Here is a 72089-nt window from a genome sequence, read left to right as displayed (position 1 = left end):
GCCTTAAATCTTTGTCCAAAGAGTGGCACAGGCAATTTAAGGAGGCATATGAAGAGTTGTCTTGAGCGTCCTACAGAAATTCATATCTTAGTTTATTTGAGATAATTTGGTTATTTTAAAATTATTAGACGTATTTATGCTTAACGTTTTAGTTTGTTAGATTAATTTTAAGTACTATTATGCATGAAAATTTAGTTGTACTCTTTTTTCGTTAATTTACTTGTTAAATGCAAACTTCAATTTTGTAATTTTGAAATACACTTGCAATTTATAAGTGCAATGTTTTCCTCATATTCATTGTATTCTTTATATTTTTACTTTATATTAATATAATTTATAATAGTTATACAAAATACAAAAAAAATTAAAAATTACACTAACCTGGCCCAGCCCGGCCTGGCCCCTTGTATCGGTAACCCTTATGATTCTTTTTTTACCCGGATGAACCCGAACCCGTTAAACCCGGTAACTCCTAACCCGTAATCGTCCCGGTTCTCAACCCGTATGGTTCCAAATTTTGCCTAGCCAGCCTGGCCGGCCCACCTGTTAGACACCCATAGATTAAACTACGCGAGCATATAAATAAAGAAGGATATGAAAGTTGAAAGTCCCAGTATAACATACACCAGTGTAAGGAAAATATCATTAAACTATATGAATAATTGATACAAGTTAAAGATCACAAGGATTACAACTGCGTCGGCCTATGACTAAATCCTTTAGCAAGCATAAAGGGAAGGGAGGGGGGTCCTAAGTTTTTTAGCCTAAAGGATCACCAGTGCAACATAAATTATACTTTGCAACTTCCTTTAGGGAGGAGTTGCTCATATTATTCAGTGAACACATACTATCATCTCCTGCTACCCGATTACTACGTTGAACTTGTCTACCTAAAGCGTTCTAATTCAATTCTAAGTCGTGCCATATGCGTGCGCTACTCGTCCCATGCCTAGGGTCCAAGAGGATTATTTGGTAGTTCTAGACTCAACTTAGTTGCTCAAAATAATAAGACTAGGCGAGAATCAAAACAGATAGGACTGTACATAATTGCAATAAAAGGCTCAAGTAACCTCCACATATAAGCATGAAATGAACGCAAATAGATTTCAGGTTAGGCAGTATACAGCATTAAGACGTGTTGGAATCGTTAAGTCCTATAGGCGTGATTTTTATGTGATTCTGTTATAGGTAGTGCTATAATTTCTGGGCTAACGTATAAGCAAATTAGAGTGTTGCAAGTTCTATAGACATGATATCTAATCATTTGTGTAAATATGCAGCACAGTCGGTGACAAACATCTTATGGGCAGGTTTTATAAAGATTAACAATTGGCTTGATTTTATAACATTTTACTCCTATAGACATGTCATTTAGGCGGGGCAGTGTAATGAAAACAACGAAAATAATTGATTAAAAGATTAGAATCCTATAGTCATGATTTCTAGATGGAAAATACACTTAAAAGTAATAGAAGCAATTGACCAATTGATTATTTGAACTCCTATAGGCATGGTATCTAGGCCAACAAAGCATACGTTACACATCCTATTGGTATGTTGTTTAAATGTACAGTAGTGACATAGAAATGGTAGATACTAACGTGTTTGAACAGTGTGCAAGTGAGGTGTGCATAATTCCCTATAGTCATGTTTTCTATTAGTGAACAATACATTAAACTAAATAACATATGAGGCATACTGAACAAAATATCAATAGACCCTATAGGCATGTCTTCTACCCTTTTACGCAAGCATTAAAATATATCCATTTTTTCAATTTTACTAGCACCCCAATTGTTTGTTTACAAATTCTTACAGGCCCAAGAATGAAATAATAAAGACTTGAAAATGACAAAACATAGGCAGAAACGGATACAATCTCACTAAAGCAATTACAGGCCCAACACAAAAGTAAACCAATGATATCCCAGGCCTTCAATAGTAGGCCCAAACCACAGGCTCACAAGACAATCAGAGTGCACCTGAATCCAGTGCCCTAGGTCAAACAATACACATGGCCCATTTCTAGGCCCAATGAATAACTTACTTACCCAATGGATGCTAAATTTAGCTATGCAAGTGACACAATACTCATAAACCAACTTAAACACTTAGTTCTTATAGTTGTAACCATCAACAGTTCTAGCCAAGACATATAAATAGGATCGTACTAAATATAAAGGCACACAAGACACATATGAGGCAAGCTTATATTTGTAATTTCAGAAACAGAGTTTGATAGTGACAAGGTTGAGCATCATAGGACGGCAAACCATTTCAAAGAGTTTCAAAGTAAAGCATAATCCAGAAACAACCTAAAGACTTTTAGCAAATAGTCTAACAGAATCATGAACAAGAAGTAGGTAGAGAAGTCTATATACGAAAGTTTTAACATGAGAACTTAATGAGAATGTGGTTGCAAATAGCATAACAACATACTAGTGGGCACCATTTGGCAAACCTATCACTTAAATTATCATGATGGACATTAACTATAGCACAAGATTATAAAGAACTCATAGTAGGTAAAAGAACATATTAATAGGACAAGCAAACATTGGGATTCATGTCAGTCGACCTCACTTAAGAGAAAACTACACATTGGTATTTATCCTAGAAGCAATGCTAAGAGTGCAGGGGAACAATCATCTGGGTTACAAATTGCACTCAAACATGCTTGGTTATATACTAAGACAATGCTATAACATAGGAGTGCCAAGAATCACTTTGCAGGAAATAGTAGATTAGTAGGAAGAGATTCATTAAAGCGGAGTTTGAGCAAGCAATTTCTACAAAGATCCCAGAAATCCAAGGCATGAATGTGAACTCATAACAAGCAAAGGACATGACATTATGTCTAACATGAGCATGACCAATCTGGCAAAACTTAAGAAGGCCAGAAACTACTTGAATCAAATAATGATGGTAGGCTATAATTGTGCATTTTATTTACTGCACTTTAATTGAGTTTGAGCTTTAATCGCTAGTGTTTTGCACTAAATATGTGTTTTATGCCTTGTAGGAGTGATTCCGATCTATGTAGGCGTTATGGAATGAATTCAAGTGATTTGGAGCTTTGAAGTATGAATAAAAGCCCAAGGAATCAAGCCGAGATCGTGTTCGGGGATCAACGGATGATAGTTAAGAATGAAACGAAGAATTGAGCGGGCATACAGCGCATTGTCTAGTAAAATGCACATAAAGTTTAGCTCAAAACTCCGTTTGAGCTCCACAATATATCGTTGGAAAGCTATTTGAAAGGGCTACAACTTTTATGTTTTGAATTTTTGCAAATTCTGACTACCGCACCGCATGGGACGCCGCAGGGTGCAGCGCAACAGTGTAAAAACTGGCCTGACAAGAAAATGCAAGGCTGTTGATAATCTCCACTAGCGCACCACAGGGTGCGGCGCATGGTGCGGCGCGGCTGTACAAAATTTACAGCGCCAGAGTCCTATTTCACGCAGGAGAAGGTGGTTTCGTCTGGGCCCGACCTTACTTGGTATAAATACATATAAAAACGCTATTTTAGGACTTTTGGCACATCTTAGACGGAGAGACGCCACTTTGGGGGAAAAATACACACAAGAAACATCCGGGAACAAGAACATCTCAGATTTCTTCATCTTTTCTAGTATTTTCAATTATTCAGAACTTATGAAATTGTTTGCTAGTATTATGAGTGGCTAAAAACCTATTGTTCTAGGGTCATGGGTGAAACATGAATGTTGTTGTTTGAGGTTTAATTTAACGAAGTTGATTTTATCATATTGGGTTGTTTATTTAATTTTATTTTTAATTATTTTGCTGAGTAGCTAACAGTGAGATACTATCTATGAATTTAGATTTGAACTCGAAAGTGGGAACTCTAGATTGCATATAGAATTAAATAGAGCAAGTTCTTGAACTTGAGCATCGGGGAACGGATTCGCAATTAGGATAGACCTATACCTAATTGCCTTGCTTGATTGAAATACAGGAATTATAAACGCATTCTTGTTAATCTTAATTCCATAGACATATAGGCATTAAGTTAACTTGAATAGGCGAGTAAGGACTCGACAGATTCTTATGAGTAATATCAACCCTGTCAATCAACAATCTAGATAAATTAATTAGTTATCTTAAACCAAGAACGCAACATGATTGTTAGTTAACCTGTGACCCTGGAATATCCTCTCCTACTGATTGTTACTCGAAATTGTTATTTGTTCGGTTGATCTCTAGTTAATTCATTGCTTGATAGTTTTAGGTAGTAAATTAGTTACTTCTATATTTTGTTAAAAAAACTCTTGAATCTATAAGTTAACTGAGTTTGAATCAGTCAATAGTTAATCACAAGTCTTCGTGGGAACGATACTCTACTCACTACTTTATTACTTGACGATCACGTGCACTTGCGTGAGTATTTTTGGTCGTAACAAATACACAGTGTGAAGGTCTACTACACGCGCTGAAACTTATCAAGTTCGATACTAGAGAACATGAAAACTGCAGAATATCATTGAGACAATAGAATTACAGAAAGCACACAACAATACAATGCTGAGAGTTCACAAATAACAAAGAAGCTTAAGACATGCTTGTCTAATAGTTCAAACAGTGTTGGCATACAAAATACACATACATGAACAAGTAAAAGAGTAACAATTAAGGCTACAAGGGTCAAGAATGCTAACCAGTTGCAAAGATAAACGGGCAAAAGAGTGAGTAACTCAGAATCTCGGTAGTGACAGCAAAATAAAGACAACAGTGAGGACCCCCAAATCCTAGTGCGTCAGAGTTCACAGGAGCTTCTGTGAGCCCCAAGCAGTGCTTACACTAGGAAGGTTAATAGAGAAGATTCTAGTGGCCTTGACTTTCAACCGGCCACAATCAAGAGAGAGCAAAAATAATATAGAAGGTGACAGTAAGATAGTAACAGTAGTTCTTAGTGATTAGAGTGCGTTTAGAGGGAATTAACAATATGAGGGAAAGAATGGGTATCAACAATCATCACAATTTACATTCTGGAATTGTGCTATAATAATTTGCGCAAGCAAACTTGCAAAAGTCAAATTGCAAGTTGATCACAAATGCACATGTGACCATATCATAGATGCATCTATTAAAATCATGTAAGATGTAATTGGTTGTCACGACCCAAAATCCAACTAGTCGTAATGGCACCTATCTCAACCCGCTAGGTAAACCAATTGACAATAAACCAATTCCAATGAAATTTAATGAGACAAATAACTAAGAGAATCTTATACATTTCCCAAGGACTGGTAGTACAAATCATGAGCTTCTAATATTTGGAGTTTACAAAACCAGTATGAAATAAATACGTCATCTGTTCAAAATGTACATAACAGATTTTTATAATTCTAAGGCTACCATGAACAAAAGGCAGCTACAACTGGAACACAGCTACATCGCCAAACTCAGCTCCCATCGATCACAGCAACATCAGCATCCAATATATGCACGCAAAGTGTAGAAGTGTAAACCGACCCTATGTACTCAATAAGTAACAAACCTAACCTTAGTTTGAACGTAATGACGAGCTGGGAAATATGTCAGAGTCCAACACCAATAACCAACAACAGTTCATAACAACGTAATCACAGTAATAAAACAAGTAACTCATAGATAAAACGCTCAGCTCGTTCGCAGTTCAAGAAAATAGGTTTGCTTTTCAAGTAAATCAGTGAAAATCCAAATCTTTTTACTTTAATCGCCAAAAATATGAGTAAGTTTGAAAACTGTAATTTTTCCAAAAAACTTTCAACATATAAATGTTTTATTTTCAAATGGCATGAGAAAAATACATCTCTATGTCTGTATGTCATGTGTGCATGTCAATGCAATGTATCTCAGAGATGAACTTATATACTCACTCTCAGAGTACTCAATCTCACTGCCTCACACTTTTCACTTATCATGCTCAATCACTCGACATGCTCAGTCACTCAGTACAGTATATGGCCAATCCATCCCAGGGAAGATCCATCCCGAATATATACATAGCAACTGCCAGTCAGTCACTCAGTACTGTATAAGGCCAATCCAGCTCGGGGAAGATCCATCCCCAAATATAAATGCTTCGGGCAAGATCCATGCCCAGGGAAGATCCATCCCTCAATATAAATCAATCGTGCTCGCTGGGGGGTGTGCAGACTCTGGAGAGTCTAATCATGGCATAAATCAATGATACCTGATGTGGCATGCAACCCGATCCCATAAATATGTATAGTCATAAGGCTCGTTGCGGCGTACAACCCGATCCACATATATACAAACATAAGGCTCGTTGCGGCATGCAACCCGATCCACATATATACAGACATAAAGCTCGTTGCGGTGTGCAACCCGATCCACATATATACAGACATAAGGCTCGTTGCAGCTTGCAACCCGATCCACATATATAATATTACTCACAACCAGGCCCTTGACCTCACTCAGGCATCAATCCCTCCAATCTCTCGGGCTCACAATACCATGAAACTAGCCCAAAATGATGATATGATGTATAAATAAATAGCAACAGAGATTGAGATATGATATGCAATGAATAAATGTGACTGAGTACGAAACTTCAATTTAAAGATATAATTCAACAACAGGATGACCTCAATGGGTCCCAATAATACCAACATGTGCCTAAGCATGATTTCTAGCATGAATTACAACTCAGGTGTTCTAACACATAGAGTATGGTGAAAATATCCAGAGAAGATAGCTACACAGTTCCATAGAATCGGCTAAATCAAAATTCACACGGTGCACGCCCACACGCCCGTCACCTTAACATCAATCACATAACACGTAATTCAGGGATTCATACCCTCAGCACCAAGTTTAGAAGTGTTACTTACCTCGAACAAGCCAAATCCAATACCGAGCAAGCCAAACGATGCTCCAAAAATGCCATCCCGCGTGTATCGACCTCCGAACGGCTCGAAACTAGCCAAAAGAAATTCAAATACATAAAATAAAGCCCAAGGAAACAATTCCAAATGATAAAGGTCGAATCTTTAATAAAAACCCCAAAATCAACCCAAAAGTACAACCCGGGCCCGCGCCTCGTAACCCGACAAAACTCACAAAATTTGACAACCCACTCAATTACGAGTCCAACCATACTAGTTTCACTTAAATCCGACTTTGAATCGATGTTCAAAACTCAAAATTTTACTTTATGAAATTTTAGATAAAACCCCCCAAATTTTACTTTGCAATCATCAATCAAATACCAAAAACAAATATGGATTCACGAAATATAATCAAAATCGAGTACAGAACACTTATCCCAATCCATATGGTGAAAATCGCCTCAAAAATTTCTCAAATTCGAGCTCCCCAACTCAAAATATGACCAAATGAATAAATCCTCGATATTAAGTATTTTTGCCCAGCTATTATGCCTCATTTCGTCTGTCAAACGATCCTGAAACTCACTTTGATGCCTCTGATGGGTTCCTTGTGCAATTTCAGTCAAGTAGGCTTTTGAATCCATTTGACCTTATAATAAGGGAGATATGTTGGTTTCAATATTTGGAAATAGCGCAGATTTATAAGTACAAAGTCAGTAGCAATTTCGTAATTAATCTAAAAAAAATCTTGCAACTCAATTCTTAGTAAAATGACCATAAACTTCTCATACGATATCTAAATTCGACGATTCTTTTTGTTATGGCTCTGTAATTACGATACGGATCTAATGCTTCAATAAAAATAAAAATTGGAGCTCATTTGTTTAACGTGGTACCATTTATGCTTGAAGAAACGACGACGAAACATAAGAAAAACGAGCGCAACACAACCCAAACCTATCTGAAACTCACCCGAGACCCTTGGGACCCCGTCCGAACATACCAACAAGTCCCATATCATAACACGAACCTATTCGATGCCTCAAATCATGCATAACAACATCGAAATGACGAATCGCACCTCAAATCAAACTTAATGAACTTTCGAACTTTCGACTTCCAAAAACTCGCGTCAAAACATATCAAATCAACTCGGAATGAATTCAAATTTTGCACACAATACCAAATGACATAACGAAGCTATTTTAATCCCCGGAACCACAATTCCAACCCGATATCATCAAAGTCAACTCCCGGCCAAACTTATGAACATTCCAAACCTTCAAATTTTCAACTTTCACCAATAAACATCGAAACCTTCTAGAAATATCCAAATGCAAATTCGGGCATACTCCCGAGTCCAAAACCATCCGGACCTAACGGAATCATTAATTCTCAAATCTGAGGTCAAACACTAAAAAGTCAAACTTGGTCACCTCTGCCAACTTTAAAGCTTCAATCATGAAATTCATCTTCCAAATAAATTTCGAATTACCTGATAAACCAAAAATGCCGATACACAAAAGTCGAAATATACCATACGTAGCTACTCATACCCTCAAACAACCGAGCGAATTGCAAATGCTCAAAACGATCGGTCGGGTCGTTACATTGATCCACATGGCTAGGTGACTGGGCCCATACATATATCATCTTTTATTCGTTCCAAAAATTATGGAATTCAATCCCAACCTTATCTGGTATAATGATCTATTTATCATGAGAACAACCAACACAAGAGAATTCTTGAAGAATATTTTATTTCTTCAATATATGCCAACGTGAATTCTCAATCAATGTTTCGCATCATAATTGAACGGGGATGACCAACCGGTCATGCCAACTGATATTTGTTTCAGTAAACCTCTAGTTTAGTTGTGGCATGTGATTCCATCATCATGCTTTACTTTTGTAGTACAAATAGAAGAAAAGTCGGGTAACCTTTCAGATTTACCCCGTATGATTATAGCAATATGAAGATATTCAATCTTCCTTTTATTTGTAGTCTCAATATGCCAACCACTTTGGATAATATCTTTGAAACTCAAAAAAAAAATCTTTTGAGACTTACTACAATATCAATGTCATAACTCATAAGCAATTTCAATCATCCGGGTAGTGGCAAATTAGTTCATCCAGAGCTCTTAATTGCTTTTGTACTACAAGATCGTTTGTCACACTATTCATATGGTAATGTCTCATTCACAGAGAAAATTATATCATAATAATTGTCATGGTCCAAATCATCACAAGCAAAATAATTTCTTTCTTTAATTTTTCCTTTAATAACTTTTATAAGGCATGGCAAAAATATTTTCGGCTACCACATACGCAACCAATAATATATTTTATGTAACCACATAGTAATATTCATTATCGTTCTTTCTCTCAAACCTCCCTTAGAGGTGAGTTGTAGTATTTTATTCAACCATGCATAAGCACATTCTTATGTAAAACTTGTATCGCATATATATTTTCACATTCACTTTCAGGAATGAGTCTGCACTTACAATGCTTATCACAAGTCACATTTTCAAGGAATGGACCATAATCATATGAATGTGACTCACATTAACAGGCCACATTGATACATTTTTCCTTCATCTTTGAAGTTTAATTTTGAGAACCCATATTGTTCTCCTTTTTATAATTACCATATTAATGACTATTATTATTTGGTCTTTGGCCCACGTTCATTGGTCAACCACTTGTCTTCATTTAGACTTATTATGCACCACTATCACATTCACTTCAAGAATGGAGCAAATCAAGTGGGACAAGCTTCATGATTTTTCATTTAGTCATTATTATATCATCAATATGATGCATTGGGACTCAAACTCAATGCCTCACTCATATAAAGGCATGTTAGGCCATAATGAGTTGGGACTCGAACCCAACTCTTATCATCATAGAGCAGCAGGACTTGATCCCGATGTCTTACCATCATAGAGCATTGCGACTTGAACTCATTGAAGTTGATATCATTAATATCAAAAGAGAAAGACAATTTCAAATAAGAAGGAAATGCTTACCTCTTGAGTTAAACTCTTCATAATGTCAATTGGATCTGATTCTCAACAATAGACTTTCGTTTACTTAAATCAGTTAAGTAATTATTGTCAAATAGATATATGAAAATACAAAATATTATTGAAACTTCACATATTGTCTTTGCTGCAATAAGCCCACTTCAAGATGAAAGTGATATGATCATAACATTAAGGAAAAATGATGTATCAAATAAAATAATAGTATTGCTAGTTACCATGCACTTTTGTGGAAACTAAGTATTATGCTCTCTAAAAAATCAAAGAGATACGTCAAAACCTTTAAGACAATCAGAAAATCAAATTAAATAGTGGGCAAATCTCTGTCTACTATCTACTACTATATGCTTTCCATATAGAAATGATTCAACATGTTAATTTGATAATAACTATCATTGAAAATTTTGGTGTATTACATGCTTCTTATACTAATATTCTATCTTATTAAAATAAAATAGTTACATTTATTATTATTATTATATTTGACCGTAAACTAATGTATAATCATTATACTAGGCATACTAAAATCGCATTATAAAGTAAAACCCATAAGCATAAACAATAAAGTATCATTTCCGTTGATTATTTAGTCTACTGCATGCCACCTATTATTTTATTCATGAAAGTTTAATAGTACTGTATTCATGAACAAAAATGATGTTTAAGTTTATATTATGATGAAACATCACAACAAAACAAAAATAAAGGAACCAACATTCATTCGGCAGAATATACTCACATGTATATCTGATATCAAAATCTAAAAGAAGTATTAGGCTTGATAATTTGATCATCCAGGTATACCTCATTAGAAGTGGAATTCAACCTTTGAGGTTAGAGACTTCGTGCTGATAACGTATTAAGAAACTTAGCTCAAAGTAACAATATAGAACAAGAAAAACAAGATAAGAGATATAGAGAGAAAGAGAGGAGAGATTCTTATTTCTTCCATGTATTCAAGTGTTTTCCAAGTGTATACAATATCACTTCTCATCCTCTATTTATAGAATTACATAGAAGTATACAAAAGAATGGTATTAAACATTTGAGATCATGGAAGAGATCATGGAGAAGTTATGGAGGTGTGGGAGTTACACAATAATGGTGAGAAGTAGTGGGAGTTAGCTACATAATGGAGAAGAGTAGTGAGAGTTATATTTGATTAGTGGACATCCATATAGATATGTAATTCATAACACTTAGGTCATTTTTAGTATCTTCAAGTGTTATAGTTAATTGAGATCTAAAAGGGTGAGGTAGCGTTATCATTAGACATGACTATGGGTGGCAAACTAGCAGGTCGGGTCGGATATGGGCGAGTCAAAATGGGTAATGCAAAAGCGGATAAATTATTCGACTTGACCCATATTTAGTACGGATATAAAACGTGATACCGGCAGATAATAAGTCGAGGTTTATCAAATGTAATAGTTAAACACATTAGGTAGCCATTAGTTATCTATTAGTTATCCATTTTCTAAGTGGATAAAATATGGTTCTTATTCATATTTGACCGTTTTTAAAAAGTTCATTATCCAACCCATTTTTAATGAATAATATGGGTGGATAACTGTTTTCTTTTAACCATTTTGCCACCACTAGACATGACTGTAACATTCTGAATAGCTATAAAGTGTGAAGGGATCAAATTCAAAGCAAAATGTGATGTTAAATAAGAAAAAAAGGAACACTTGGCACAAGAAGAAGGTATGCAGCGAGAGATCAAACAAGGCTGATTGCAACATCTATTTTTGGAACCTTGGCTTACATTACGTCATGCTTACTATGCCAAGAATTTTAGTGTTGCACTTGCAGTGAACTGTTACTAGTAAATGGCAACTCCAAAACACTTGTACATACCTACAGAAACACCTGTACAGATAACATAATCTAAAATCTCAATTTCTCCAGTCATCTAATCTCATGAACACCTCTAAATCAATACTAAAATTTTACACTAGCCAGTTGCTGGGAGCTACAAAAGTTTGTCTGAATCCCATCCTTGAAACGATTTGAAGTTTAAACTCCTCCAGCCTGACAATTTTCGTGTATAATAGCAGTTCTTAGATTTGAGGAAGCCTCATATTGACTCTAAATACGTTCATACTTCAGCAAAACAGCTCCTGAACGACCATGACACATCCTTTCGAAGCATTTGCTATATCTCCAGAGTACGTAATAGTCTCAGCTATTCAAATCATTTCGAACTTTCTGCTACTCTCCACACCAGAAAATGAGAGAATGAGAAAATTATGATACTTTGTTAAATGACAGGTTGAACTTGCAGCAATGAAGATTCCCGCATTGAAGTTTAAAAGTTCCACCGATCCAATTGAAGTTTGGCTTCAGCCATGTCTTTCTGGGCCTTCTTCCTCCGATAAAATATTGGGCAGTCCCGACTGGTCAAAATCAGGATCATTAGAAGAATGAAGGGGGATAGAAGCAATGAGAGGAATAACCAGCAATGGCAAGAGTCCATTATTGTCCAAAATAAAAATGCAAATCTTTAGGGCATGGATTGAAATTAAATCTGAAACGATATAAAAAAAAAACCACACATCACAATAAAGTAGAGAGCTATACGAACCTAGTGCATAGGACATCCTGATGAAGAGAGCCTTGGCATTCTTGGCATTGTGTCCATAGCCTCCCAAAAAGCTTCTCTAGTTCAGCCACTGCATAGAGTTGTACACAGTTATCAAGCAATGATAAAGAAGTTCATAGCTCTCTGTGAAATCTGAATAAAAATACCACATCTTTTTGGGAAATGAGCAAAAAATAAAAAGGTATTAGCAATGGGGATGTACCATTAGTTACGGATCTGCAATAAAGTTCAGCTTCTCTTCCTTTGCAGTGATTGCACAGAGTTCTATCAGAACCACTGGATGAAGGAGCAGAGAAGTTAATAAACTATTCTGCAACATTTACTATAGCTTTTCCCAGAAATAAGCAAGCAACACATCCGCTCAGCTGGCTCTCTCGATCGATCGATCTCGAGAGAAGGACGGGGGGCGGTGTTTAAGTGATAAAAACAAAATTGTCTGCAAGCCTCTAAGAGCCTTCACAATGCTATGATCCACTTGGTCCTATTTCACCTTACAACTTTTTTGCCAGAGAAATACAAAACTCCATTTTATATATAAATGATCATTTCATAACTGTAAGGTAGTCTCAACACTCCCACCTACTCATGTCACCAGTAAAGCATGAAATTCGGCAAGGAATGGCTGCTATACTGCCTCTTCCAGGATATCTTACTTACAAAGGGAACTTAAAATTAGTAATTGAGCAAATTTTAGATCTACAGATTGGAGAAGGACCACAATTAGGCAGATGCTTTTAGCAATGATTCGAAATACTATGTCTGTAACTCACAAGTCAAGGAGAATGTTGAGAGGAAGGCATCATTTCCCTTAGATATAAAACAGAAACTTCTCTTGTAAAATCTTGTTGAAATTACTGCCTCAACGGCTGGAAATTTTGGATAACTGCTGAAGTTCAAAATCTGCTCAAAGCAAGGAAGTTGTTGAGATAAATAAGCCTTGCAACTGTTAGCAGAATCTTATCTTTCTGTTGCTATTTGTTAGGATATAGCTGTTAGGGATAATCTGCTGCTGATTTTTCTGCTTTGCTTTAGAGCTTTTCAGTTATAAATTCTTGTATAAATATGGCTTTGATTATTGAATAAAATTATGAGCAGAATATTCATATCTCCTTTATTCCTTTGCTTATATCTTGCTTTATTGATGATTGCACCAGATATTGTTGGATTTATTTTTTGAATTTTAAATCTGAGGTTGCTGGTGTATTTTGGAAATATAAGGCTTTGGTGGAAAATCAGAGTGGCTGCAAAATTCAGATGGGAAGAACAGATAATGGAACTGAGCATACTTCAGAAAAGTTTAACCAGTTTTGTGATGAAGCGGGAATTGAGCATCAGCTAACGGCACCATACACTCATCAATAAAATGGAGTAGTAGAGAGGAAAAATAGGACCTTAATGGAAATGACAAGGTGTTTACTCCATGAAAAAGGGTTACCTAAGCAATTTTGGGCAGAAGCTGCAAATACTGCAGTATTTTTGCTAAACAGATTGCCAACCAAAGCTTTGCAGAAGAAGACTCCCTTTGAGGCTTGGTTTGTTTACAAACCTATGCTAACAAATCTGAAAGTTTTTGGTTGTCTTTCTTTCTCTTATGTACCTCAGGTGAAAAGAGATAAGCTAGATAAGAAGGCTGAACCTGGAATTTTTGTAGGACAAAGCAATATCTCAAAAGCTTACAGGATCTATCAACCTCAAAATGACAAAGTTGTTGTTAGCAGGGATGTCAAGTTCTTGGAGAATGACACCTGGAACTGGAAAGATGGTGAAAAACAGAAAAATCTAGAGTGTCTAGATGAAGATGTTGATGATGTACCTGTCCGAGGCACAAGACCACTTTCTGATATATATCAAAGGTGTAATGTTGCTATTTTAGAACCTGTAGGATTTCCAGAAGCTGCCAAAGATGAGAAATGGAGGGCTGCAATGCAGGAGGAGCTGAAAATGATAGAAAAGAACAACACATGGGAGCTAGTTGATAGACCATCACACAAGAAAGCTATTGGAGTCAAGTGGGTTTATAGAACCAAGCTCAACCCTGATGGTTCCGTAAACAAATACAAAGCCAGACTAGTTGTGAAAGGGTATGCGCAAATGTTTGGAGTGGATTTTTCAGAAACTTTCGCTCCTGTTGCTCGCTTGGATACAGTGAGAATGCTACTAGCTTTATCAGCTCAACATGGATGGAAGATCCACCAACTTGATGTGAAATCTGCTTTCCTCAATGGTCACCTTGAAGAAGAAATCTTTGTAGAACAACCTGAAGGTTTTTCTGTGAAAGGTAAAGAAGACAAGGTATATCTATTAAAGAAGGCGTTATATGGGTTAAAGCAAGCTCCTAGAGCTTGGTATAGTAGGATTGATGCTCATCTTCTCAGTTTAGGCTTTCAGAAAAGTTTGAGTGAGTCCACACTGTATATCCGGAAGGAAGAAACATATTTAACTATTATCTCTCTATATGTTGATGATTTATTAGTTACAGGTAGCAGTTCAGACTTAATCAGTCAGTTTAAGACTGAAATGAAGGAGGTCTTTGAGATGACAGACCTTGGTGAGATGTTCTACTTCCTTGGGATGGAAGTTCAGCAAAAACAAAATGAGATTTTTATATGCCAGCAGAAATATGCCAAAGAAATACTGAAAAAGTTCAAAATGGAGGATTGCAAGCCTATGACAACTCCTATGAATCAAAAGGAGAAGTTTTGCAAAGAAGATGGAGCTGAAAAGATTGATGAAGGACCTTACAGGAGCTTGATAGGTTGCCTGATGTACTTGACTGCAACAAGGTCAGATATTGTTCATTCTGTGAGTTTACTTTCGAGGTATATGCACTGTGCCAGTGAAATTCATTTTCAAGCAGCTAAACGTATTATTAGATATGTCAAAGGTACTGTTAATTTTGGCATCATGTTCAAAAGAGCCTTAGACTTTCAGTTTCATGGATATTCTGATAGAGATTGGGCGGGCTGCTTAGATGATATGAGAAGCACTTCAGGTTATTGTTTCAGTTTTGGTTCTGGTGCATTCTCTTGGTGTTCAAAGAAGCAAGATGTAGTTGCTCAATCTACAGCTGAAGCAGAGTATGTTTGCATCAGCTGTGAATCAAGCTCTTTGGGTTAGGAAACTGCTGGCAGATTTGTACATGGAGCAAAAGAAAAGCACTGGAATCTTTGTTGATAATCAAGCTGCAATTTCTATTGCAAATAATCCTGTGTTCCATGGGAAGACAAAACATTTCAAGATCAAGCTTTATTTCTTAAGAGAAGTGCAGAAGAATGGAGAGGTAGCTTTAGTATATTGCAAAACTTGGTGTTGCTGCTCTTGAGTCAAGGAGGAGTGTTGAAATTACTGCCACAACAGCTGGAAATTTTGGATAACTGCTGAAATTCAAAATCTGCTCAAAGCAAGGAAGTTGTTGAGATAAATAAGCCTTGTAACTGTTAGCAAAATCTTATCTTTCTGTTGCTATTTGTTAGGATATAGCTGTTAGGGATAATCTGCTGCTGATTTTTCTGCTTTTCTTTAGAGCTTTTCAGTTATAAATTCTTGTATAAATATGGCTTTGATTATTGAATAAAATTATGAGCAGAATATTCATATCTCCTTTATTCCTTTGCTTATATCTTGCTTTATATTCCAACAAATCTAAAGGGACAAGAAAGAAAAAGTGCACCTGATTAATGCTTTGCATCCAATGCAAGTGAGTTGCTTCTTAGCAAATTTCATAATACCACTGTTTGAAGGGGTCGATATTGAGATCGATCTTGTGTGACTTCCTTGAAGAAGCTCTTTACTTGCATTCTTCAGTATTGGCTCAAAAATCCTCAGAAGGGGCTGATATAAAATATATTTGTTAAAAGCAGATAGAATGAATTTGTTAAGTTAAAGACAAATCTAGCCATACTGACCTTACTAATTTGATTTTCAAGATAGTAATGAGGATCTATAGGTATGTTGTTCTCTAATACGTAAATAGGGTCCTCTGACTTTTCATATGCCTGCTTGTCATAACATAACCATGATTTGACACATTCACAAAATGGAGCTTGTTATCACATATTAAATCAGTGGGACGATTACCTTGGAACCTTTTGCAGCTTTAATGATGACGTAAGGTACTCTATCACCAATATGAGGAGCAGTAGCAGCATCTCGCTACGTCAAAAAAAAAGTTTTTCATCAATTTCATTTTTATGGTGCACGAAAAGCATAAGAATCCTAGAAATGTGGTTTCTGCAAGTTCCAGAATAGTTCAGTGGGCAGATCTTCTGCCATTTAAACGTATTCAGAAGGAGGATAGCTGAAAGCTATTATTTTTTTTGGCAATAAGAGCATAGAATAGGTTGACAATTAAATCAGCACTCCGGCTTTAAATAACTAGACTGCAGGGATGTAATGGTCCAACCTACAAATAGATAAAAGAAATAAACAAACAAAAAAGTGATAATTACTCCTAGTTTTGCTTCAATAAAAGATTATAAGTGCATATAGGTTTGAAAGCAATGAAGGCTCGATTTTGGAAGAAAGTTTGAAATCTCTGAAAAGAGAAATCACACCCTTATATTTAATAGGTTCAAGAGTTGAGCCCCTTTCCTGAAAATACTTGCAAGTATCTTTCTCAGCCAAAGAGTCTGTTTTAACTATATATACAGAAGAACTATAATGTAAAGATTTATGATTTTCAAATTGAAATAGAGCAAATTGTCTAAGAGAAACTTGACTCCTGTGACGGGCTATATTTCTATCTTAGGTTGGGAAAGAATCTGAGCATCTAACCCAAAACCTTAAGGCAATGAGTGGACTGACCCATGACATTATAAATCCCTTTAGAAACTCTTATACAACCAATAAAGGACAAGTGTATGCTTAACTCCCTCCTGCAAGTGTAACTCGGTTCTAGAGTTTACACTTGGATTTTCAAAAACATTCTTCTTTTTTCTTTAAGAAGACTGAAGAATGGACCTGAAGTAGTAGCAGAGCAGGTAGAAGTGTGAGCCTGAAGCCAAGGAAGAGACAATAGGCTAAGAAATGGGTTTGGAGTAGAGAGACTGAGTAGGTTCGATAGGCTATGGAATGGACATGAACAAAAGTTAGTGATTCATGGGCTGAATAGAGAGAAAGAGAAGTCCGAAGAGATACAATATTAGCGAGAAAGGGTTATGAAACCAGGCTTACCAAAGTTTGATTCTAATACCATATGAAAGAACTGGCCATCCAAACCAAGACCTTAGACAATGAGTTTAGTGGCCCATGACATCATAAATTTCTTTGACACTCGTATAAAATCAGGGACAAGGGTATGCGCTAACATAGCCATAGGCGTATCTACATGGTAACAAGGAAGGATGTTCAACCGAATCCCCTTCGCGGAATACTTCACTAATTTTCTATGTGAAATTTCACAAAATAACACTATTATTCAACATATACGTTAGTTTGAACACTCTTGATCCAAGAAAAAACGCCGGTACAACGGGGAAGGGGGTTAAAGATAAGTGAATTGTCAAGTGTTCGATTCTTGCCTTCCTCTATGCACATTTTTTTCCATTTACATAGAGTTGTTTTACCATTTTTGTCATAATTTCATCAAGGGACACACAGAGTCTTTGTTGCTTTTTAACATTTGTGTTAGAATAGTTATGTGAATATATGTAATTAGTCCTAGTCTCTTATGTAATAGGAGTAGGTTATGTGTTATGTATACATATATATAGGGCTCACTGTAACATAGAATATTAATCAACAATATTTTTCTCCCATGCATTCTCATATGGTATCAGAGCATTGGTGAGATAATTATCGTTGTGTATCATTCCAACAACATCCGGGAATAAATCAGTCGTCAGCGACGACCAAACCCCGGTGAAGATCTCCAGCAGATAACGTCACACGCGCCGTCATGCACCCCCCGCAGTTAGGGTTCCGGTGAGAGTCGCGCGTGAGGTCTTTTTCCGGCATCTTTCAAGTCTGATTTTTCTTCTGGGCAGGTCGCCTGCCTTTTCCGACTAGACCTTTCGAGATTTTGTGGTTTCTCAGTTACCAGAAAAGTGTTTTCCCGCAAGAGCAGTGGTTTTTCCGGCGAGAGCAGTGGTCTGTCACTGTTTTGCTCACTTTTCCGGCCACCTTGTTCACATACAAAGGTCACCTGTTGATTCCGATCTCAGTCATTTAATTTCCACTACTTTGTTGACTTCAATTTGCTTTCGACGATGATCTGAGAAGTACAGCAGTGTCCAATTATTATAATAGTTTGGTCCCAATTTCTAATTGCTTGATTTGAGGGTATCCCATCACTAATGGTAATCTTCATCAGATATTTGGCTTTGATCTCTCTTAAGTTCATTATAATGTCACTCAGATCTGATGTTTTTGGCTCAAATACTGTTTGATCCTATACTTCGAATGTTCATATGGTATCTTTATCAGATTATATCGAGTTCCTTCAATATAAAGCACGTAAGCAGATACCTTCTGAGATAGCTTCTGTAGCTCAAACAGGTAATAGCGTGACTTGTGTCTCTCAATCATCTTCTTCTTCCGGCTCTTGGGTCATTGATTCGGGTGCATATTATCATATTTCTGGTAACAAATCTTTTTCACTAGTATTTCATATTCTCAATCTCTTCCAATAGTCACAATGGTCAATGGGTCTCAAACCATGGCAACAGCAATAGGTCAAGAAAGTCCACTTCCTTCCTTACCTTTAGATTCAATTTTTATGTTCCTGGTAGTCCTTTTAATCTCACAGCCGTTAGTCGCTTAGCCAAATCACTTAAATGTGTTGTTTTATTTCTTGATGACCTTGTTTTATACAGGAATGCAGCACGGGGCGGATCATTGGTGGTATCGGACATGAATCAGATGGACTTTATTACCTTATTCTTACAAAATCACATGGACTCACATCTTGTCTTCCTTCAATAACTTGTCTTGTTACTGATTCACCAGATTTGGGGCATCCCAGTTTGTCAAAACTTCAGAAAATGGTACCTGGCTTATCTCATTTGTCCACTCTAGAGTGTGAGTCATATCAGCTCAGTAAGCATACCCGCTTCCATTTCCCCCGGCGCCTTGATAATAGAGCAGAGTCACCTTTTACTTTAGTCCATTCAGATGTTTGGGGTCCTAGTCGGGCCAGCTCTACCTTGGGATTCCGCTACTTTGTCAGTTTCATTTAGGAGTGGCAAATGGGTGGGTCGGGTCGAATTTGGTTCGGGTTGAAAACGGGTAATGAAAAAACGGATCAATTATCCGACCCGACCCATATTTAATACGGATAAAAAACAGGTTAACCGACAGATAATATGGGTTACCCATATTATCCACGACTTCTTGTATATGATCACTTTTGGGAGAATTCTTAGTCTCTCTAACTTGAGGAACCCCTAATTTGAGGCTTTACAAATGTAAAAATTAGACCCATTGGTTATCCATTGGTTACTCATTGGTTATCTATTTTCTAAACGGATAATATGATTTTTATCCATATTTGACCCGTTTTTAAAAAGTTCATTATCCAACCCATTTTTAGTGGATAATATGGGTGGTTAACTGTTTTCTTTGAACCATTTTGCTACCCCTAGTTTCATTGATGATTATTCCAGGTGCACTTGGATATTTTTGATGAAAAATCGATCTGAGTTGTTTTCTATTTTCCAGACCTTCCACGCTGAAATTTAAAATCAATTTGGGGTTTCCATCCGCACATTTCGTAGTGATAATGCCCTAGAGTATTTATCTTCCCCATTTCAGCAGTTTATGAACTCTCATAGAATTATTCATCAAACATCTTGTCCGTACACATCCCAACAAAAAGGGGTAGCTAAAAGAAAGAATAGACATCTTATTGAAACTGCTCGTACCCTACTCATACAATCTCATGTTCCGTTGCGTTTTTTGGGGATGCAATTCTTACATCTTGCTATCTTATTAATCGTATGTCATTTTCAGCTATCCAGAATCAAGTTCCATTCTCTGTCCTATTTCCCCACTTAGTTTTGTTCTCCCCTCCGCCCCGTGTCTTTGGGAGCACGTATTTTTGTTCATAACCTACTCCTATTATATAAGGGACTAAGACTTATTACATATATTCACATAACTATTCTAACAGGTGAAGCACTATCTCATCCCGGGTGGCAACAGGCTATGATTGACGAGATGTCTGCTTTACACACGAGTGGTACTTGGGAGCTTATTCCTCTTCCTTCGGGTAAATCGACTATTGGTTGTCGTTGGGTATATGTAGTCAAAGTTGGTCCAGATGGCCAGGTTGATCGACTTAAGGCTTGTCTTGTTGCCAAAGGGTATACTCAGTTATTTGGACTCGATTACAGTGATACTTTCTCTCCCGTGGCTAAAATAGCATCAGTCCGCCTTTTTCTATCCATGGTTGTTGTTCGTCATTGGCCTCTCTATCAGTTGGACATTAAGAATGCCTTTCTTCACGGTGATCTTGAGGATGAGGTTTATATGGAGCAACCACCTGGTTTTGTTGCTCAGGGGAAGTCTAGTGTCATTGTTGCCGGTTGCGCCAGTCCCTCTATGGTCTAAAGCAATCTCTTCGAGCCTGGTTTGGTAAGTTCAGCACAGTTATTCAGGATTTTGGCATGACTCGTAGAGAAGCTGATCACTCTGTGTTTTATCGGCATTCTGCTTCAAATCTCTGTATTTATCTGGTCGTTTATGTTGACGATATTGTTATTACCGGCAATGATTAGGATGATATTAGTAAGTTGAAGCAACATTTCTTTCAGCACTTTCAGACTAAGGATCTGGGCAGATTAAAGTATTTTCTGGGTATTAAGGTCGCTCAGTCTAGCTCAGGTATTGTGATCTCAGAACGGAAGTATGCCTTAGATATTTTTGAGGAGACAGGAATGACAGGTTTTAGACCTGTTGACGCTCTGATGGATTCGAATTCTAAACTTTTGCCAGGACAGGGGAAGCCTCTTAGCGATCCTGCAAGATATAGGCTGTTGGTTAGTAAATTAAATTACCTCACAGTGACTAGACCTGACATTTCCTTTCCTGTGAGTGTTGTGAGTCAGTTTATGGATTCTCCTTGTGATAGTCATTGGGATGCAGTTATCCGCATTCTTCGATATATAAAATCAGCTCCAGGCAAAGGTTTATTGTTTGAGGATCGAGGCCATGAGCAGATCATTGGATACTCAGATGCTGATTGGGCAAGATCACCTTCTGATAGACGTTCTACGTCTGGATATTGAGTCTTAGTAGGATGAAATTTGGTGTCTTGGAAGAGCAAGAAACAGAATGTGGTTGCCCGGTCTAGTGCAGAAGCAGAATATCGAGCAATGGCTATGGCGACATGTGAGCTAATTGGGATCAAACAGTTGCTCAAAGAGTTGAAATTTGGTGAGATTAGTCAGATGGGACTTGTGTGTGATAATCAAGCTGCTCTTCATATTGCATCAAATCCTGTGTTCCATGAGAGAACTAAACACATTGAGATTGACTGTCACTTTGTTAGAGAAAAGATACTCTCGGGAGATACTGCTATAAAATTTGTGAAATCGAATGATCAGCTTGCAGATATTTTCACCAAGTCCCTCATTGGTCCTCGTATTAACTACATATGTAACAAGCTCGGTACATATGATTTATATGCACCAGCTTGAGGGGAGTGTTAGAATAAGGTCTCTTATGTAATAGGAATAGGTTATGTGTTATGTATACATACAAATAAGGCTTATCGTAACATAGAATACTAATTAATAATATTTTTCTCCCTGTGCATTCTCACAATTTGCTTCATTTTTCAACATTAACACCCCCCCCCCAACTTCACTTATTTTTACTCAAGCCTCACGTTTCTTTTACCGTTCTTCGACTTCTTTCTTCTTCTTTTTCTTTTAGGTACTATTGTTAGAATATTTAAAATATGTATATTAGCGATATGTACATTTGGTGTGTTTTAGCCAAGTTTTGTAACTGAACATCTTCCTAAATGGAGTATATTGTTAAATTTTTTGTAAACATCCTTAGTTGGCCTTTTTAAAATTATTTTGTGATATTTGCATTTCGCGTTAGCTTTTTAAATTAAAAAAGAAAAGTTACTTCAAAACAACGTAGCAATGTATTAGTTTGATCTAACATATTATTAATTTAATTTTAAACAATAGTTCATTTTGTATTTTACTTTAATATTTTTTATGTAAACCCCATTATCTATAAATGTCGCCGAATAAAAAATATTTCTTCAAATCTTAAAACTCCTTGCTAAAAATCCTGGATCGGCCACTGAACATAGCTCATGCAGTAAAGAAAATGTTGGAGCTATTAATGTTCCAACAAATTTTTAAGCAGTGTAGAAGAGGAACAGGAACGAGAACAATCCCGAAGTTGTTATACCCAATATAGTGTTGTTCAGCACATTAGTTGCGCCAACCGTATCAGATGCTACAAGATAACATCACAATATCATTTTAGATTTGTCTCCTAAAGTAGGATAACTTTATTGGCAGTGTTCATCAGAAAGGTAAAAATGTGCTCACTTCTTTTCACAATCACACTCAGTTCAAACAGGTTAGGTTGCAAAAAATTGCAGAAAAGCACAAAAAGTTGAATGTTAGCTGTACATTAAACATATAAGTCCAAAGGATGAACAGCTGATGCTGAATTTACTCGATCGTATTAGAGGTTGGATGCTGATTAGGGGGGGCTAAATGCCTAAATGCATCATAAGGTAGACTAAGCAGAAGAACTGAGAGAACTTTTGAAGCTCGTACAGATGAATATTACAACTGATCCTTTTTCATGCTGAAGTGACCAGAATTAGTCATATAAATAGGACTGGAGAATTTGGTTAAATAACTAATGAACAGTTTGAAACTTTTGCATTATCTTTTACAAACTTGAGAAATACAAAGCAGTTGGCAGCTAGTTTGTATGATTAACAGCAAATTCGAGAAGTACCGGAATAATTGGCACAAAAACCCACAGAATTTCACAAAAGTTGAGCTACTTACAACAAGACAACATAAATATAATGATCTCTGATCTAAGGCTTATCTAGAATTATGAGTATTAAAACCACATAAGTTTTGGATGAGAACAGCCTTGCCACCAGAAATAAGGAACAAATGCCAAACATAATGAGAATGCAATTTAAAAGCGGAACTTAACGGCTTAAGTTGAATAAATTTCAACCAGCAAATACTTTTGAGCAAGATGCTAGAGATCAATCTTTACAGACAAAGGACACAAGTAACTGAACCCTCTTGAAGATATTAAACCAAGAATAGAATGATAATAATTTCCACTAACCTTTTAAGAAATACACAAATAAATAAAGTTTTACCAACCTTGCGCATTCGCTCTGCAAGTTCAACATGTGCTGCCTTTACTTCATAATCATCTCCCGTTTTTGTCAGACCCTATTGAACTTAAGTAGTTAGAAAATGCTAAACTAACAATTCTGAAATATTCAAACAAGTTGCAAGAAGCAAAAGCCCCATGTTCACCTTATTTAAGTGTATTCTCACCTTAGTAATAACCAAAAGAGATAAATCCATGCGGTTCATGAGAAGATCTGAGATAGTATTCTTGACATATTGAACAGCACCAGGAACATCTCTGTCCATTAGTATTTTATGAAGGCACTCGGTTACAAGGTTCTTGACCAAGAGACAATTATCCCTCCTAACAGTTTCAATCCCTGTTGAAAATTGGTAAAACTGTAACAATTCATCATCACAATATGCACATAATGAATGAAGAAATAGAGTAACAATAATTAAATTATAGGTAACACATTTTGTTTGCTATTTTCAAGGATAACGTAACGAATGAAGGTTGCTGTTGGAGGGTGAGAGAAGTTTCAAGGATATGCCGACGATGAAAAAGGCTAGGTAGTGACCAGCTCACCTTTAGCGTCCATTTTGTCATGTTTGTCTGGATTTGTCCATAGAAGGCCAGCATATCTCTTCTTGCTAATCAGCAGATATGGATAATATATCTTCTCAAATTCAAGTCTTATTGGCTGAAATCAATATGCCACCACAGGACAGAAGGGTGAAATGAAGAAAGAAGAAATTTGACAGAAGATGAGATTAAAATAACATCAGTCCACTGATGAGAACAAATCTCAATATTGTAACATTTTCGAAATCTATTTTAGCAATAAACGTGGCAAGGAATCTCACAAGTTAACAAGCTTCCACACTAGAATACCATAAGCCACGATATTTTAATTGCATCAAGTTGAAAAAGAAGTTATAGTTGTACTACAAATCAGAAAGAAGTTATACTGATTGAGAACATAAAGTTTTCTGGTTTCTGATGCTTTTTCAGTTATTCCTCTTCATGATATACCCTAATTAAAAATATGATATAACCATGAGAAACTACAGAACCACCTACTGGGCATTATCAGAGAGCAATAAATGACAAGCTGAATAAAGAGTACAAAGACTTCATAGATAACACACTAGTGGCATGTATTACTGTTAAAGCAGACTCAGACTTATTGCAAGACAAAATGATAGCCAAAGAAGAACAAGAAATAGCACTGAGGTTACTTATCTCGAAAAGTGTTTAGATACTACTGATAAAAAAAGTGATTAAATACAACTAAATCTACTGATTTAGAAAAGCTCCAAAGGTAAAACATGGCCAGTCCCCCGTGTTTCAAAAACCATACCTGCAATGGAATATCATTTAATTGATCGATGACAGATATTCAGCAGAAAAAGGCAATCGTGTTCTCATCAATTTCTAAAAGAGGATTGTCCACTGAATTCATGTAGAAGAAAAAGAACCCCAAATATACGAAAATAAAAGAGAAGGTTGGGACACACTTTGATAAATGTCTCGCTAATGTAGTCAGCAGCTTCTCTACCCAATTTCATAGCCTCTTCCACAGTAGGCACACCAAACTGCACCATCACCGAATCTGTATCTCCATATATAACCTGATATCATGAAACAATCACAATAAGAGAAACAATTTTTTGATAAAGTTAATAACTGTTGCTGTAAAGGAAATCCTGACATACAAGATGTATGCCATGTATAGAGTTTTATCACACATGCTTTTTATAATGAACATAAGTAGTCAACAATGACAAGGATATCATGTGTTCCAAGAATATGCAAGAAAACGAAAATGTTCTAGAAGTCCTTAATGGGTATTTTCTATTCACTCGAACACCCTTCTATCCTCTCCATACTGTCCCCACAAGAGCCAATACAGCTAATTCCTCGCTCTTCTTCTCTGCCTCTTCCTTCAGAATTTCCACCCTAGCAGCATACATGTAATATTTCTTGACATCATCATTCAACTCCAAACATGTCCCACACCGTACACCATAATCCATATGCAATCAGGCAATGAAGTATCAAATGCTTTGACATTTTTCCCACTTGCACATGAAGCACCAGATGATGTATAGTTTCCTTGTTAGATTAACCATGGCTTCCATGCTACTGTCCATGTGAAAAGCAACATTACTAGGTGCTCTCGAAAATATATCGATGAGTGAGGAAATCTCTTTTTACCCTTGTTAGCAATTTGTCATAAATGACTCGGTGACAACATGCCACTCCTCTATTATTCCCATTTCTTATTATTTCTGGCCATAAGCAACACTTTTTGCTTATATAGTAATCCAAGCTAGCTATTAAGCCCTAATATTTCCCAGTTTGCAAGCTTCTCCAAAAATTTAGGTCTCATGGTTCCTCCTCCATGTTCCTTACTAATAGAGCTATCTGCTAGCAAGAGATATTAACTGGCTGGAAACACATTACGTAATGGGGCATCACGCGCCAGTTCTGTTCTAAAAAAGTTGATTCTAGTTCCATTGCATTTTAAAAATATGATATTCCTCGGAAAATACTTCCATTCTTTCATTATTCCTTTCAAAAAGAACAACTTCATACAGCAAATGGGATCTCATTGGTTCCCCCCCCCTTCCCCTTTCTCTAGCTTCATCCTTGTCAACAAAACAATCTTTTTTTTTAATTGGTAACAACAAAATTTCTCTAAAACCACATGATCTCTAATTTTAGTTCTCCGCATCCATTCCATAGTAAAGCTCTATTAAACACCCTCAGATTTCTCATACCTTAATCAGATGGTAAATTTTTCACCTCCCGACTTGCTTGCATAGAAAGTTTCTTTGTGATTTCTCCAACCTCTCTGCCAGACACCCATACAAGCATTAGGAACCAATTATAAGCCAAATGCTAAACAAAATATTCCTGATCAGTGTCTCTTTTCCCCTTAATGATCTCTTTTGTCAGCCTTTTGGCTCTTTTTAACCCACAATACTGGGTTTCATACTGCATAGTCCTTGTGAGTTGCACCAAAGATGGTCCCAGTTAAGTAGCTACGATCCTGACCTTACAACTGAGAACCCTCTATCAACTGTCTGATGTTATCCACCTCACTCACTGTAGTGATTTTGCACTTCTTAGGTTTTCTTTAAACTCGATAATGCTTGAAAGTTGAGACCATAGTGGTATGCTCTACGGGTGATGGAGTTAACTCAACCCCAAAAGCTAGACCATGATGTGAGGATTGACCAAGAAGACTACATAGGGAGACAGCATCGATATCTCAAACCAATGTGGGACACTCTAAAAATGCTTACAAGATATTGATAGGAATTCTTTAGCATGTACGATTTGGAATCTAAGGAATAACAATAGATAATGTACCTCAGCATTGTGTTCATACCCCTTAAGTACTGTGAACTTGTCCTCCACAAGCTTTTTTGTCTTCTCAATCATCTGTCGACCTAGGAAGATGAAGCACATTCAGGAAACAAGTAGTTGACTTAGCTTTCTATACAACAAAGTTTCAATTGTTCAGTGTCATGCAATAAAATTGCTACTAATTATTGCATTACCATAGCTAGTAACACTTGAAGATATTTCTAAACATGGTAATTGACCGACAGTAGCTCCAGTAAACCCATATACTGAATTTGCACTAATCTGCAAAACCACAAGGCATCAGTAGCTCAATTGACCAGACTAAATTCTTTTTAGTTCTAAGGCAGTTGTAGTACCTAGAACACAGAGAACCAAAGTCATATATCTGCCAAGAAAAAGTGAGAGCAGATCACACTTAAAAAATTAGACATTCACTAACTCTACAAGAATTACCTTCAAAGCTAGCTGACGTCCATCTAAGACAGCTTTGACTAGAGGATCTTTTGCTTCCTGAAACCAAAATCTACTGTCACAACTCAATTTCAGAGGTTAACTCGATTATTAAACAGTCCATCTGTTAGATATGGAAATAGGAAGATTAAAATGTAAATAGTAGAACAGGTATAAGTGTTCCCTACCAGATTAATGTAACTATGTACACTACAAAGTGTTCCTATAAGAGTATTAAGGCGTAATATATTTGTCCACGCATTCTCTCAATCTAGTCTTCGCATAATATATTGATGTCCTTGAATATCCCCAAAGCTAGATTTCTAAAAATGGATCACAAATACTCCCAATAAAACTTTTTTTTTTAAAAGTATAGGTAAATATTTTATATATGTTAGCACCAAGAATATGCTAGAATGAAAATCTGAGTACACCAAACTAAGTCCTCACAGGTTGTGTACAGAACTAATGAAGTCAACCCATGGCTTCTACATCATTAGTATCATTTACATTTTCCATATTACTCCAAAAAGAAAGCAAGGAAAGCAAGGAAATGCAATTAAATTTATGACTAAGAATATTCTTCTTTTTCCTTCAAAAATTTTCAGTTTCTCTCCATATAATCCACCAAATAGTTGCTTCTAATAAATCCAAATTGAAGGATTCTCTCAAACATTAGATGGAAGCAAATTACATAGATTGAACACCAGAATGCGATGCAAATAAGCTAACCAGGATCCAAGAAAATAACATAAATCATAAAACTTTAGTTTACACCTTTAAATCTGCTTTTGCTCTTTTGCGAGCAGCCAATAGCTCTTCAAGAATTTCTGGAAGTATCCCCTGACGGAAAAACAATTCAAATTATCATAGTTAAAACAAGAACCTAAAATAAAGGAATTACACCAACAGTTATATTTACCTTTTGTAAATCTGACTTGACAAACATTTCACCAGAAGGGGTCTTGTTGACATCCACTTCACGGAGGTTTAGTTTGTGGAACTCTTCAGGAGTTACCTAGACATGAGGGAAGAAAACCGAAACTCAGAACAGGAAACATCAATGTGGAGATATTCACACTTAACACTTAGTTCTCAGGTGTCACCAACATAAATTGAACATTCAGGTGCAAAATCCAAAGAAGAACACTTACTAGCGTGCAGTAACATAAATTATATGCCATCATGATCGACGGATATAGAGATGCAAAATCCAAAGTTGCAATAGGCTTCTCATAAAAACCAGCTCGGGCCTCCAAAACCTGTGGCCATAGATTTTGACATGAAAAATACACAAGATATATAATTAGTATCTTTAGCCTGAGAAATCAACATCAAGGAAATAAAAGGTGTGGTATGGTAAGATTTGATAGTACTCCAAACATCCATGTTTAACAACGGTAATAGACCATATATCAAGCTTAACACAACAGGAACTTTGCACGTGTTATCTTTTTTCTAAGAACAATATTCAGCTATTTGATCGATAAAAACTCATTTTCTTACCGTCGCACCCTCATATGTTCCTTGCTCAGATCCAGCCTGTTTTACATTTGGTAAAACAAGATTCCTTTGCCTCGCCTTCCTTAAAAGTTGAGAGAGTACCTGAAAATAGAGGCTGTTAGTTAAATTTCCACTGGAGAAAAATGAAGCAAGTTTAGGACTAACCTTAATGCTTTGCCCTCTTGCGAGAAGAAAAGATATAGGTACACCAGTGACTCGAGCCATCTCCACATAGTTATAAATGAACATTAATTTATCCAAAAGCCGTTGCGGGAGATAAGCGTCCTGTAACGGAACTAGTGCATTCAGTTTTTTGGTTCAGTGAAACTGAATATTCATATCAGCTAATTAAAACTCCATCAAACTCATCCAAAGTTCCAATCACTAGATTCTATAGCCATTATTACTCATTAACCTATATCAGAATTTCAAGATAAGGAGCTACGCTGCTCAAAGTTCCTTAAAGTTTCAGAGAGGAAGCTTTTTTGTAATAATACACTTGAGCTCATAACAGTTTCATGTCAGAGCAAATTCGTGGGGGACTCCCATTAGATTTGTTTCTTACATGCTAGACCACAAACTAGATCCTTCTAATCTGTGCAAAGGAAGTTGACAAACACTTCGCTGAACAGTCTGCATTGACAGCCTTAAATTTTCTTATCGATGGAGCACTGCTAACCAAGTAGAATCTGTATTAAGTTGCCACATAAGGTAATTAAAGATATTTATAATAATAAAACGGGAAAATATTACAGCGATACTAGTTATAAGAGAGACAAGAAGTAGAATAACTCGACTAGTTCCCCATCAAGTACATGTTTGTTTCCTATAAGCTGAAATGGCATCTAAACCATGGAAAGTAAATAGTGGCCATCACCGCAAAATTATAATGATTGAGGACCTGGCTACTTTGGAACCCACCTTTTGTCACAAATTTGGAGATAACCCAGGAGGATATAGGCATGCCCTAGTTAATGGACCATATTGATAATATTGTATCTTCCGATAAAGTTCTGAGGGAGGTTCTATGGAGATGCTTAGAGGCTGGAGGTGTTCCTGTTGCTTACACTAGGGTGATTAACAACATGTATGATGGAGCTAAAACCCGGGTGAGGACAGTGGAGGGGTGTGTGTGTTTGTTTTGGGGGGGGGGGGGGGGAGGGGGCTCGGACCTAGACTGACAGACGCTGGATTTTAAAGGATTCAAGTTGAGTAGGACCAAGACAGAATACATGGAGTGCAAGTTTAGTAACGGGACCAATGAAGCGGACGTGGACGTAAGGCTGATACACAAGTCATCCCTAAGAGAGAGTTTCAAGTACCTTGGTTCTATTATCCAAAGAAATAGGGAGATTGACAAAGATGTTACACATCCTGTTGGAGCGGGATGGGCAAAATGGAGGCTCGTATCCGGTGTCTTATGTGATAAAAATGTGTCACCTAAACTTAAAGGTAAGTTATCCAGAGTAGTGGTTGGACCGACTATGTTGTATGGGGTAGAGTGTTGGCCAGTCAAGTACTCCCATGTCCAGAAGATGAAAGTAGCAGAGATGAGCAAGTTGAGATGCTTGTGCGGTCATACCAGGATTGATATGATTAGGAATGAAAATATTTGTGTCGGGGTGGGAGTAGCCCCGGTGGAGGACAAAATACAGAAAGTGAGGCTTAGGTGGTTTGGGCATGTGAAGAGGAGAAGCAAAGATGTCCCAGTAAGGAGGTGTGAGAGGTTGACCTTGGTGAGTCTGAAGAGAGGTAGAGGTAGGCCAAAGAAGCATTGAGAGAGGTGATTAGGCATGATATGGCGTTGCTTTAGCTTATCGAGGACATGACCCTTGGTAGGAAAGTGTCAAGATTGAGAATTAAGGTAGACGGCTAGTAGGTAGTCGAGAGTATTGCTTTCACTTACCAGTAGTATTAGTGTTAGTCTTGTATTTTTTTATTGTTAGAGTTATGTTACTACATGCTATTCCTTTCGCATTGTTTTCTTATTATCATGTTGTTGTTACTGCTTGTCGCTACAACTTGTTTTTCATCTTTCCTTGAGCCAGGGTCTATCGAAGACAACCTCTCTACCTTCTATGTATGGGTAAGATCTGCGTATATTCTACCCTCTCCAAACTCCACTTGTGGGATTGTACTGGGTTTGTTGTTGTTGTTATTGTCATCTTCCATGAAAGATTGGCTGAAGATTTCCACACAAGATTCAGTTGTAAAAAATAGACATACCATGATATTAAATCGCCGTGTACCAAAAAAAAAAGAGAAATCAACGTGGGCTGATCAAAAGCTTAATGGATCAGTAGGTGGAACAACGGGTTTAGACTAAGTCCTCATGTCCCAACCTTCTTATGCTATGTGAGATATCTGCAACCTCTTCCCTAGTTAGTGGAAGGCCTAATGTCTAACTGTACTAATGCTTGTGGATTGACATTGCAAGTTACTATACGCAGTAGCTATAAGGAGATTGTCAACAATTGTTTTTGCACCAAGGTTCCTAAGCTAGTCAAAGAGCTCTTCCCCAGATAATGCAGGGCCAACAACATTGTCATGGAACTGCAATCCCAGAGGGCTAAAGATCCCAATTTGAGTGATTTGGCATTTCAAATCACTTAATTGGGTGTTCTAAACACGGATATTGTAACACAGTGTGCCAATTAAAACTTATGACTCAAGTAGATGCCCATTTGTCATTGATTATACTGTAAGCAAGAATCCATCCGCACTTGTAGAAGGAGCTTAGAAACAGAGCAAGTAGGAATGTAAGATGTTCATCCTAATATTTGGTTACCGGCAAAGATTGGGTCTAGTAGTAATTTATCCTAGGTCCGATTATGCTCTACAGCATTTGCCTTCTCTTATGAGGAAGTGGACAAACCATTCTTCCATACACAGTCATGCTGCCCCAATTTCACTCTTTTTCTATCACTTCATAAGAATTAAGAAGGGACATTTCTCCAGTATTACAAGTTAAAAGGTATACTATAAGTTTATGCTCCCGACTTTGACATCCTCAGTTGGCTGATGATATATGAGTAATGCATGGATTAGTAATGCAAGCATTAGTTATACAGAGATTATTTCTTATGCATTGTTTGGTGTGGTGTATTAAAAATTAAAATGCATTGCATAATTTTTAAGAAATTTAATTGTTTACAAAAATGCCCTCCATATTCTTTAACTTAAGGGACTTTAAGGATAATTTTGTCTTTAACCATGCTAATGCATGCATTAATAGCCTTTGTATAGCTAATGCCATGGTTTTTTATGCATTAGCTATACATAGGATAATACTAAATAGAGTGTATAACTAATGCTTGTATTAGTTATACATAGGTTGAAAAAGTGTACCAAACAAAGCATTACTAATACACAAAGCTAATGCATGCATTATTTTCTCTAACACAGTCTACCAAACGACCTCTAAGTTTATGCTTCTTCCGACTTTGACATCCTCAATTGGCTAATAATATATGAGTCCCCTCATGGACACAAGAATAAGTGGAATAGACAAGGGCTTTATGAGCAATCTTGTAAGCCTGTAAGTTATCAAAAAGGGCAGCCTGGTGTGCTAAAGCTCCCGCTATGTGCGACGTTCGGGAAGGGCCGGACTACATGGGTCTATTGTACGCAGCCTTACCCTGCATTTCTGTAAGAGCTTGTTTCTACGGCTTGAACTCGTGACCTCCTAGTCACATGGCAGCAACTTTACCAATTACGTCAAGGCTCCCCTTCAAACAATTATCACCTAGGGATATTTCCAACAGTTCCCTTGCAAATAAAATCTTGATCGAGGATGGGGATAGGAATATCGTGCTTGGGGAGTTGGAGAACTAAGAAAGCCAGCGTGATTACGGGTTTTGTAGGCGCATAAAGGTTGATGAGGTTGAGGTGGTTATGCAGAAGATGAGCAGGGGTAGGGTGACTGCGTCGGACGAGATCCCGGTGGAATTTTGGAAGGAGGCGGGCCGAGCAGGATTGGAGTTGCTTACTAGACTGTTTAATGTCATTTTCATGGCGAAAAAGATGCCCGGAGAATGGAGATGGAGTTCGATTGTCCCGTTGTACAAAAACAAGGGTGATGACCAAAATTGCAACAATTATAGGGGTATCAAGCTGTTGGGGTATCAAGCTGTTGAGTCACACTATGAATGTTTGGGAGAAGGGGTGGAGAGGAGGGTGAGGAAGAGTGTGCCTATTTCGGAGAATCAGTTCGGATTCATGTCTGGGCGGTCGACTACAGAAGCCATTCATCTTGTGAGGAGGTTGATGGAGCACTATAGGGAGAGGAAGAAGGACTGGCATATGGTGTTCATAAACCTAGAGAAAGCCTGCGACAAAGTCCCGAAGTTCTATGGAGATGTTTGGAGGTTAGCGGTGTTCCGGTAACGTGCATTAGGGTAATTAAGGACATGTACAATGGAGCTAAGACTCGGGTGGAGATGGGGTTACATCAGGGATCAGTTCTTAGCCCATTTTTATTTGCTTTGGCAATGGATGTGCTGACACAATACATCCAAGGGGAGGTGTCGTGGTGTATGTTATTCGAAACATAGTGCTGATTGACGAGACGTGACGCGAGGTTAATGCTAGGCTGAAGGTATGGAGACAGACTATGGAGTCTAAAGGGTTCAAGTTAAGCAGGAGAAAACATAATACTTGAAGTGCAAGTTCAGTGTTGGGACTCATGTCGAAGAAGTGGACGTGAAGCTTGATACACAAGTCATCCCCAAGAAGGATAGTTTCAAATACCTTGGGTCCATTACAAGGTAATGTGGAGATTAACAAGGATGTTACTCATCATATTGGAACGGGGTTGATGAAATGGAGGCTCGCATCTGGTGTCTTGTGTGATAGAAATGTGCCTCCAAGACTTAAGGTAAATTTTACAGAGTGGTAGTTAGACCGACTACGTTATACGGAGCCGAATATTGGCCAGTCAAGAAATCTCATGTCCAGAAAATGAGAGTAACAGAAATGAGGATGTTAAGATGAATGTGTGAGCTTAACGGGAAAGACAAGATCAGGAATAAAGTTATTAACGACAAGATGGTCGTGGCTAATGTGGAAAACAAGTTGCGAGAATTGAGACTGAGATGATTCAGGCATGTGAAGAAGAGAGGCACCGATGTCCCGGTCAGGGGTGTGAGAAGTTGACCATGGCGGGTCAGAGTAGAGGTAGAGGAAGGCCTAAGAAGTGCCGAGGAGAGGTGATTAGGCAGGATAAGGCACTACTTCAGCTTAACGAGGACATGACCCTCGACAGAAAAGTGTGGAGGTCAAGAATAAGGTTGTGGGTTGACAAGTAGTCAAGGGTTTCTCCTCGTCCTACCAGTAGTATTAGCATTAGTCTTGTATTTTCCTATTCCTTTTTTGATGAAGTAAGAGATTATAAAAAGCATCAATAAGATGCAAAAGAGCATCGGGTGCTAATACAAAAGATGATATGTTAGCTTTGTACAGATGGTCCTATGCTAGTGTTAGGGAGCTAACAAAATCCAAAAATAATTCGGGGGAGCTAATAGGGGAGAGGTTACTCCAGCTATAAACAAAACTATACAATTAGCTTTCAAGGAGTAATTAGGAGTTGCTAAGCCCTCAAAACATCTTCTATTCCTTTCTGTCCAAATAGCCCAAAAATACATCCAGGAATCATTTTCCAGTTCTTGCTGATGGATTTACCAACTTTCCATAGACTCCAGCTACTATAAGCATCTTTAGTACTCTCTGGCATCACCCAGTTGAGTCCTAAAACTGAAAGGCACATATTCCAAATATCCGTAGCAACTGGACAATGCAAAAATAGATGTCTGTTTGTTTCAAAATCCTGCTGGCACATGTAGCATCTATTAACTATGGGAATACTCCTTTTGCAAAGATTATCTTGAGTGAGGCACGCTTCCTTCAATGCAGTCCAGCTATGACATATAACTTTGGGGGGTAATTTTGTTTTCCAGATGAGCTTCCAAGGCCAATTGTCCACCATTTCATTTTGGCTAATATTATGTAGGTATCCTGCTTTCACTGTGTATATTCCTTTAGTACTTGCTCCCCATATGAGTTTATCTGGAAGCTGCTCATTTACCATGCATTTCTCCAATTGTTCCAGAAGGCTAAGTAATTCACCCAATTCCCAGTCTTGCACATTTCTTCTGAGGATTGGAAACCAAGAATTGTCTGCTCTATTCTGAGAGACAGTTGAATCAGGTCTGCTTGCTATTTTGATAAAGGTTTGGAAAGTCATTTTGTAGAGTTGAATCCCCTAGCCACTTGTCTTTCCAAAACTTAACATTAGCCCCATTACCGATTTGAAATTTGTTGTTCTGGCTGAACTCCCCCCATAGTTTGATTATGTATTTCCTAGGTCCAATCCCATGTGCCACCCTAGAGACTTTTGTACACCAATTACTCTGGACCCCGTGTTTTGCATTCACGACTTTCTTCAAGGTTGACTGCTCCTCTTGCACATATCTCCATAGCCATTTCATGAGTAGGCATCTGTTATGTGTGGCAATGTTTTTTATGCCCAGGCCTCCAAGAGTTTTAGGCAATGTCACTCTCCCCCATTTCACTAAATGAAACTTGTGTGATTCGCTATTGCCTTCCCATAAAAAGTTCCTTCTGATTCTGTCCAGTTTCTTCTGTACCAAGAGACATAAGATAAGTAGGGATACTGTCTAGGACACTGTTGATGAGTGAGTCTGCCCCCCATGGATAAGTATTGCATTTGCCATGTAGCTAGTTTCTTTTCAAATTTCTCCACCACTCCATTCCAGATTTCAGTTGATTTGTGCTTAGCACCCAAAGGGAGTCACAGATAGGTTGTTAGAAATGAGCCTATCTCACAGCATAAAATATCTGCTAGCATTTCCAAATTTTGTACTTCATTAACCGGGTATATAATGCTCTTTATCATGTTGATGTGGAGGCCAGATGGGGCTTCAAATATGAGCAATGTCAGATTTAAATACTGCACCTGTGATACCTCTGCTCCACAAAAATTAGAGTGTCGTCTGCATATAGCAAATGAGAAATAGTGACTGTATTTTCAGCATTGGTGCCAATTTCAAAACCTTGAATCCATTGTAATTCTCTGGCCTTGTCTAGCATTTTGCTCAACCCTTCCATGGCTAGGATGAAGAGAAAAGGGGACAGAGGGTCCCTTGCCTGATTCCTTTTTGGGGGAGAAAAAAAACCAATTGGACTGGAGTTCACTAGGATTGAATACTTGACTAATGTAATGCTGAACTTTATCCACTTGAGCCATTTCTCCCCGAAACTCATCTTCTTTAAGATAGTGAAAAGATATTGCCAGTTTACTTGATCAAATGCCTTTTCTATATCAAGCTTGCATAGAATTCCAAACTCCCCTTTCTTTTGCTTCCAATCCAGTACCTCATTGGCAACAAGTGAAGCATCTGTGATTTGTCTACCTTTTAGAAAAGCATTTTGACTCCCAGAAACAAGCTTGCATATTACAGTTTTCAATCTTTCAACTCAAATTTTTGTTGCGATCTTATAGACACTGCCAATTAGACTAATAGGTCTATAATCTTTTAGTTCAATAGCCCCTTTCTTTTTGGGATCAATGCAATGAATGAAGCATAGCAAGATCTCACCATATGGCAGTGTTGGTGAAAATGATTCATGGCACCAATGACATCAGATTTGATTATGACCCAAGCCTTCTGAAAGAATTCCATGGTGAATCCATCAGGACCTGGTGCCTTATCCGGAGCACAGGACTTGATGGTGGCTAGTATTTCTTCTTCCCCAAATTCTTTTTCAAGCTCCTCATTTTCCTCCTCTGAGATGCAGGCCAAATCTTCAAAGTTAGCTGTTGGTCTCCAATGTTCAGCTTCAGAGTAGAGGCCTTCATATAAGCCCAATATTTCCTGCTTGATCTGGTTCTTGTCCTCAATAATGTCTTCCCCCACTTTGAGCCTGTCAATGCAATTGTATCTCTTGTGACTGTTGGCCATCTCTTTGGAAATACTTGGTATTACTATCTCCCTCGCTTAGCCATAAACATCTACATTTCTGTCTCCAGGATGTTTCCTCCGCTTTGGCAATACTATGAATTTCCATCTTTAGATCAAACATTTTGGACTGCTCCATGGGTGATAGCAGCGTGGTCTCACTAGCCTGGTCCAGAAACATTAATTCCTCCAGTACCTTGCTCCTCTGGGATTCAATTTTGCCGAAAACTTCTCTATTCCAAGTTGATATGTCTTTCTTCAGTAGTTTCAACTTCTGGACCAGGATGTAGTCTGGAGTGCCTACCACTGAGTAGCCCTGCCACCATTCCTTAACTTTGTCAAGAAAACCTTCTACCTGCAGCCACATGTTCTCGAATTTAAAGTAGGTTGGATTAGTCTCCCATTCGCCATTTTCAAGCATGAGTGGTCTGTGATCAGATATGACTTTGGGAAGAGCAATTTGAGATACTTTCTTGAAGCTATCATTCCATTCTGGGGAGATAAGGAATTTGTCAATTCTGGATGCTTGAATAGAATCTTCCCCTCTTGACCAAGTATAGAAAGCCCCCTGGAGGGGAAGATCAATGATACCCAAGTCTTGAATGATATCATAGAATCTTGACATTGCTTTTGATCTCCTGATACAGTTGTATCTTTCGCTTTCAAATCTGCATACATTGAAGTCCCCTCCTACAACCCAGTGATCACTCCAAAGGCCTCTAATAGCAGCTAGTTCACTCCAAAATACCTCTCTTTCTGAATTTGTACGAGGACCATAAACCCCTGTAAAACACCATCTAAAATTTTCTTGGAGACCATCTAGCATGCAAGAGATAGTGTAGGATCCTTGTTGAATCCCTGAGCAACTCCATTGTCTCTTGTCCCATAAGATTATCACCCCCCCCCCCAACTGTTACTACATGATTTTAATTCAGCCCAACCCGTCCACCGATTCCCCCGAACTTGAAGTGCAATTTCCTGTAGGCAAATTACATCAGCTTTCCATCTATAAAGAAGGGACTTTATTGTTTCCCTTTTCCCAGCATCATTCAACCCACACACGTTCCAACTCAAGATTTTTAACTTCATCCAGAGAAGGATTTGTAGTGCCTGCCCCTATCTCGCTTGTCACCTCCCTCATAATTTACAAGACATTTTATTTTTTCCATCTCCTCTTTCTTTGACTTCCCCTTCTTTGACGCCTGACTTCTTTGTTTTTGTTGCAGTTGTAATTGATGCCTTTCTTCCATTCGAAGAATGATATCAAGAAGCTCGTGTTCAAAGCCTGATACATTCACTCTGAAAGCTTTACATGCCTTTACCATCTTCATTTTAGTCCATTTTGATGTCTCAATCACTGTCGGCTTGAAGACTACCTGAGAGCTTGACCCTTCATCGTACTTCGTAAGTTGAAGGCTCTCGGAGTTGAGGGAGAGTTCAGAATCTGAGCTGCATACCAGAGACATCTCTGGCGCCGGTTGGAATTGTTGGAGAAGAGCTCTGAGCTCTACATGTGGTTCTGCTTCATCATCTGCTTCAGAATTAGTTTCTCCCTTGTCTTCAGGTTTCATGCCGCTTTGATAGCAGTTTGGCTCATCCGTGAGAGGATCATATTTATTATCTAAAGCCAAGACCTCAAACCGGTTGACGCAAGGGCCCAAAAGAGGCCCTCTAGCCCGCCAGAGATGTTGAGATTTTTTCTTTGGCCCCGTGATGTAATAATTTTGATCTAGGTTCACTGCTTTGTTTTTAACAATAGTCTGGCCCATATCTTTTGACCTGGTATTATTTGATACTGCATCTTTAAGTTTTAGACCCATATCAATTGTTCTGCATAGCGCCACATGGCCCCCCACATGGCCAGACTTGATAGCATTTTGAGAGCTCGAGGGGCCAAATCTAGCAGCCCCATCAGCCTTCGGCGTCACTACTTTCGACGTTACCATAGTGACTTCTGTTTCCCCTTTTCCAATATGACTGGCTTTCACAGAGGCGTCTGGTAAGATAGTAATTTCTGTGAGAAAGCACGGGAGAAAATATTATTGATATTATTCTCATATGTTAAACATGATACAATGAGACCTATATATATATATATATATATATATATATATATATATATATATATATATATATATATATAACATGTCCTACTCCTAATACATATTGGATTAGGGTTATTTACAACTATTTACATAACTATTCTAACACTCCCCCTCAAGCTGGTGCATATAAATCATATGTACCAAGCTTGTTACATATGTAGTTAATACTAGGACCAGTGAGGGACTTGGTGAAAATATCTGCAACCTGATCATTCGACTTCACAAACTTTGTAGCAATATCTCCCGAGAGTATCTTTTCTCTGACAAAGTGACAGTCAATCTCAATGTGTTTAGTTCTCTCATGGAACACTGATTTGACGCAATATGAAGAGCAACTTGATTATCACACACAAGTCTCATCTGACTAATCTCACCAAATTTCAACTCCTTGAGCAACTGTTTGATCCAAATTAACTCACATGTCGCCATAGCCATTGCTCGATATTCTACTTCTGCACTAGACCGAGCAACCACATTCTGTTTCTTGCTCTTCCAAGACACCAAATTTCCTCCTACTAAGACACAATATCCAGACGTAAAACATCTATCAGAAGGTGATCCTACCCAATCAGCATCTGAGTATATCTGCTCATGGCCTCGATCCTCAAACAATAAACCTTTGCCTAGAGCTGATTTTATATACCGAAGAATGCGAACAACTGCATCCCAATGACTATCACACGGAGAATTCATAAACTGACTCACAACACTCACAGGAAAGGAAATGTCAGGTCTTGTCACTATAAGGTAATTTAATTTATCAACCAACCGCCTATATCTTGCAGGATCGCTAAGAGGCTCCTCTGTCCTGGCAGAAGTTTAGAATTCGGATCCATCGGAGTGTTAACAGGTCTACAACCTGTCATTCCTCTCTCCTCAAGAATATCTAAGGCATACCTCCGTTGTGAGATCACAATACCTGAGCTAGACTGAGCGACCTCAATACCCAGAAAATACTTTAGTTTGCCCAGGTCCTTAGTCTGAAAGTGTTAAGAGAGATGTTGCTTCAATTTAGTAATACAATCCTGATCATTGCCGGTAATAACAATAATCATCAACATAGACCACCAGATAAATACAGAGTGAACAGCTTCACTTCGAGTCATGCCAAAATCCTGGATAACTGTGCTGAACTTACCAAACCAGGCTCGAGGAGACTGCTTTAGACCATAAAGTGACCGACGCAAGCGACATACAAAGCCACGAGACTCCTCCTGAGCAACAAACCCAGGTGGTTGCTCCATATAAACTTCATCCTCAAGGTCACCATGTAAAAAGGCATTCTTAATGTCCAGCTGATAGAGACGCCAATGCGAACAGCACCCATGGATAGAAAAAGGCAGACTGATGCTACCTTAGCCACGGGAGAGAAGGTATCACTGTAATGGAGCCCAAATATCTGAGCATATCCCTTGGCAACAAGACGGGCCTTAAGGCGATCAATCTTGCCATCCGGGCCAACCTTGACTGCATATACCCAACGACAACCAACAGTAGATTTACCTGAAGGAAGAGGAATGAGCTCCCAAGTACCACTCGTATGTAAAGCAGACATCTCGTCAGTCATAGTCTGTCGCCATACTAGATGAGACAATGTTTCACCTGTAGACTTAGGGATGGAAACAGAGGACAAAGAAGATATAAAAGCATCTGGATTGGGAGACACAAGTCATGCTACTATTTGTTGGAGCAACGGAAGCTAACCCTGAAGATGTCTGTTTACGTGCTTTGTACTGAAAGAACTCAATATAATCCGGTAAAGAAACCATCTGGATTGGATTTAATGCATTGGATACAAAGGATTGTGAGTTAAAGGCTTCCGATACGAATGCCATTATAATATCGTGCCGGAAAAAGCAGAAATTTTCTGGGGATCACTGTTCACGCCGGAAAAATCACTGTAGCTCACTGGAAAATTCCAAAGTTGTCGGAATCTGTCGGAAATAGTACCAATGGACTCAGAATTGCAAGGAGATGACACTGTCCAAAAGAAGCGTTTCCAAATTCTGGCCGGAAAAGCCCTCACGCGCCGGCGTGTGGGACAGACGCGCCGCCGGCGGCACATCTCCGGCAGGCGAGTGGGGGCGCGTGGATGGTCTTTTTCAGGTGGCTTTTTCTGGGGTTTGGTCGGCTATCTCTTGGGAACCTTTTGGTGTTGTTGGATGTCGCACAACACTGATAATTAGTGACTTTGACACAAATAGTCACTTAGGTCACCGGAAAATTGCACGGTGACTGAGTTCTTTCTTCCCGGATGTCGCTGGAATGACGCACAGTGATCTCTTCTCACCAAAGCTCTGATACCATGTGAGAATGCATGGGAGAAAATATTATTGATTAATTATGACAATGATACAATGAGCCCTATATATATAATACATATCACACTCCTAATACTTATGGGATTAGGGTTATTTACTACTATTTAATTATCAAACTAACAATATACATAACATGTCTTACTCCTAATACATATTGGATTAGGGTTATTTACTACTATTTACATGACTATTCTAACAATTTCAAACTTCCATTTTTCAATTGTAATGTCCATTCTTGTTGAAAGCACATCCTGACAGTCTTGGACACAGATGCGAGCCCAAAGGAGGTGTGACATATTTTTTGTATCTTCATCAATTCCAACATAACCGCCGCAACAATTTCCGATTGAACAGGAAATTTCCAAAGACCAAGCATGTAGAGGGATTCCAAAAGCTCTGAGCCATTTTTTACCTAGGCTGTCACTTGCCGAGGACAAACCAGTAGTCGGCGACCACCAATCCAAGGTGGGATGTCTGCCATTCCAAAACCAATCCCCTGCTTTGACCCTTGCAGCTCCTTGCCTAGAGGGGAGATCAAAGAGGAACTGATTGTGGTTCTTTGGTATCACCTTCATGCCAGCACTCAACCTCCAATCTACTGATAAACCATTTCTGAATAACCTCAGTGTTTGGAGTGTAGTTGAAGCTATCACTAAAACTTCCAACCAAACATTTAGACAAAACTGATTCTTGTTGACGTCACCTTCGTTGTTGGATGAGTTCTCCCCTACTTGCGCTTCCGATCCTGGCCACTAGATAATTTTTCCAGTATCTACAAAAGACTGGTCCCCAATGAAGGCTGGCTTATGAACTTGTGGACTTCCCAGGAAATGAACAATTTTTGTAGCGATATCACCCCATCCTTGATTGTATGCATTCTCTGGTATTATTACGGCAGATTTCTTGTTTCCTGACCAAGTTTCAATTCTGATATAGCGTCCATGGATGTTGTAGTTCTGATAGACACGGTATGTATATGCTTGGACCGTCCTTCCCTACCTTCCCCTTCCCACTGAAGCGTGTTGAATGGCATCACATACCCAGCGAAGATTTCTTTCATCTAGCGTAACTATGCTTGTGAATCTTCTATTATGTTCTATTAAAGTGAACCAACGATCAAACTTTTCCCTGTATCAGCAAGCTCAAAAGATTTCTCACCTGCAATAAAAAAGATTTTTCCTGCCATTTTTTCCCCCAAAATACTATCTATAGTTGTTGGGTGTTTGGTTAATCACAAGGATGAATAGAGAAGAATTGAGATAACTACCGTTAATAGGATCCAGAAACGCCGGAAAAAGCTAACGCATCTCGCCAGCCCTAAAAGAAGGAGAAAGAGATGGGTTTTCTGAGAGAAAAGGAGCAGTCGCCGGAGGAAGCTAAGCCATGTAGCCGGGATTTGTAGAGATCGTGCGCGCTAAGGAAGTAAAATTGTCGGCAGAAGAGAGAGAGAAAGTGAGAGTAGTGGACGGATCTGTTGGATAGAGGTGGTCAGAGGTTTTTTGAAGAAAGAGAGTCGGTAAAGGGGTTTTGTTATGTCGGAAAAGTGATTGTAGAAAAGAGGGTATCGGAAAAAGGGGGTTTTGTGACTTACCTCGGTATCTGTGTCTGAGAGCTTTTTTTTTTGAAGAAGCAATATATTTTGGTAGTGCTTAGTTCCTTGTTTTTTTTCACGGTGCGTCATTATTACCAATAGTTGGCACTAGTCTTGTATTCTCGTATTCCTTGATTTTGGTTATTACATGTTTTGTCATTTGCTTCTGCTGCCTTTACCTTCTTGTTGCTATTAATTGGTTATTGCTTCCTTAAGCCGAGGGTCTATCGAAAATAGCCTTCCACCTTCATTAGGTAGAGGTAAGGTCCGTGTACACATTACCCTCCCAAGATCCCACTTGTGGGATTCCACTGGGTTTGTTGTTGTTGTTCTCTTTTATAACTCATTTAGAGAAATTATATAGACTGACAATACAGTACAAATTGCGAATGATCATAAAGTGTCTTCTTGATGAAACTATATTTAGTTTCTTTATATGCACATATCTTTAGAGTAGAGCATTCTACAGCAAAGGGGTGTTTTCATAAGCATTAAGAAAATCTTAAATTAAATAATACTGAACCAAAATTTTCCGAGTATATCACCTATCCAAAGAAACCTGTCTGCATGTCTAAATCCATAAAGAATCTTAAGGAGCTAGATGTTCTATGAAATAAGCTAAACTTAGCACAGTATAATTCCAATTCAAGAATGTATTTCTATTAGAATGGAATTTGCACACCTTTAGACAATACACAGCAAGCCGCCTCCTAGTTTCTGAGTTCCCATTTTGAAGATCTGATATAATTGAATGATGGACATCCTCCTTCTGCAGACGTAGCAGTAGTATTAGGGGAAAAAATTACTTGCTCTAAACAAGACAAGTATATTCATTAGGAACAAAAAGGATAGGGAAAACAAGACAAATGAACATATTATTTCTCTATTGTTAACGAGACAAAAGAATAGATTCTGAACATAAAAGAGCATAACCAGAATAAAAAAAGGAATACAAGACCCACTGTCAGAATTTTCAGTTCTCACACAATCCAATGGCATAATGTTACTAATAAGGGTTCAAACAATAAGAATAAGATGCCTCCCCCACCAGAAAAAAAACTGAAAGTAAACTTTAGAAGATAAGAAATTGCAACATAAAAAAGATGTGCATTATTGCTAAAGAGAATATTAGTAAATATGCACTGGAGCTAGACAGAGAGGCCAGATGATGGGCAATGAATGGGCATGCAGACTTCTTAGATACTATGCACAGTTTTTTTGATAACCGAGAAATCCCGGAGGTCCAGTGGTGCATGGTTTGAAACTCGGTGGTAATGGGCGCTTACCTTCCCTTCTCCACTTAAATACCAAACTTGTCTCCTAACCCACACATCACAAGTTGCGGCCTTACCATTAGACCAAAGCCCAAGCCCTGGGGGCCACTTCATGACAATTTGGAATTTGGTTTAATAGGTCGTCTTGGTGGTAGTTGCTTGCTATGGAGCTTCAAGGGACCAGAATTTACAAGCCATTGAGTCCAGTTCTAGAAAGTGTTCAGTTCATAGAGATGTTATACAGTCTAAAAGTATATCAAATTCGTCAGTTACTTGTTAAAATTTTATAATAAATCGAGTAAAAGAAGTATACAACTGTAAAATACTAAACTTCCCAAAAAGTCCGTTTGATCATCTATAAAATATGGAATATCCTTCTTACCCCAAACATACAAATGGAATAAAGAGGAGTTCTTCACCCTCCTCAATGGACCTTAGATTCCTTTAAGAACTCTGTTCTTTTTATTCCTAAAAGAGCTCTCTTATTTGTTTCTCTCCATATCAATGCAAAACACAAAAAGGGGAAAGTTTCCCACCTCCTCCCATCCAATCTTCTTACTCTCCAACTGGCAAATGCTTCCATCACATATTTAAGTAGCACCAGATAAACACAAATGCAAATATGAAATACTTAAATCGATATAAGGTGTTTGTTGAAAGATGCTTGAGGTTGTCATGTGGTGACTGGTAGCAAACCCATACTGATTACCCTTTTTTCCCGATAAGTATGTGCTATTGTGAGTTGGAAAAGGATGAGAATTTAACAAATGCAACTTGCATAAAATAAATTCAAAAACTTTTTACCCATGTTTCAGGCACAAAATTGAACATTTCCTCTTTTCTTTTACTGAATTCAGGGTCTCTCATGCATATCACAAAATTTTTCTTTTCTAACTCTAGTAGATCAAACACAGGGACTACCATTAATTTCACAATTATAATGCCAAAATAATAAGGGTAACAAACATAAAGCTAACGAGTACAAAAGCATTCCATCAACCGCACCAACTCTATACACAAGGAAATTACATACCATTACCACAAGACCTACTTATGTTGTACTTATATATACATGAGCTATGGCCCATATGGAAAAACACTCAAACTTGGTCATCAGCATAAGCAGAGGAGCAAGGTGAGATGGACAAAATCCCTCCACTCTTAACTGGAGTTCTCGGGTTTAGAGTCCTGGAAACGGATAAACTCCTGGTAGGATCTGCGTTTCCGAGGACTCTAAACCTGATTTTAAAAATAAAATAAAACCTCCTGGTGGGACTGCTTCCCCTTTAGTGGGCCCTACGTGGCGTAAATCCGGATTAGTCGGGCCATTGCATTTCAGATACCGGATGCATTCACTAGCCTCAAGATGCTTTTTATGTCAGGAGAGTGCTGAAATGACAGTCCTTGTTCTTACACTACAAAGTGACTGGACGACTGGCAGATTTTCTTGAGCATGTTTGGACTGAAATGGGTCATGCCACAGTCAACTACTGAGATGCTGAAGTGCTGGAACAAAGCAGGAGGCAGTGCAAGGCAAAAGAAGTGGTGCAAATCTATCCCAGCTTGTATTTGGTGGACTGTGTGGAAAGAGAGAAATGCAAGGTGCTTTGAAGATAGTAGCAGCTATACAGATAGAATTAAGATGAACTGTGTAGTATCCTTATATTTCTGGTGTAAAGAAAACCTAATAGAGGATGCTGAATCTTTATTAGATTTTTTGGAATCTCTGAAACTAGTCTTAGCATAGTCCTTGTAAGACGAACAAGTGTTTTTGCTTAGATATTTTGTAAATATGGTGTCCAGCGTTCCCTAAATGGTAATGAATATACTGTTACCTATTTTAAAAAAAAACGATAAAAAGTTAAAGTTTTTGAGCATAAACAAGAGTGCATATAGAATAACCGTTCCGAAGGGGTATCATATCTGATTATGACAAGAAAGGAAAAGTTTCCTGTACAAATTTATTCACAGAAGGTACATGGTTGTGGTCAGATATAGGAGTATGTGACAAGAAAATATAGATAAATGAGCAAAGTCTAACCTGTTCATTAAGAAAATGTGCTGAGACAGAATTCAGTGAGTAAGAACTAAGTTTATGATCCCTCTGCACAGCCTGCAAAACAAGAGAATAACAGGTTCACTGACATTCATTTTATTTTCCTTAGCAAAGTTCTTCCCTATATCAATTAGAACAGGTTATGGATACAGCCGTAATGAACAAAACCTGAAATAAATCAAATTGAACTCTCCCTTCTATTGTTATTTCTTTACTTTCCCTTGTGCCGTGCTGTCTGCAACATAAAACGCATATATCAGTCCACAGCTCCATAAGTTTTTTTATATAGTCAGCTACACAAATTATACAGCAAAAGTCAGTTGCATATATTTGTCAGCCTTAGGAATAATTTCTTTTAGATTTTGATAGTCACAAATAATTAGATGAAGACTAATCTTTGAGTTTCACTGAATCCTTGGGGGAATTTGCTTTTACGATCACAAAACAACTGGTGCTGGTTTTTGAGATTCAGTAGTGTGGATTTTGGTTTTTTTTTTTTATAAGGTAAAAGATTTTATTAACACTTGGGGAGAACCTTGTGTACAAGCCATATACCAAAAAAAGAGAACCTACACCAAAATATGGTTCCCAATAAAAGAGGCCCAATCCTCTAAACAAATAGGGACCTCGTGAGTACACCAAAAAGAAACTAAAAACAAAAGACTACTTTGCAACTTCACAAAATCTTGTTCCACCCCTTTAAGTGCCCTTCTATTTCTCTCTTTCCAAATAACCCACATAATTGCCAAGGGGGCAACACTCAATGCCCTTGGACTACTCTTCCCCCTCCTACGAGCCCAACTATGCAACGCCTCCTTCACTATGCCCGGCATCATCCATTGCTCCCCAAACAAATTAAGGACCACTCTCCACAAACAAATAGCCACTTGACAATGCAATAGGAGATGATCTACATCTTTGCCCCAGCTTTTGCACATGAAGCACCAACTAATGTAGGTGAATTTTGGGAAATATTTGAATTAAGATGCTACAAGTCCACTTTTGCAGATGATACAATGCTCAAGGAGGCAAACAAGAGAACCTAACCACTTCATTTTTCTAACCTATTACGAGGAGAGAGATTAAAAAGGTTCTAAGAAGCTGCAGCTGATTATGACACCTATTAGGTTAGTTCACAATGCCATATTTCAGAAACCACAGACAGTAATGGAAGAACATATAAATGCAAACTAAACGGACCAAAGGTTAGATACAAATATAGTCAACAGACACCAAGTAAAAGAATACAGGATTATAGTGATAATATTTTTACCCACAGATAAAGTAGAAACCTAAAAATATTTTAAAACAAACAGAAGATAACAAAAGAAAAGATATAATATGACCTTGAAGAAAAGGTTGAATCTTTTACACGAACCCTGCTGTTTCTGATGCGTCCTAGCACAGGAAATTCTGCCATCCCTAAGACTTCAGCTCTCTGAAATGAAGATAAAACAAACAATACACATCAAACTTGACTTAGCCTTTCCCAATCTCTTTTGGCTGGAAAGAAACAAGTTTTTCCACTTCAGTTCTACCATCAGCTTCACAGTAACCACAAGTTATCATGTAAGGGTTCCGTTACTTCTGCCTATGGACTTTTTTACTCCTCATTGCTTACTCCAATCAATAATTAAGAAATCCGTCCTTTTTACAACTACATTAAGTAGGCAACTGTTAAGCTTGCTCAGCACATCTAAATTTACTTTAGCTCTTATATCATTGTTTTGGAGCCATATATGGAAAAACATAAGAAGCTCATTACCCGGATGAGATATGGCAAATCAAAGTTGCAGATGTTATATCCAATTATGATATCAGGGTCAACTTCCCGTATAAAATCCTGCAAGTCAAGGGAATGTTAAAATAATAAGTATATTGGTTACTTGTAAAACTAATAGTTTGAAAATCTCTTTTTATGGTTACTTAAGTATTTTAGAACAGTGTTATGCAGTCACGCAAACTAAAGTATGAGAGACTGAAATGGGATATCCAAACACCTTATGCTCATGTTAACTTTAAAAGGTCCCACCACCTCCTCAGCGCCAATCAACCAAGATTCATATGCCCAGCTAAGCGTAAATAGCCATGAAAATCATGTTCATATTTTTACTTTTAACTTCTAACTTGACCAAATTTCATGTGTTAAACCTTCTTAACTCTTCTGCATATGCATTGCCATCTGGAGCAGAAACAATATGGACAATCTGAAACTAAAATTGGATGTAACGGAGTGTCCCACACTAAAAGAAACAGGTTATAATGAATTGATGATTAATACTGCCATCATATGGGGTCAAATAGAAAGAATCAACCGCCGCATACAATCTCGCCTATCCTCCTCCCCCCCCTCAAAACCCCCAAACACCGAAAAGGAAGAGAAGAAAGGTGGAAATATGAGTCCGATTAATAAAAAAGGTTATGCAGAAAGATTACCCTCCATGCCAGCAATACTTCTTTTTCTGTGTCAAATGACATAACATCAACCCCAACTATAGGTGAGCATGACTTAAGGGTCATCACGTTACGAATTAACGGCTGATCCTGTCCCTGCAAGGTAACTAGATTGGCCACCTAGAATGAAGTTAAAATCTTGTCAGCAACAGGAAAGTATACAGTATGGATATATTTTCCGGATATATAGAACAGATGGGGACTCCACCTGAATAACAGGATCTTGTGTAGGCTCAGGAAAGTGGCCCTTACGGCCAGCACATTCAATATCAAAACTCAATATGCGAAAGGGAGCCATCTTTGAAAATTCTCCTTCAGGAGGATGGCTGATCAAGTCAGAATAGCTAAAAGTAAATGTTAAGGAAGTTCAAGGTGATGATTCTTATTAATAGAATAGAATACACCCGTTAGATCGTATATTCTGCCATGCCTTAGGATACAGGCAATCAAACTCTAATTGACTATAGGAGAGATTCCTTGCAGCTTTCTTATGTTTTCCAACTGGAACTTCAATCCAGTTGCCACCAACGATGTTGCAGTCAATCATGAAGCGAAGAGCAAAAAGAACATTACTTTCATAGGTCATAAAGCTCTTCATACCAAGCCCATCAATTTGAATACCTCTATCAAGGATACCTGCCACATTTTACATTTCAATCAAGTGGAAAAAGAAGAGAAAAAGGATTGGCATAATAGAATCAATTCTATAAAATCAATTAGAACATAAACAATCATAAAAAGTCCTATTTTATTGCAACTCTGGTGCATCCAATGATGTTGAAGAAAGAAAACCCAAATACCTCCAGCACTAATTTTTCTCTGCAATTTCAGCTAATGGAGAAGATTAAACAGCAATTTCACAGGCAGCGTACTTTGCAACTACATTATTCTCGACTAAGGCACAATGTGAAGTAATAAACAAAGTTATCATGGCAAGAAAATACAAAACTGGAAAAGAGAACACCATAGTAAATATACCACAATCTCAAAAAGCAATTTGGGTGAATGAAATGGTTAATGTACCACACCAGATTATTGCCGATAACTGCTCAATTGAAGAACCTCTTTTTAAACAACTTTGGGATGAAATGGGTAACGCCATAGACCTTCTAAGAATTTTTGGTACTAGACTGGATGTAAAATGAGAAACAAACAGCGGACGATTTGGAGAACCATTTAGCTGTGTTACGTGGTATGGAATGAAAGGAACCAGCAATGTTTCAAGAGCTAATCTGCAGCTGTTTGCAGTTTGAAACATGAATGTCTTAGTCTCTTAAGTTCTTTTGTAATAAAAATAATAACACATATGAGGAGGGCGCAAAGTTACAGTTCACTAGTTTGATACAAAATTGATCAGATTATTTTAACTGCGGATAATATCCTATTGTACTTTCTAGCACTGTCTTAGCTCTTGATTTGGCAATCAATAAAACTTTTACTACTCTCTGTGTGTGTATGCCACAAGCACAAAACAAAGCATAAATCAGAGAAGCAACTGTATTAGAAAGATACAGTAAAAGTGAATAAGTGAATCAGAGGGTAGAAGGAACCAGAAAACGTACCGCGGCAACTGGTAACCATTGTTGGCAGTGCCACTACAATCTTGAGAAAAGGCTGAGAAGCCTGCTTTTGGTAATGCATGATGCTTTTTCTCTGAACTACTTCGATGCGTCGGACAAATTTAGCGACATTGCTGTTCCTATTCACCTCTCTCATTCTACCCTGCAGCAACCAACAAGAATAATATAGCAAACACAGCATAGGCCAATAATAAACCAAATTGGTGCAAAAATTCAATCAATGCGTGCTTAAAATGAGTAGGTCAACATACCTCGAGAATTTGGTGAAAACGGGAGATATCGTCAGGGCCCATTCCAGGAGGGCAGCTGATGTAGAAGTATGGTTCAAATCCATGTACATGACAACAAACACTATTTCCTGACCAGCATATAAATAGACATTTCTTAGTAAGTGGAAGACAAGCTACATCAACTTCAATAAACTCATTATTTGATGGATTCCAAGCTGTTGTGTTCCTTCTTAATTCAACTCCTCACCCTACCTACTTGGATTACTGTATAAAAATACTATTTCAAGTTACGTTTGAACCTAAGGCCAAATTTTTTTTGTCGCTAATGTCAACTGGTGAAGAATAAAGAAAGATTGACGTGTGAGAAACAAACTTACTATCGCAAGAATAACCCACTTAAGCTATTTGTGTTGATTTCTAACTTCTTATGACAGCATAGAAAAAAACAAAAACATAAGCTATAACTTTCTTTTAAAAATGAAATGGCACAACCAATTTTTTAAGTTAATGGAATCCAGAAGCAAAAAGATCAGATACTGCAACTCGAAAAAATTCACTAAGATGCAATTTCAACTCATATTTATTTCCAATATATTTATACTGTTGAGAGAAAATCTACGTTCCAAATTGTACTTGGTTGCAGCCCTTAGGACGCCCTAATTTGTAAAACAACCAAACTACTCCCATTTCATGACATGCATTTATACCTAGAGGGGATTATCATATTATTTGACATCCCAGCGTCAAATCTTCTTGCTCAGATAAGTAGCACTGTCTCTACTGTAATACAGCAAAAACAAATTGCAAATGCATGTTGCAACAATGAATTAAGCACGGACAAACCTTCCTTGGTGACCCCAAAGATTCTTAAAATGGCAGCTGGACCAGAAGAATTAGGCAGCAATTCTTTATGGCTCTCTCCAATAATGTAGTCAATCTCCAGCTGCTGAAACGCTGAGAAGACCACCAAAATTCAACAGAAGTTTTAGAATGCGACATAGTGAAAGTTAGAACTCAGAGTGAAACTAATTGATCTATTTCAAAACCTTTTTTGTTTTATCTAACTATCTAACTTTCTATCTTTTATTAGTTTTTATACAGATCCACGTGTCTTGCCCTCAAGTCAATGTATAAACTTGCTTCATTTTTTATCTTTGTGATAGTATATAAACTTGCTTAATAAGATACCACATGAACTTAAGAACTAAAATAACTGCCCCTCATACGAAGAGCATAAAAAGGCTTCAAACTTTTGCGAGTAACAAAATGTTTATACTCTTATATCTATTAGCGTCAGACTAATATAAATTTTTGAGCGATCCAAAATAGGTTCTTTTCTTTCTATTTTGTCTTCAAAATTGATCTTTTTGTTTTAGATTTCCGATATTAAATGAATACAAAATAGCTGATTAAACAATGAAACAAAACCTTCTGAACTCTATTCCTTAATTCAGTAGAGAACAGTTTAGTTACAGTAGTACTAATCAAGGAAAGTATAAAATTTTACAAAGCTCCAAGTCATAAAAAGAAAAAGAAAAAAACCTAAGAATCTGAACTCACATTTAATACAAATGATCTTCAAATTCCAATATTAAACTAAAATAGCTTCCTCATATAAACACTTGAACTAGCTTAGGTTAACTAATTTGAAATAAACTAATTTCAGAAACCCTACACGCTCATCCAAATTCACAAAATAGTTAAAATTCTGGGAAAACAAAAAAGAAGCTTCCAGAACCAAAAATTCCTATAAATTAACCCCAAAAAAAACAAGAAAAGGCATGAGGTCGAAAATTGAAAAAAAAAATACTATTTTTTTCAAATACAATTTCCGTACATATGCTTTGGGACTGAGAGAGGTAAGCTTGAGAAAGAGGAGGGCGTTTCCATTTCTGAAGCCGCTCATTTAGAGCGTGGCGGTCTTCGATTTCACGGAGGATTTGGGAATCTTCTTCGTACTGAAGCAATGTTTCTTCGAGGAAAACATCATCGTCTAGGTCTTCTTCTTCCATGGCGGCGTGGTGTTTCTGCTGCTGTTGAGGCGACGGCGTTGCAACCGCTTGTGCCGCCGATCGCTTCCTTGATTTGCTGTTGTTCATGGTGGTTCGCCGTAGTTGGGGAAGAGGGGGTGGGAGGGTTTTGGAAGTTGCAGTTGTGTTGCTAATTCCCGCCAGTTTCACTGGGTATATGATGCAAGGAAGAGGAAAGAAGTGAAATTGCACTTTTGGTAGCTAGAGTTTCATCTGAATGTCAATGTGGTCCCTGAAAGTACTATAATCCTCTGAACTTTTTCCTACACTTCATTCAAAATCATATTGTTTACTCCTCGTATTAATTTAGTTTGTTTTCGTAGTTTATTTAGAAAATTGTTTACTTATATCATTCTTTTCTTCTTTTTTTTATTTTCCGCTAAAATTTCATGTTTATAGCTTGCAATTTAGAGTCTATTTTCACTCATGCTCTTCCTTTAGCATGTATAATGCACTCGAGGCTGGAAATTAGATGGCTAATGAGATAAAGGACCATTTTGGTCAAATGAAAGAGGTTGATAAGCAAATTGATATATTCAAAATGTTAGTGACTAAATGAAACTTAGCCCATTCGCTTAAATATTGTTAACACTCTTGATTGTTTCATGGGTTGTGGTGAATCGACAGAGAAGCACTTGATAGCCAGACAAGCATGTTAATGACATAGACAGCTCAAAAAGTCTAAGTATTTCTTCTAATATAAGAGAATCGTGTGTAATCTTACCACCAAAAATCAGTACAATATTCAAGTTACATTAGTTTTTATCAAAACGAAATATATGTCTACAAACTGGATGGTAAAAGAAGTCATTTTTTAATTTTATGTATCATGAAGAAATTAAACTTGAATTAAATATTCAAGCACGGAGATAATTTTAGAGAAATATTTTGTTTATAATAATATTTGCAAACAAAATAGTGCTTTGATGAAATTCTTTAGCGTTAAAGATCGATAACAATATCTAGGTGCTAGTTGGAGCAATGGTATGAAGAGTAAAAGTTTATATGATCCTGAAGGAAAACTAATCTATAACAAGCTTTATTTAGGGGAATAAAAAGACAGATGAAAAAAGTTAGCTAAGGCCATAAGGCAGGGCCAAAGTGGTATAGAAAGTCGACCTAACATGTTTCTTTCACCCTCTACCCTCACCCAATTCTGAACGCCACGTGCAGGTTGTATCGCAAGAGTAATGTAATGTATATGTTTGTATGTACGCTATAACTAGAGGAGTTAAATGTGCAATTTTCCCCATAAAACAATTTCTTCTTTATGAGAAGCAGAGCAGGGAGGGGGCTCTTTGGCCAGAGAGTGAACAAATTCAAGTCACATTTTGCACATGGCATAAAGCTCTTGTTTCAGAGTACTACAACAATTGTGCCTCGATCCCAAGCTACTTGGGGTCAACTATATGAATTCTCACTATCCAAAGCCTCAAAAAATAGTGGCAGTCATAAGCCGACTGAACTAAAATGATGTCCTTTCAGAAAAACAGTAGTTGATGAAAATTGAAAGGTATACCAGCAAACACCTAGCTCAACCTCAATCAATTGCGAAAATATGTCCTTCTGTTTGCTTGTACAAAAGAGAAATCATCATAGGTTACACCCCTCACTTGTCACATCATCACCTGGTAGTTAGTTACCTCCTTCACCTGTCCCTTCATCACCTGCTGTTTCAGCAGTACCTTCCTCATTCTTCTCCTCGACTTTGTTTTGCTCTTCTTTAGGCTCAGCTGTCTCTGGCTTTGCCGGCCCAGGGCCAGCCGACACCTTCACCATTGAAGGACGTAAGAGTCTGTCTCCAAGTTTGAAACCTTTGCGATATTCTTCTAATACAACACCTTCTTCAAATTCTTCTGAATCCTCACGCATTATAGCTTCGTGCAGCTGATCATGGGGAGACCAATCAATACTTAAATAGACACTGGTAACAAAATATGATCTTTTGGCATAAAACTATAAAACAGGTTTTCCCCATATTACAATAACAACGTGTGATGCAAACAGATTTCAATGTTATATCGATTTACAAGTCAAAAGGAACCAATTCTTGTTTCATTCCTTCATGATAGAATACCATAAGTCTCTATATTGTCAACTCACCGAGTTGGCTCAAAATAATGCTGATTTAGATTGAGCTTAAAATCAGGTCGAGGTCTTCCTAAAAACCGAATAGATGTTAGACAGCTTTTGAAAAAGTTCATCAATAATTCGACTGAATTTTGAGCCAACTCGGGAACTGGCCTGCATTAAAGCCAAGGATCAATAGAAGCATCACTACATGAACAACAGAAGATGGCAGCTCAAACTGTAACTTTGTTTTCTCAGAACAATACAACCTATATCTACCTACTATTCAAACAAGCATCACACTGCAAGGAAAGAAAGCAGCTTTAAAATATTCAAGCATGTGTATGTATGTAGGAATGCATCTGTACATGTAATTAGAGGCACGGGTTTCAGAAACTTACCAAAGGGTCGAATGGCTTCCCAACTGTCTCCACAGTCTCAACACCAAGATATCCAAGGATTTCCCCAAATTGTTTAGAAATGCTCTGATAACTATTATTAATTTTCTCTTCTCCCTCTGTTGCCACCTTGATTTGCATTTTCGCTCTCTCAAAATTGTCCAGAACAGATAGAAGTTTCTCGACAACTTCCCCTTGTGCATTAGTCACAAGAGAAAGTCTTTCTCTCTCTGTTCTCTTACGGAAATTGTCGAAGTCAGCGCTGATTCTAAGAACCCGGTCCCTCTCACTTGACAGTTCTTCAGTCAAGGAGGCTACTTTTCTCTGAAGTTCAATTTTTTCATTTTCTATGGACTTGAGGGAAATTTCTATCTCTGCAACTTTTGAATCGTCATTATTTGCTAAAGCATCTCTGTACAACTGCAATGAAGTTGCAATGAATGATGCAGTTTCATCTGTAGCTGTGTTGTCACCCTCATCCGGAGCATCTTCAGCAGCAGCACCATCTACATTCTCCTGTTCAATGGTAAGGAAATACACATTAATTTCAGTACACTTTCAAAATTCAAAGACTTTGAACTTCAGTACGTCAAGTTTTAAGTTAAAAGGTAAACCACAATAGCCCTCATCAGCATACTCAAAACATTGCATGCCCACAAAAGGATATAAAAGGATGAAGAAAAAAACTAATAAGCATATTAAACGCATTATGTTCTTTCATTTGTATAAACCTGCATAGATATGCCTGACGGAAAAAGATATAAATCAAACAAAACCCAGCACATGCTGGAATAAAACTACTGTCTTTTATCACTCCGTCCAAGGAAAAGAACACTCGGTAAGGAAAAGGGGACAGCTATAGACTAATATTAAATACCGAATACACACTCTTAATGAACTCTGCCTATACGAACTGCGAATAGCCAGTAAAGCCTGATAGAGGAGGGGGGATTGCAGAAGGTTACCAACCCGCATCAACAATTATAACATTTCTGGCATCAATTTACATGTAACTAATATGTGGGATAGGATGGCTGGTTGCATTAGGGAAGTAGCTAGAGAGGAGAGGTGTTGGGGGTCTCGAAGGGTAACTTTGGTGGACATCGAGGTGATTGGTGGTGGAATAGGGAGGTCCAGGGAAAGTGGACGCCAAGAAGGTTGCTTATGCATAGTTGGTGGAAAAAGGCAGAGGAGGACAAGAGGACGAAAGGGAGAGGTATAAGACGGCAAAGAAGGAGGTGAAGTTAGCAGTCACGGCAACAAAAACGGTAGTGTTTGAACAATAGTGGGAAGAACTTGAAGACAAAGGCGGGGATAAAAGGCTGCACAGGCTAGCCAAGGCGAGAAAGATGAGGGCAAGAGACCTGGACCTGGCCCTGGTGAAGTGCAGCAACGACGAGGATGGCAGAGTATTGGTGGAAGAGGCGCGCATTAGACGTAGATGGCAGACATACTTCCGTAAACTCTTAAATTAAGAGGGGGGCAGGAATATTATGCAGGGTGATTTGGAGCATCCGAGAGTCGTCGTGATTTTGGGTACTGTAGGTGTATAAAAGTCGAGGACGTTGAGGGGACTATGCGTAAGATGAATAAGAGAAGAGCGATAGGGCCAGATGAAATCCCAGTGGAATTTTGGAAGAGCGCGAGCAAGGCAGGTTTAGTATGACTAACTGGGTTGTTTTATGTTATTTTAAGGACAACAAAATACCCGATGAATAGATGATTACGCTATACAAGAACGAGGGTGATATTCAATATTGCAACAACTATAGGAGCATCAAGCTGCTAAGCTACACTATAAAAGTTTGAGAGAGGGTGGTGAATATGAGGGTGAGGAGAGTTGTGTCTATTTTCGAGAACTAGTTCGGATTCATGCCGGGGGGTTCGACTATTGAAGCCATTCATCTAGTTAGGAGATTGGTGGAGCAGTATAGGGTTAGGAAGAGGGGCATAAATATATTGTTTGTTGACCAAGAAAAAGTATACAACAAACAAAGTCCCAAATGAGGTTCCATGGAGATGTACATGTAGCATGCACTAGGGCGATTAAGGACATGTATCATGCAGCCAAGGCCCGTGTAAGGACAGTGGGAGGAGACTCGGGACACTTCCCACTCATGATGGGGTTGCACCACGGATCAGCTCTTAGCCCGGATTTATTTGCATTGGTGATGGATGAATTAACACATCCAGGGGGTGCCATAGTACATGTTATTTGTGGATGATACAGTACTGATTAACGAGTCGCGGGGCGGAGTTAACGATAGACTGGGGGTTTGGAGACAAAACTTGGAGTCTAAAGGTTTCAGGTTGAGCAAGAATAAAACTGAATACTTGAAGTGCAAGTTCCTTAACGTAACGTATGAGGCTGACGTGAAAGTGAGGTTTGATATACAGGTCATCCTAAGAAGGAAAATTTCAAGTATCTTTTTTTGATGAAGTAAGTGGTGTATTAATAACAAAAGCATCTAGTGGATGCATGTATTACAAAATAAAAGAAGATATCAACTCCTAAGAAGAAAGCAAAAAAATCTATCATAAGACTAGAGAGTTGATAAATTCCATGAATTGGTCAGGGTTATACATAGGGGAAAGTTTAACCCAACAAAAAAGAGTGACCAGACATCTAGCCTTAAGTAGGTATCTAGTCGTGGAGATGTCATCAAAGCATCATCGATTCCTTTCTGTCAATAAGCACCAACAAAATAGCAGCAGGAACCATAGACCAGATTTTCTTGATGGACTTATCAACTTTCCATTAACTCCAACTCACAAAAACTTCCTTGACACTGCATGGCATTGTCCAATGCAATCCAAAGAGTGAAAGAAACATGGACCATATGTCTGTTGCAACTGGACATTAAAGAAATGCATGGTAGGAAAATTTCAAGTATCTTGGGTCGATAACCCAAGGTAATGAGGAGATCGACGATGATGTCACACATTGTATTAAAGCAGGATGGATGAAATTGAGGCTCGCATCCGGTGTTTTGTGTGATAAGAGTATGCAACCAAGACTTAAAAGGCAAGTTCTACAAAGTGGTTGTTAGACCAACTACGTTGTATTAGGGCAGAGTGTTGGTCGGTCAAGAACTCTCATGTCCAAAAGATGAAAGTAGCAGAAATAAAGATGCTAAGATGGATGTGCGGGTATACTAGGAGAGATATGATTAGAAATGAAGATATTCGGGACAAGGTAGGAGTGGCCTCCGTAATGGATAATATGCGGGAAAGAAGGCCGGGATGGTTTGGGTATGTGAAGAAGAGATGCACAGATGTTCCAGTGAGGAGGTGTGAGAAATGAGGAAGTGTGTGAGGTTGGCAATGGTGGTTATAAGGAAAAGTATAGGTAGGCCAAAGAAGTATTGGGGAGAGGTGATCAGGCATGACATGGCATATCTTGAGCTTACCAAGGACAAAACCTTGATAGGAGGAGGTGGAGGTCGAGAATTATGGTAGAAGGTTAGTAAGTAGTCGAGCGTATTTCTTTTCCATACCAGTATGTATTAATATCATTCTCGTATTTTCTTATTCTTAGATTTCTATTACTACATGTTGTTTCTTTTGTTTTGGTTATATTATTATTTTGATATTGTTATTGCTATATTTTTTATGGCTTCCCAATTTCTTTCTCATAACTATTGTGATTATGTTTTCCCTGATCCCACTTGTAGGATTACACTGGGTATGATGTTGTTGTTGTTGTCTAATATAATGTTCATTTGCAACATAAACTCTTGCATTACAAATGTAATCTTTGCATAACTAATACAATGTCTGATTTCCGGTTTAAGGCTCAACATAACTGCTATAACGTTTGATTTCTGGCATTAAACTCTTGACTAATAATACCGGTATAACTTATGTGAGAATCTATATATTATTTTGCGTGATAGAATGTAAAAAGGTATAGGAGCAATTCCAAGAAAAAAGTATCTAAAGACAAAATGTTCTTAGAGTAGGCATTCCATGCATAAAAATCTTTAATATTATTCACTAAGTCTAGACATGAATCAAAGGACCCGTTAGTGAGTCATGCCACTATTGTGAGATAAATATGCAAGTCCACCATTTGGAGGATGTGGAGAAGTAAAGGTGACATCTCACATGGAATCTTGCAAATAGAGGTAACGTCATACGAAGACATCTCAATTGCTATCCACATGCATAATCACCTAATAATTAGTGTTCTTAACGCACCTACGCCAGAGATCAAACCCAACTTAACTGATTGCATTGACCAAAAAAAAGTAAAAGTTTTCTTTGCATTGACAAAGAATAAAGTAAAAGTTTTCTAGCCAGCAACATGAAGATTTTACTCTGCCAAATGTTATATTTTTCCAAATTATCGAGAAATTCGTTGTTTTTAATGGGTAATAGGCATACCATCTACCCTTTTTCACTTACATACTAGACTTAGTTCACCAGCCAGGATACGAACTCAAGTGCACTCACCAGCGTTTTTTTTACCTTTGCTATTGAACCAAAGCTAAGGGCAGATGTTGTGAGACTATCTTCACAAAACTTACAAATTAGACAAGGGCAATCCTAGTAGGTCCCACGGAGGGGTGCTTCATTGGGATTTGAGATTTAGGAGGAACCTACAGGATTGGGAGATGGAAGAATTTCACAATCTAGTTGAGTTATTGTATGGGTTTGGATACACCAAATAATGTATCGGATGTATGGAGATAGCGGGAGAGTAAAAATGGATTATTCACGGTTAAATCTTATTATAAGAGGTTATTAGTGAGAGAGGAACAAGATTGTGAAAGTAGTAAGAAAGGTGTGTTTCTTTGTGTAGTTGGCGGCGAGGGGAGCGATTTTGACAGCAAAAAATTTGAGAAAGCGAAGGATCACTTATGTTAGTTGGTGCTTCATGTGCAAATGCTCGAGCGAAGATGTAGATCACCTCCTATTGCATTGTAAAGTGGATAATCGATTGTGGAGAGTGATCCTTAATTTGTTTGGGGTGCAATGGGCGATGTCGGGTTCAGTGAAGGAGGCGTTGCATAGTTGGGTTCACATCAGTGGAAAGAGAAGTCCAAGGGCATGGAGTGTCGCTCCCTTAGCAATCATGTGGGTGATATGGAAACTGGAAATAGAGAAATATGAGGGCTTTTAAAGAGGCGGAACAAGATTTAGTGATATTGCAAAGTAGTTTCTTGTTCCTAGTTTCTTTTGGTGTACTCATGGGGTCCCTATTTTTATAAAGGATTGGATCTCTTTTGTTGAGAACTATATTTTGGTGTAGGTTCTCTTTTTTTTTTATATGTATACGGGTTAGTCCCCAATTGTTAATAAAATTATTTACCTTATCAAAAAAAAAAAAAAAAGAGCATTCCTAGTAAAGACAAAATACATTAGGTGATTTCTTCCCATTTATCTTAGTCATTGTGGCAAAGAAAGGGAAAAAATGAATGCTTCTAAAGGATTCCAAACCCTTCTTGTACACTTCCCCCCCCCCCCCCCCAAACCCCCCAACGCATCACACGCTCTTTCCCCAAGTAAAAATATTGTAGTTTTCTCATTAACTTTTTAATTTCACAATTTCACTTTTGGGGTTCAAATAGTTGTGCACTGTACTATGTTAAAGGAAGTGAGCACCCACACCTACGGGTGGGAATTGGTCGGTTCAGTCGGTTATTATAAAAATACGGTTCGGTTTATCGGTTTTCGATTTTGTAATATTAATAACCAAATCAAACCAAAGTATTTACGGTGCGGTGCGGTTTTTTCAAAGTTCGGTTCGGTTATTTCCGGTTTATATTTTCGGTTTCAAACGGTTGTAGACTTGTAGGAACAGAAAAGTCTGTCCTTATATAATTATGTACAATACAATTAAATCTACCACATATATGCGGCTATGACATAATCTTCACCACTTGAGCATGGCTTGAGATGGCAAAGTTCTTCGTATTCCCTTTACTGCAAGTCTTTCCAACTTGTTGCAACATTGTCCAACCCTGTGTCATTAACTATTTCAAGAATGATGCAGTCAACCTCTGCTTCTCGATGGGCTTCAGATACGGAGAAATCTTCCATCTTAAAATTTTGCATCTTGCAGTAATCATTAATCTGGACCATCTTTCTCAAAATTGTGGGATCTAACCATTTCCTTTTTGTGCTAATCAAAGTAGTTTACAACACTATCTTATGCTCTGATCTTCCAGTAATAATATGCTTGCAAAGCTTTCTTGTATCCAATAATTTCATGCCAAGCTACTGATATGCCTCCATAATTAATCATTCCATAATTCTTCCAGCTAAAGATGCATCAAATACTAGAGTATACCCAAAATTTCGCACCGACCGAAAAAACGATTAAATCGAAACCGAAATTCACGGTTCGGCCGGTTTTTTCGGTTCGGTCGGTATTATGCTCACCCCTATCCACACCTTAAAATCGCGAGTCCGCCACTGGGTGAGAGTCACTAACTGACCTTTGAAAAAAGGAAGAGAATAAAGTAAAGTAATCTAATTATGATGAAACTTGGAAATACTAAATTCACTGGGAATTCTCCGCCTAGTGTTAAAGAAAATGGACTTGGCACAACTCAAGCCAAAAATCTAGCTCATGAGGCGAGTATCCCCAATACTATACAAGGAGACGAGAGCTTATTCCCTCATCCAATGGGGGAAGTCGACCCTATTAATTCAGTGGTAAGCATAGTTAATTGAGATTGTACATCTGAATAAAAAAACAGGATAAAGGGTTGTACCTCCTGCTCGGATTCTTGTACCTCCTGCTCAGGTTCCTTAGTCTCAGTTTGAGCGGCCTCAGTAGCATCCCCATTTGAAGCAAAGACTACAAATTTCTCAACCAACCGGTGCGGCAGCTGAGCAATTGCGTTAGCGGAGTGGTGAATACGACACCGTCGGGGAACTAGTGGAGTCTGCTCCCGTATGCGGTGTGAGTAGGATAAGAAAGTGATACAATTGGGTTTCACCGCGTAGGCGCTGACGGCGGTCGACGGCGGCCTCAAGGTAGTGGTGGGAGTTTTAAGAGAAGTGGTGGCCATTGTATTGTATGGTTCAGTGGAAATGGAGGGAGAAGATAAACCGATAGGCCGCAGGGTTTTAGGTTCTTTTCTTTCTTTGCGAAGATCCCCACAAATATTTTAATGTATAGCAACCTTATAATATACGGAAAAGGGACTAAAATGCCCTTTTACTATATGAAATAGGACATGCTAGCCCTTCGTTAAAATTTGGTCTCTATTCTGCCCTTGCCGTCAACAAATGGGCTCGTATATGCCCTCCATCACTAACGGAAGACTCATAAAGCCACATGGAATATATGTGAGGGCAAGTTAGACCTAGTTCGAATTGTACAGGGGCAGATATGAGTCAGTTATAATAGTCATTTCTCAAACACTTCACAACTCCATATCAGTTTACTTAGACACCTATTTGACAACACCTAACTAATTATCATAGCAAATAAACTCAGTCATAGACACAACAAATGAATGGCAATGACTTTATTAAATCCTTGTATAAAAACATAAAGCTTCATTACATAATAAAAGACAACAATTAAGCCACAATAACACTAACATTACATATCATTTCTGTCACGACCCAAAACCCGCTCCGATCGTGATGGCGCCTCTTGTGAAGACAAGGCCAGCCAACAAACCCATATTGCCTTTTCAAAAATAGTTAAACATTAATAAACAATTTAAATATGATTTAATGATATAATTAACGGAAGCACAACCCGACACAGCCCTAACCGGGGTGTCACAAGTCACGAGCATCTACTAAGGTATAAATACAATTGAAAACCTGGAGTGTACAAATATAGACTAATGAAATGAGGAGAGAGAAAAGCTATGATGTAAACGCCGGCAGCTACCTTGCTAAACTCTGATGACTATGCCTCCGATCAGCCAAAACATACTTAAATCTGCACACAAGGTGCAGGGAGTAATGTGAGTACTCCGACTCAGTGAGTAATAATAATAAATAAAGACTGAAGGCAAGAAATCACGCAAAAACACAAGGTATTCCATACTGAAGCAGTAAAACCACTTTAACAGTAAAGCAGTGAGAAATCAAGTGAAAATCCCTTTTTTCCAACAAGTAAAGCAAGTAGTTTACAAGTGAGTAACAAAAATGATAGAAATGTAAATAGCCCCTCGGGCAAAACATGTACAACAAACCCCCCTCGGGCATAATATCAACAGAACCAGCCCCTCGGGCTCAATATCAAAACAGTGCCAGCCCTCGGGCTCAATATCAGAACAGTAACAGCCCCTCGGGCTCAATATCAGATCAGTAACAGCCCCTCGGGCTCACTCTCAGAATAGTATCAGCCCATCGGGCTACCTCACAATCACTCATATCAGCCCCTCGGGCATAGTATCAATCACTCAGAACAATGGGTACCTGCGCTCACTGTGGGTGTGCAGACTCCGGAGGGGACCCTTATGGCCCAAGCGCTATATCAAGCCACCTCGTGGCATCATCATTCAGCATATCCTCACATCACTCAAGCCACCGCGTGGCATATAAAGTATCTCAGGCCCTCGACCTCATATCACTCGGCCTCACATCACTCAAGCCACCTCGTGGCATAAATAGTATCTCAGGCCCTCGGCCTCACTTAGTCCGGAAATCATCATAAGCCCCTTGGGCATTTGTAAAACAATAGTTCTCAGCCCAAAATACCATTTAGAAATATTATTTGAGTTTTCAAATCTGCATAAAAGCGGCTGAGTTTGTATAACAATAATTATCAACAGGACTGAGTTTCAATATAAGTCAAAACAGTGAGGAAATAATGATAAAAATTCCCAAAGGATTAAAATAATTGGCACGAAGCCCAAGTATGTCAATCAGCCCAAATCACGATGATAACAAATAAGTTTCAATCAAATATGCGGTAAAATCATCAATCGGGATGGACCAAGTCACAATCCCCGGTAGTAAAAGACCTCGCGCTCATCATCCAGTGCGTGTCTCACCTCAATATAGCACTACGATGTGCAAATCCGGGGTTTAAAACCCTCAGAACATCATTTACAATCGTTACTCACCTCGAACTGGCTAATCCTCTAGCTCGCGATGCCTTTGTCTCTCAAATCGACCTCTGAATGCCTCGAATCTAGCCATAATAATTTGATTCAGTTAATAAAAATTATAGGAATTAATTCCATATGAAATTCTACATTTTCCATTAAAAATCTGAAATTGCACTTAAAATTCGCCCGTGGGGCCCACATCTCGGAACCCGACAAAAATTACTGAATATGAAATCTCATCTAACCACGAGTCCAACCATACCAATTTTACTAAAATCCGACATCAACTCGACCCTCAAATTTTCAAATTAAACCAAGAGGGTTTTCAAGATTTTCCCAATTAAAATCACCAATTAAATGCCAAAACTAGTAATAGATTCGAGTAATCTAACCAAAATTAAGTTAAGAACACTTACACCGTTGTTTTCTCTGAAAATCTCCCGAAAATCGCCTCTCCCCGAGCTCCAATTTGGTAAAAATGGAAAATTTTCAAAACTCAACATTTTGTCCAGAATTTCCGTGGTTACTATTCACGCATTTTACTATTCATGGGTACTGTCCACGGTACTGTTCATGGGTACTATGTACGGGGTACTGTTCATATGTACTGTACACGGGTACTATTCATGGTTATTGTACATGGTACTATACACGGATACTGTTCACGCAGGTGCGGTTACTGTTCACACGTGCGAAAAATGCAGAAACAGCCCAGAAAATTGCAGCAACTTTTTTTTTCTTCACTAAAAAGGCTCTAACTCCATCATACGAACTCGGAATTCGATGATTCTTGTTCCTATGAGTCACAAATAATAATACGAACATAGCCCTTCAGTCGAAACTCAATTCGGAGCTCATTTGCTCAGTTCAATACCCATTTCGCTCGTTAAACAATTAACTCATGTTTCGTGTCAAAAACCCAATCGCAACTTGATGAAATTAGACCAAACTTTCCAGATCAGTCCTATAATTCATTATCAAAATTTTGGAAGTCTCGAAATCAAATTTCGATCTCTAGAACTAAAAATGGACCTTTGGATCATTACATGCTTATGCTCAAAACGGCAAAATCTTCCAAAAACTCTTCCAAAACATATCCGAGCCTCATGGGACCCCGATCAAACATGCCAACACACCCCATAACATAATTCAAACTTGTTCCAACCTTCGAAACGCACAAAACAACATCAAAACATCAAATCACCCTCGGATTCAAGCCTAAGAATTTCAAAACTTCCGAAATCCGAATTCGATCAAAAAGTCGACCAAACGACGTCCAAATGACCTGAATTTTTGCATGCACATCACAAATGACATAACGAAGCTACAACAACTCTCGTAATTCAATTCCGACCCTCAGATCAAAATCTCACCTATCAACCGGAATTCGCCAAAATATTAACTTTGCCAATTCAAGCCAAATCCTTCCACGGACTTCTAAAATGCATTCCAATCACGCTCCTAAGTCATAAATCACCCAACGAAGCTATACAAATCATAAATTTTCTGATCCGAGCTCATATACAAATAAGTCAACTCTTAGTCAAACCTTTCAAATTCAAAGCTTTCAACTGAGACTGTTCCTTCAAATTCATTCTGATTTTTCCTGAAAACCAAAACCAACGATCTACATCAGTCATAATACGTTACACGGGGCAAGTCATGTTCGGGAACTGGCGATCAAAGTACAAAAGTTCAAAATGACTGGTCGGGTCATTACATCATCCCCCACTTAAACACATGTTCGTCCTCGAACGTACCCAGAGTTGTTCTAAAAGCCCACCAATCGCTGAATAACCTTACCATGCATATAGCCGGGGGTGATCCCACATCACCCTATCTCATATAGGTCCGATAACACCGTTTAACTAAAACTACATAATCCAATCTAGCCCATAAACCATAGAACCACATTGTCACTTCTGAAACCATTAATACGATCAAAACCTCACACATATACTTTGAATAGACCCGAACTAGCTGTAGTAACCCATGCCTGCAACCTCGGGAGCAATCCCATGATATACCATATAACTCTAACGCTCACAGCAATAACTTCTATTCACAGCAGCTGCCCATAACAACCAAATATCGATAGAAAACCTCTTATCAGCTAAAGTCTCATTCCAACACTTTCATATACTGCCAACGATAAATGAAACACGCAATAAACCATAACCATTTCTCAGATCAAACATTCATGAAGCCATTTCTCCTCTGGCAATTACCATAGCAAATTTTTTTTTGAACCGAACTCGATGTTTACCCATCAAACATGCTGAAATCGAATCCATTTATTTTCATTAATGATCCCAACGATCTCCTCTGACCCAACACACTACCCTGGTGACATGTCATACCAATAGAGGCCTAAGCCACATCTAGCACAATACGCGCACCAATAAGCAACGGTCCGAACATACTCAAATCATGAAAATGACTCAAATAAAAGAGTTGTACCTCAAGCTCACCAGTACCACCACAACGTAGGACTGAGAACCCGTCTCACATCACAGGAACAGAACACACGAATCTAACCTGCAAGGTCATACCTCCACATATATTCACTGCAATGCGCGACCTTATTTAAACACTGCTCCATATGGAACCACCTTAAGTCACTATGCTCGAAATTGACAACCACGCACAATTTGATATCTAGAACCAAAGCAATTCATCATACTCACGGTGAAGCAAATAACATACACCATGCACGCCTAATAGGACATAACTGATACGCCATTCACCGAGCAACACCAAATTACTCTTCCCGCTCGACTTCCATTATGAAACTCCGATAGAACCACACCATAGGTGCCTATAACCAATAGATCGTATCGTCTCATAACATAGAAAGGTAACGCATAGATCCCCATAATTGCTAATAGCTCAAAACAACCGAAGCCACACATCCTTCGCCAACAGCAACTCGAAGTCAACAAAACCATCTCGATGCCAGACACATATCCCATATAGGTCTACCAATGGACCATACATCAACTCCAGTTACACACAACAGATAAATAATCCTTCGAAGGTCCACAATGACTGAATCATAGCACATACTAATATCTGACTAACTTACCCACATTTTGCCATCCACAACCACAAGCTAACCTGTATATGAGAACTCTCAATCTCAAAGTCCATAAAACACATGAATTACCATATCTGATCCCAATTCCGCCACTCTCATATATAACTCACCTCTAGTACCAAATCACCCCATAGGAGATACTCTAAGATTCTTCGGTGCTGCCAAGCAAACCCGAATATCAGTAGCTAACCTGACGAGAAGTATTGTAATACTACCGAAGTACCAGTAACTCAATCACATTGACTCTTTCTGGAACATATACCCTCGTCAAATCACCTCAATTAGCATTACCATTTCCTTAATCATCTGGAGATCCCTTCTCAAATCATCTGAAGTTAATTTCTCTAATTATCTGAAACTGCCCGCGCTGCCTAAGAATTTATGACCTTCCATTCAAATCTGAACCGTGACCTTACACCGAGATACACCCAAATGTGGAGCAAAATAAGAAAAGACATAAGAATAAGTAGAGCCTGGATCGAATAGAACCGATGCATTTCTGTGGCAAACTAGTATAATACCTGTGATGACAGAATCGGAGGCAACAGCCTCGGTACGGGCAGGAAGGGCATAGTATCTAGCCTGGCCTCCCCCTCTAGGGCAAACTCTACCTCTCCGACCTCCACCTCTAGCTGGCTGAGCAGGTGGGGTAGCAGCTGGAGCTGTAACCATAGCCTGAGAACTCTGCGGGGCACGATATGGCTGAGAAGTCTGTGGAGGTGCACCCCTCCCAAGTCTAGGGCAATCCCTCACCACATGGCGTGTGTTACCACACTCAAAACAAGCTCTAGGAGGACGTGGTGGTTGTGACTGGCTAGGGCTAGGTCTGCTAGACTGACTTCTGAAAGCACCCCGCGCAGGAGGCGCGCTAGAAACCGGAGGTGCGTAATATGGCTCCTGAGATCGGGGAGGAGCTGGAGCATTGCTGGCTGCTGGAAGAGCTGAATAAACGGGGCGACTCATATATCCCCTACCATGACGACCTACAGCTGGAGTACGGGCACTAGAATAATGGCTCGACTCATGATACCTCTTGGCCTCCCTCTCCTCTCTCTCCCTAGCATGCATACCCTCAATCCTCCTAGCAATGCTTACCACCTGCTGATAAGAAATATCCATCTCCAACTCACGATCCATGCTAGACCTGATGTTGGGAATATGCCCCTCAATAAACCGGTGAACCCTCTCGCGGACAGTAGCAACCAAGGTTGGTGCATGCCTAGCTAATCTGGTGTAACAGATAGCATACTCTGAAACAGTCATAGCACCCTGGCGCAAATGCTCAAACTCTGCACGCCATGCGTCCCTGAGGCTCTGAGGAACGAACTCTCTCAAGAACATATCTGAGAACTGGGTCCAAGTCAGTGAAGTAGCCTCATCTGGACTGTCTAACTCATAGGTACGCCACCACTCATAGGCGGCTCCCCGAAGCTGGAAAGCAGTGAAGGAAACCCCACTTGACCCTGATATACCCATAGTGCGAAAGATGCGGTGGCACTTCTCCAGAAATCCCAAGGCATCTTCTGATGCTAGTCCACTGAATACCGGAGGATCATACTTTTTGAACCTCTCAAGTCTCCGCTACTCATCCTCTGAAGCAGTTGTCCCATCCTCGGGCTAAATTAGCACTGCAGGCGGTATTGGAATGATCTCTAGGACCTGCTCAACATGCACTCGCTGCTCAGGAGTGCGGTCGGCGGGAGTCTGTGCTCCTCCCCCGGCCTGGGATGTGGCTCCAGCAAGGAAGGAGAAGCAACCCTGCCTGAGCCAGCATGGTGTACATACTCATAAACTGTGTCAATGTCTCCTGAAGGGCTAGAGTAGTAGTGGCTGTAGGCGTGTCGGGTGCCTGAACTCCGGCTAGATCTGTTGGCGGTACCTCAGCGGCAACTCGCGTAGGTGCTCTGGCTGCATCCCATGCGTGTCCACGACCTCTACTCCGGCCCCTGCCTTTGACGGCTGCAGGAGGGGGTGCGGGTGCCTGATCGTCCCGAGTAGCACGTGTCCTTACCATCTGTGAGAGAATAGAAGACAGAAGTTTAGAATTGATGTCAAAAATATCACACGACAAGGAAATCAATGAAGTGAAGAATTTTCCTAAACAGTTACATAGCCTCTCGTAAATAAGTACAGACGTCTCTGTACCGATCAACGAGACTCTAATAAACCGGCTTGTGTTCCGTGACTCCTGTGAACCTAGAGCTCTGATACCAACTTGTCACGACCCCAGTTCGCCCTCCGTGAACATGTCGTGATGGCACCTAGTCCCTACAACTAGGTAAGCCTAACAATGCAGAATTTATACAACTTCCGGAAAATAGAACTAACTTGTAGAAGCAAACAACCGAAAACTTTACTGTCAAGAGAAAACTGTATATAAGTGCCACTTGGCATAATACAACTCATATCACGAAATCCAAAACAAACTCCCAAAACCCGGAAACTCACAGGAAACACAGGCTAATAGAAATGAAATATACTACTCTAACTCCAGAATGTCTACACAACCGAAAGAAGGGAAAATCATATACTAAGGCTGGAATAAGATAGAAACTCGTGGTCTGCGGACGTGGCAGATATACCTCAAAGTCTCTGCTAGATGTCTCCGCCGCGAGGATAGTGCGTACCTAGAGCTGCACATGAAAAATATGTGCAGAAGAGGCATAAGTACACCACATCGGTACTCAGTAAGTGCCAAACCTAACCTCGGTTGGGTAGTAAAGAGGAAGGTCAGGGCCCTATTGAGATAAATATAATAAATTATAAGATAAAGGGAACAGTATAGATAAAGTCTACAACGAGAATCAGAACAGGATAAATAAGGAATGCAGTAATAGAAAGCAGAGACAAAACAATATACAAGGTAAATACTGCCCACAACATGCATGATAATCGGGGATCTCTTGGTATCCCGAGGATCTCTTGGTATGCTTCATAATAATTCGGGGATCTCTTGGTATCCTGAGGATCTCTTGGTATTCTCCATAATAATTCGGGGATCGCCTGGTATCCCGAGGATCTCTTGGTATCCTCAATAATGATTCGGGGATCTCTTGGTATCCTCAATAATAATTTGGGGATCTCCTGGTATCCCGAGGATCTCCTGGTATCCTCGATAATTATATACACATGTGCCAAGGATCTCTTAGTATTCCACACTCCCAATCCAGAACATAAAACGTGCAGGGGATCTCCCGGGATGCCGTCCCATAGTCCCAAATTTAAAACAAACAATAACAGCTCAAAATATCAAATAAATTCCAAAATCATAACGAATACTAGTAAAATTCTAGCATAACATGCTTCCTAGATTACAAACATGGCAGTTTAAGCAAATAGGCAAGAGTAAGTCAACTAAACATGCTCTTCAAACTAACACAGGCTAATTTGCAATTAGAGTAAAACAAGTAAGCAAGAAAACTCAATTTAAATACTCCAAATAAAAAATGGATTTTCAACAATTAGCTCAAGTACACACTCGTCACCTCACGTACCAGGCATTCAATTACCAAATATCAAATCCTAAGGGACAAAGTCCCCCCCCCCACAAGGTTAGACAAACCACTTACCTCGAACAAGTGCAAGTCAACCAGAAACCACGCTTTTGCCACGAGTATCCGACTCCAAATGGCTCAAATCTATTCAATTAAATTGCATATTGTACTTAACAATTCAAGTAATTGATTCTACAATTAAATTCTAAGCTAATACGCGAAATTATGTAAAATGACCAAAATGCCCCTTGGGCCCACATCTCGGAATCGGGTAAAATTTATATTTCCAGAACCTTCGTACTCTCATGAGTCTAACCATATAAAAATCTCTCAAATCGGACCACAAATAGCCCCTCAAATCTCGAATTTAGAATTCAAAACTCAAGCCCTAATTTCTTACAATTTGGCTAAATTCTCAAGGATTTCAAGGATGATTCTACAATATAATCATGTTTTTTACTCATAAAACTTACCTCCAATCAATCCCAGTCGAAACCCGCTTCAAATGCTCCCAAGTAGCTCTCAAAATGCTCAAAAATGGTGGAAAATGGGTTTGGGTTTGCGGATGAACTGTTTTTTAACATTCTGTCCGGGCACTGTAGCTAACCCTATGCGATCACATAGAACAAAATTTTCAGGCCTCAAAATTACCCTATGCGATCGCAACTGGACCTCTACGATCGCAATGCACCATCCAACAACACCGTGCGATCACAACACCTGCTATGCGATAGCATAGCACAACCAAACAGCCCCCAAAAATCCTTCTATGCGATCGCATAGAGCAAAATTGCTCTGCACTGACTGCTGCATTTCTGCAGCATTTTCCAACTTCAAAAATTCCCGTTAGCCATCCGAAATCACCCCGAGGCCCTCGGGACCTCAACCAAAAATACCAACACCTCCTAAAACATCATACAAACTTGTTCCAATCATCAAAACGCCTCAAACAATGCCAAAACTATCAAATTACATCGAATTAAAGCCTAAGTTCTTCTAAAACTTCCAAAACACGCATTCGATAAAAAATCCAACCAAAACACGTCTGAATGACCTGAAATTTTGCACACATATCCCAAATCACCTAACGAAGCTACATCAACTCTCGGAATTCCGTTCCGACCCTCGGATCAAAATCTCACCTATCAACCGGAAATCGCCAAAATACTAACTTCGCCAATTCAAGCCTAAATTAGCTACGAACTTCTAAAATTCATTCCGAACAAGCTCCCAACCTCGAAAT

The 72089-nt window shown here is 38.6% G+C and overlaps 2 protein-coding genes across 2 annotated transcripts; both read right to left on the bottom strand.

Moving 5' to 3' along the window:
* Positions 1–11604: 11604 nt before the first annotated feature.
* On the bottom strand, positions 11605–53056 carry LOC107812440 (DNA polymerase delta catalytic subunit). The gene is made up of 30 exons (XM_075253968.1): positions 52566–53056; positions 51572–51682; positions 50750–50856; positions 50481–50640; positions 49359–49554; positions 49127–49262; positions 48901–49038; positions 48230–48307; positions 47811–47902; positions 46633–46699; positions 46450–46521; positions 43817–43903; positions 29307–29426; positions 29145–29243; positions 28793–28900; positions 28561–28656; positions 28416–28481; positions 27642–27698; positions 27383–27470; positions 27192–27271; positions 25331–25444; positions 24399–24513; positions 24017–24189; positions 23837–23908; positions 16593–16667; positions 16421–16510; positions 16186–16346; positions 12718–12791; positions 12498–12585; positions 11605–12309 (listed from the first exon to the last, which is right to left on the bottom strand). The coding sequence occupies exons 1-30, from the start codon at positions 52825–52827 to the stop codon at positions 12222–12224; spliced, it is 3270 nt and encodes a 1089-aa protein (XP_075110069.1). The 5' UTR covers positions 52828–53056; the 3' UTR covers positions 11605–12221.
* Positions 53057–54068: 1012 nt separating this feature from the next.
* LOC107812441 (uncharacterized) lies at positions 54069–62339 on the bottom strand. The gene is made up of 3 exons (XM_016637538.2): positions 61949–62339; positions 55230–55742; positions 54069–54645 (listed from the first exon to the last, which is right to left on the bottom strand). The coding sequence occupies exons 1-3, from the start codon at positions 62246–62248 to the stop codon at positions 54394–54396; spliced, it is 1065 nt and encodes a 354-aa protein (XP_016493024.1). The 5' UTR covers positions 62249–62339; the 3' UTR covers positions 54069–54393.
* Positions 62340–72089: the final 9750 nt, after the last annotated feature.

Source organism: Nicotiana tabacum, chromosome 5, assembly GCF_000715075.1.
Source record: "Nicotiana tabacum cultivar K326 chromosome 5, ASM71507v2, whole genome shotgun sequence".
Taxonomy (NCBI): domain Eukaryota; kingdom Viridiplantae; phylum Streptophyta; class Magnoliopsida; order Solanales; family Solanaceae; genus Nicotiana; species Nicotiana tabacum.
The sequence above is the reverse complement of the archived record's forward strand: the minus strand, read 5'-3'. Positions and strand labels throughout refer to the sequence as shown.

Coding starts and splice junctions, on each gene's coding strand:
- LOC107812440 (XM_075253968.1), bottom strand. CDS start 52,827: ATGAACAACAGCAAATCAAGGAAGCGATCGGCGGCACAAGCGGTTGCA. Junction 47,903..48,229: donor ATTTGCCATATCTCATCCGG/GTAATGAGCTTC, acceptor TCTTCATTTCAG/AGAGCTGAAGTCTTAGGGAT. Junction 27,272..27,382: donor TTCAAGTGTTACTAGCTATG/GTAATGCAATAA, acceptor TCATCTTCCTAG/GTCGACAGATGATTGAGAAG.
- LOC107812441 (XM_016637538.2), bottom strand. CDS start 62,248: ATGGCCACCACTTCTCTTAAAACTCCCACCACTACCTTGAGGCCGCCG. Junction 55,743..61,948: donor TACAAGAATCCGAGCAGGAG/GTACAACCCTTT, acceptor ACCATTGAACAG/GAGAATGTAGATGGTGCTGC. Junction 54,646..55,229: donor GGAAGCCATTCGACCCTTTG/GTAAGTTTCTGA, acceptor CCCCATGATCAG/CTGCACGAAGCTATAATGCG.